Here is a 71711-nt window from a genome sequence, read left to right as displayed (position 1 = left end):
AGTACATTGAATTATTTCTTATTGTGCATATATTGCACGGTTTATGGCTTTAGGTTGTGTTGGTGCGGCATATCAATAGAATGGTTGTTTTGATGAGATGAGGTCATTGGGCCTAGAATGGGTGCTATCATATTTTATTACGGTATATTTGGATGGATAATGCAACTGATCGGCTTAGAAATTGGCTATAGTTCTTGTCGAAGGAGGGAAAGCTCCATGACTTATTGATCTGGTGAGTGGTTATGAGTTTCTGCGTGTTTCTTTCATCATCAGCAGTGTACAAATGTTTTGAACGATATTTTATTTGATGTGAGGTTTATTACCGGTACCAGGTTTGTTTTGAGCAGTTAGTGTGGTCGGAAATTATTTCTACGAGTATGCGAGTTATGCGGTATATCATGTGATTTCATCTTGGGTTATGGTTATGGCTTGATACAGCTTGTTCAGACTTATACAATGTGTAGATGCGAGATTCGGGTATTGTAAGGAATTCCAAATATTGGCATTGGGTACTAAGGCTTACGGAATAAGGTTTAAGTAATGATCCTCAGTTATGTTGTGTTGTCACGCTAACATGGATTGGGGTGATATGGGATAACCCCTGGGTATGTGCACGGTAAGGTTACACGGCGATTTGATGGCTTGGGAATGACTCTTCGCACGTTCGAGGACGAACAAATGTTTAAATGGGGGAGGATGTAACCACCCGACCAGTCATTTTGAGCATTTGCACTTTGCTCGGTGGTTTGGGGGCATGATTAGCTCCGTATGATGTATTATGACTTGTGTGTATCGTCGGTTTTGGTTTTCAGGTATTTCGGAATTAGTTTGGAAGAATGAATTTCATGTTTGAAGCATTAAGTTGGAAGAGTCGACCAAGTTTGACTTTTTAGTATTTCCTCGGTTCAGAGTTTTGATGGTTTTGTTAGGTCCGAAGGGTGATTTTGGACTTGGGCTTATGCCCGTATTTGCATTTGGATAATTCTAGAAGGTTTCAGCATTAATTGGCGAAAGTTGAAAATTTGAAGGTTTAAAATGTTCATAAGTTTGACCAAGAGTTGACTTTGATGATATCGGGTTTGGATTATGGTTCCGGGTATTGAAATAGCTTCGTTATGTCATTTGTGACTTGTGCGCAAAATTTGAGTTCATTACGGGTTTATTTGATATAGTTCAGCACGAGTTTTGGAAGTTGAAAATTCAAAAGTTCATTAAGTTTGATTTAAGGTGCGATTTGTGGTTTTGATGTTGTTATGCATTATTTAAGGCCTCAAGTAGGTTCGTGTTATGTTATGGGACTTGTTAGTATGTTCGGACCGGGTCCCGAGGGGCTCGGGCGTGATTCAGATTGATTTCAGACCATTTTTCTTCATATTGGCATTGCTGGTATCTGCTAAAGTCCGGTGCACCAAATTTTCTTCGCGATTGCGAAGTTGGAGATGCGATCGTAGAGAGGAACATTGGAGTTGGGAAATTTCTTAATCACGGTCATGATTGGATGACCGAGTTTGCGTAGCTTAGTGTTGGTTACAGTACGCGTTCGCATAAGGGATACCGCACTCGTATAGAGCTGAGATGGGAAGCTGGGAGCTAGAGATGTCTTCTTCGCGATATTCTTGTCGCGAGCGCGTAGAGTAGGTGCATGTGGTCATCGCGTTCGCATAGGATGTTTCGCGATCTTGTAGGGTATTTTTGGAGGCTGTCAAGTTTTTTCTTCGTGATAGGGAAGGATGTCCCGCGATCGCGAAGGGTATGTCTGTTAAGTGATTATAAGTGGGTTTCGGCCATTTTTGCATATTTGGAGCTCTGGAGCTCGGATTGAGGCGATATTTGAAGCGATTTCTACCATATGGATTAGGGTAAGTGTTCTCTACTCGATTTTAATTATATTTCATGAATGTATCCTCGATTTTGGCATTTGGTGGATGATTTCAAAAGAGAAATTTGGGGTTTTTGTCTAAAATTTCGTACAGTGAATTTTTGAGTTTTGAGCATCAATTCGGAGTCGGATTGGAGTAAAACTATTATGGTTGGACTCGTAATTGAATTGGTTGTCGGATTTTATGAGTTTTGTCGGGTCCCGAGGTATTGGTCCGGGTTTGACTTTTTGGTTGGCTTTGGGCTTTTAATTAAAGATTCCACCTTTATCGATTGGGTTTGTTTCCTTTGGCATTATTTGATGTTCTTGAGTTACTTTTGGCTAGTTTCGAGCCGTTCGGAGGTCAGTACATGCGGGATGGCATTTTTGGAGTATTGTTTGGCTAGCTCGGTATTGGATTCGGCTTGTTCAAGGTAAGTAACATTTCTAAACTTGGTGCTAAGGGGATGGACCCCTGAATATACGTGTTATGTGTTTGGTGTTATGGTGACGCACATGCTAGGTGACGGGAGTATGGGCATGCACCGTGTGAAGTATGACTCGCTTGATTCTTTGGTGCTGTGTAGTTACCTAATCTTGTTTTATCCATAAAATTTTTACGTGCTAGTTGTGATCCATGTTAGAAACCATGTTTAGGCTATATGCTTATTCTGTTGGGACCCACTGAGGTCATTTTTGTTGTTGATTTATTTGCTTAAATTACATTTACATACTCAGTCATGTTCATTCATTTGCATATCATATCTTAGTCTCTGTTATCATTTGTTTTCACATCATGTTATCATTGTTTGGGCTGATTGACCGGATTGTAAGTGATATTGATGGGATCGGGTTGCATGCTGCAACAACGTTTATTTGATTCATGATGGGATTAGGCTGCACACCGCAGTAGGCCATACTGGCTTTATATGTATTATTATAATTTGGATCGAGTTGCACACCGCAGCAGGCCCTATGGGCTTTATATATATTATTGACAGGATCGAGCTGCATGTCGTAGCAGGCCGTGATGGCTTATATTAGCGCTTGGGCAGGATCCGCCCCTCCGGAGTCTGACACACCGGCATTGAGCGCAGTTAATTATTGATTCATGATGGGATTGGGCTGCACGCCACAACAGGTATTGTATAGTGCTGAGTGGCTGAGTGTGTTGAGGGATTGAGCATGATGAGTGGGAGTGAGAGACAGTGAGATTGAGTACTCTGAGAGTATGAGTACATGAGTTCATCGATGTGATGTATTATATTGACATGTTTATTTGACATACATGCATAGATATGCATTTCTTTATGCTACATGATATTGTGACATTCATGACTTCATATGCACATTGACATGTAGGCATAAAGATGTATTTTCCTCATGCTATCTGAGATTGAAATATCTTATCTGTTGTTGAAAGGTTTTGGGAAATATCACTGATTTTGACTTACTCATATTTTGGTGATTTCGGTGAAAGATTTGGATTTTACTATTATACTTGAAAAAAACATGCCTATTTTTTGTAATTGTGAACGGGCTAAGCATCATACCCTCGAGTTATTTCTTGTACTACCTTTATTATATTGTTATGAGTTGTTGTTGGCTATTGGTGTTGGACTCTGACCGTTGTCCAAGCTCGTCACTACTTTCAACTTAAGGTTAGGTTTGTTACTTATTGAGTATATATGGTTGGTCGTACTCATACTACACTTCTGCACCTTGCGTGCAGATTTTGGGTGTTGATGTTGTTATGTATGGCGGGAGCTGGCATTGAAGATGTACCTGCATTCTAGTCTTAGCTGCCTTTTGTTCTTGGTAGCTTTAGAATTTTTAGTCTGTTCATGTATATTTCAAAGAGATGATGTATTTATTTTATACCATCTTTGTAAACTCTAAATCTTCGAAGCTCATGATTTGTACTACCAGTCCTTGGGAATTGTATAAAAGTTTAGTTATTTCATCATTTATTTTCTTAGTAAATCTCATTTGAATTGGATTGTTGCTAATTGACTTACCTAGCGGGTTGGGTTAGGTGCCATCACGAATTAGAGTAAGTCAGCAGGTTGTGAAAAATGCATGGTACTTTTGTGTTGAGTCTTGAGGCTATGATGTTATAATAGGGTATTTAGTCTACTTTAAATATTCTTGGCATGATGGTTAGGGAAGTTGTTTGATGAAAATGCTATCTCCATGTGAACTGTAGTTTAGTTGCTTGGGGACGAGCAATAGTTTAAGTGTGGGGTGTTGATGGTAGGCTAGAAACTCATGTTTTAGTTATCGTTTGCACTATAATCACTGTATTTTAGTTGTGGTTGAACTTAATTAATGGTGATTTGCGCCTATTACGTGTTTTATGCCTTACAGGAAATGGTTCCGAGCTATTAAGATAATTTGGAGCTAAATTGAACAAGTTGGAGCTTTAAAGTCTGAGTAAAAGCTCAAGCAATTAAACCGATATCACGTTCGGGGGGTCGAGGACCAAGTCTGGGTGTCAAAAAGTGAGAAAAATATTACTCTGAGAAAAGTGCACTACCGCGTCACGCCATGCGTAGCAGGGCGCGAGGCACTAGTGCAAAATTCCTACAGAGTGAAAAAAATAGGCCTTTGAACTTTCACACTAATCCAGCGCATGGTGCGCCGCCCGGTGCACCGCGGTAGTGTATTTTCTCACCCAACTTTTTATAGTTTCGTCTAGGGCCATTCCTAAATGGTATAAATACATCAAAAACACTATTTTAGAGTACTTTTGACCTCGAAAGCTTTGGGAGAGCATTGGAGGCTACAAGACAAAGAATTTTATCATCTTTCCATCAATTCAATATGGGAGTTTGGATTGTTACGTTATTAATGCTTTCTTACTCTTTAATTATATTTGTGATGACTTCCTTCATGATTATGGACTAGCTTCCCTTAGGGTTTGACGGATATGATATTTTGATAAATATCTGAGGATTTTAACTCTAGTTCTTTGCTTGAATTTGTTTATGGAGCTTTGAATTGTTGTAACTTTATTCACCGGTTTATTTAATCGAAAGAGGAATATTTTGGTGATTATCTTTGCATTATTTTGTTTAGAGGAAGACGCCAAACCATCTATTGAACATCAAAGGAGACTCAATGAGGCTATGCAAGAAGTGGTAAAAAGGAGATTATCAAGTGGTTGGATGCCGGGGTTGTTTACCCTATTTCTGATAGTTCGTAGACTTCTACGGTGCAATGTGTCCCAAAGAAAGGGGGCATGACGGTGGTCACCAATGACAAGAATGAGTTTATTCCCATAAGAACGGTGACCGGGTGGAGAGTGTGTATGGACTATCGCAAGCTCATCAAAGTCACAAGGAAGGATCATTTCCCACTTCCCTTCCTTGACCAAATGCTTGATAGGTTGGCCGGCTGTTCTTTCTATTGCTTTCTAGATGGATATTCAAGATACAACCAAATCTTTATTGCTCCGGAATATCATGATAAAACAACTTTTATATGTCCGTATGGTACTTTTGCATTCAAGCGGATGCCATTTGGTTTATGTAATGCACCGGCGACTTTTTAAAGGTGTATGATGGATATATTCACGGACATGGTGGAGGACTACCTTGAAGTTTTCATCGACTCCTTTGATGATTCATTGGCAAATTTGGATAAAGTATTGTCAAGATGTGAAGAAACGAATTTTGGTGCTAAATTGGTAGAAGTGTCATTTCATGGTCGAGGAAGGCATTGTCCTTGGCCACAAGATCTCAAAGAATGACATTGAAGTCGACAAGGCAAAGATTGAGGTGATTTCTAAACTTTCACCTCCAACTTCGGTGAAAGGCGTGCGGAGTTTCTTAGGCCACGCGGGGGTTTACCGGCGTTTCATCAAGGATTTCACTAAAGTGGTGAACCCGTTGTGCAAGCTTTTAGAGAAAGATGCTAAGTTTCACTTCAATGAATATTTCATGAGAGCCTTTGAATTGTTAAATTTCAAGTTGACAACCACTCCCATTATCACCGCTCCTAATTGGAGTATCCTTTTTGAGCTCATGTGCGATGCTAGTGACGTAGCGGTTGGTGCTGTTTTTGGGGTAATGCATCAACAAGATCTTTCATCCAGTATACTATGCTAGTAAGACCATGAATGTTGCCCAAGTCAACTACACCGTTACGGAGAAAGAGCTCATTGCCATTGTGTTTGCAATTGAGAAGTTCCGTCCGTACTTGATGGGTGCGAAAGTTATTGTCCACACGGATCATGTGGCACTTCATTATCTTATGAGCAAAAATGATTCCAAAGCTTGGTTGATGAGATGGGTGCTTTTGTTGCAAGAGTTTGATATTGACATCTAAGATCGAAGAGGGAGTAAAAATCAAGTGGTGGACCACTTGTCTCTTTTGGAGGAGGAGGGGAGGCTGTATGATGGCCTTTAAATCAATGACTCCTTCTCTAATGACCAACTGTTGTCTATTTCAATGAAGGAGGTGCCATGGTTCGTGGATCTAGCAAACTTCCTTGTGTGTGGAGTTATCCTGGATGAGTTCTCTTCAAATCAAAGGAAGAAGCTCAAACGGGGTTGTCAAGATTATTATTAGGATGAGCCGTACCTTTTCCGTATTTGTATGGATGGGTAATTAGAAGATGTGTACTAGAAGAAGAATAAAGTGATATTCTTAGGGCTTGTCATTCTTCACTATATGGTGGGTCACCATGGTGGAGCAAGAACGACGGCCAAAGTGCTGAGTTGCGGTTTCTATTGGCCCACTCTTTACAAGGATGCAAGTGATTTAGTGAAAAGATGTGATGAATGTCAACGGGCCGGTGGAATCTCGAAGAAGAATGAAATACCTCTCACTACCACTTTGGAGATTGATATCTTTGATGTGTGGGGCATTGACTTCATGGGTCCTTTTGTGAGTTCTTGTGGAAACACCTACATCTTGGTCGCAGTTGATTATGTGTCTAAATGAGTTGAGGCCATTGCTCTACCTAACAATGAAGCGAGAAGTGTGGTGGCGTTATTGAAGAAGAATATTTTTACAAGGTTTGGTACTCCGCGGGCTATCATAAGTGATGGGGGGTCATATTTTTGCAACAAAGCTTTTGACACTTTACTTAGCAAGTATGGTGTTACTCATAAAGTTATGCATCCCTATCATCCACAAGCTAGCGGTCAAGTGGAAGTCTCTAACCGGGAGATAAAGAGTATCTTGTCCAAAACAGTGAATACTAACCAGACGGATTGGTCAAAGAAGCTTGATGATGCATTATGGGCTTATCAGACTACTTTCAAAACTCCTATCGGAATGTCTCCATACCGGTTGGTGTTCGGCAAAGCTTGTCATCTTCCGGTGGAACTTGAGCAAAAAGCCACGTGGGCTCTAAATAAGTTGAATCTTGATTGGGATGTAGCCTCTAACATGAGGGTTGCACATTTGAATGAATTGGATGAGTTCTGGTACCATGATTATGCAAGATAGTCCTTGTACAAAGAAAAGATGAAATATCTTCATGACAAATACATTTGGAACAAAGAGTTCAAGGTGGGTGATCTTGTATTGTTGTTCAACTCACGGTTGAGGATGTTTCCCAGAAAGCTAAAGTCTAAATGGAGTGGTCCCTTTGAAATTGTGGGTGTGATACCTTTTGGTGCATTGGACTTGAAGAACAAAAACAATGAGGTATTCCGAGTCAATGGTCACCGGGTGAAGTACTATTTGGGAAAAGTTAGTGATGGCCATGTCGTGGCAGTGATTCATTTCAAATGATGGTAATTTGCGTCGTGCCGCGACGTTAAATCAGGCGCTTCTTGGGAGGCAACCCATGTGTTTTTTTTTCTTTTCTTTGTTTCTTTTGTAGTTAGGTATTATTTTTGTGCTAACTGGATTTGAAGTGTGTTGCAGGGATGAGTGTGCTTTACAGAAATTATGCCCAGAAATTTGGTTAAGTATGGAAAGAATTACGGACCGCAATTGTATTATACGGACTGCACAATTATGGTTACTGTAGCAAAAAGGTGCTTTGCGGACCGCACAAATTGAAGGTGGAAAGTGACAACTCTCTGAAGTTGGTCCGTCAGAAAAATGGCCGATCTACAAACGCAACACAAATTTTGCGGTCCGCAACAAAATCTGCGGCCGCACACCAAATTCTGCGGACCGCAAAACAAAAGGGAAATTGGCCCCCCAGGTAATAGAGTGTAGTCCGCAATAGGAATTTTGCGGCCGCACTCACTTCCATTTCTCTTGGCAAACCATCGAACAGTATAAATAGAGAGGCTAGGGCACTGTTACCCTTTTCCCTCTCTAAGCTCACAGCTTGCACAAAAATTTGAAATTTCATCTTAAATTGTCTGCCTGCACGCCTAGCATTTGTTGATCACTCATGTCATGCACTCATTCACATCTGGTATGCTTCATAATCTTGTTAATTTCGTTTAATTTTTAGATTTTTAGTAGAAATTTAGACCATTTGTCTATTGAATCTATTTGAACAACCATGTGGGGTAAATCTATAGTGGGTAGACTAGAAAATGCTCTAGGGGGAATGAGTCAATAGATTTTCATGCTTAGATGTTGTTTCCATGTCCAAATTGTGCAAACATTACAAGCCCTAGATAAAAATAATTGATTGTTCATAATTGGTTGCAATATGCGGCCGCACAAGAAATTGTGCGGTCCGCAGAAGTTGAATCTAGGGTACTTTAGTAAGGCATGGTTCTACGACCGCAATGAAAAATGTACAGACCGCAGAAATCCCATTGCGTTCGTAGAACAACCTATTTACTGTGATCATAGAGTTGTCAAATTGGTGACTCTCATGTGTGGACATAAGATAATTTGTGCGGACCGCAGAAAATATGTTGCGGCCGCAAAAGAGCCAATTCTTTATTATCAGAGAGTTGGCATGTTGGTGGTATCTAAGTTGCGGCCGCAATGAGAAATGTGTGGACCGCAATCCAATTCTGCGGCCGCAATTGAGAATTGTGCGGTCCGCAAGTCCCATTCTACGACCGCAATGAAAAATCTGCGGACCGCTAGTCCCTACCCTGCAAACATGATTCAACTGTGTTCCTCACTATATCTTTTGGTGTGTCCTTACATTCATTGTATGTCTGAATTTGAATTGCATCTAAAAATTGCCTTTGCTTGGTACAGAAAATGGTTCGATCTAGAGGCAGAGGAGACACTTCAAAAGGAAGGGGTGACCCTTCTCAGGGACGAGAGAAAATACCCTTACCTAGTGCCCAACAGATTGAAATCAGAAAGAAGACAGCAGCCAGCAGAGGGAGAGGTGTAGAACTTTTCGAGACAAGTTCTTATGCCACATCTAGGGAAGCATCAGAGGAAAACTCAGCCTCTATACACGAGTAGCCGACTGTCCAGTCAAGGCTGCCAGAGACTTATCAGCTTAGGGACGAGTCATCCACATCACACAACACTTCCTAGGGTTCGGAGAGTGCCAGTCAGACTTCTAAGCCTTCTACTACACCTGTCCCCCAGGCACCAGAGACATCAGTTTAGGGCATCCCCGATGATGGCAGAGGGGGAGATATTACAGTTGCTGGCCTTGAGCGGTCGAAGAAGAAAGAGGTGTGGGAGGATCAGTTTGTCAGTTTGGCTGCTTTCTCCAGCTTTCATGATTGGTGGCCAGTGAGGTCTCTCACTCTTGAGCGACAATTTCAGTTGAAAGATTTAGAAAAGTATAACCCTACAGTTTTAAGGCAATTTCGGGAACGCAAAGGGTGGATGTGGTTTACCCAGAGCGTGGTGGATACGAAAGAGTACCTTGTCCGAGAATTCTACGCGAATGTGGCACATATCAAGAAAGGGACAAAGGGAACTAAAGTGAGGAACCTCAAGGTGCGATTTGATCAGAACACATTGAACACTTACTTAGGGTTTGATGATGTCGAGCCCACAGAGTACTTAGAGAAACGTGCACTTAGGTATGCAGCTCGTCCTTGGCTAGCTGAAATTTTAGCAGCTCCTGGGCCACCACTACCATGGATCACAGCAGGGGTTTCTATTCATAGGAGTACGCTGAGCTTTGAGGCAAAGGGGTGACAAACATTTGTATGCAGCCGACTAGACCCGTGCCAGAATAAGACATATCTTCCTATTCCGAAGGCAATTCTAGTGGCCTCCATCATGGCCGGGTACGCGATCAATGTGGGTGCCGTGATATCGGCCAACATCTCTATGGTCGCCAAGCAAGCTGACATATCCTACCCGTATCCCAACACCATTACTGAGTATCTTACGGATGCGAGGGTGGATCCAAGAGATTTTGATACGAAGGTGCAGGCGAAGGATCCCTTCTCATGGTATTCATTGATGAATGCACAAAACCCTACAAAAAAGGGTCAGCCGTGTACCACCACAGGCCAGTTTGATGAGCCATCGATGGTAGCTGCAGAGGCAATTGACATTCCATCCACTTCAGTCGAGCCTTTAATTAGTGTCTCAGCTATGCCTCTGCCACCATCCTCAGTTCTTACAGCAGTCCATGTCACAGGTTCCACCTCGGCTTTGAAGCCGGTGCCCATGCCTACTGCTCCACTCCCTGCGCTGCGAGTCTTCCAGACATTGGCGAGCCTCAACAACTGGATGCAGACAGCCACTGCAAAGTTGTCTGACTTATCCAGTACTATTGCAGAATAGTCCTCTATACCGGTACCTCAGATGCCCCCATCAGTGGAAGACACTCTAAAGAAGCTCTTGGACAATCAGAACAATATCGTGGCTATATTTGTACAGCATGGGTCAGTGAACGAAGAGCTGGGAAAAGAAGTTAAGAAAATGAGAAAGTCGCAGGCCTCCAAGAAGTCAGTGGACAAGCTCCTGAGACAGGTTACCAAGCTTAATGCAGTCAGAGATATTCCATTTGATATGCTGATTGACCCACACCATCCAGGCCCAGATCCTACAGCACCTACAGCTCCAGCTGGCCAGACTGAGGAGCCAGACTCGGTTGCTGACACTGCCTAGGTAGTGCGTCAGATGTTCACCAACCCAGTCACTCCCGGAGTTGAGGATGATGAGATCCAGTTGGAAGAGACCGAGGGTGGTGATGCTGCTGTGGACACGGAGTTTCTTCACTCTTACCCTTCCTTTACTCTTATTTTGTTAAGCATTGGGGACAATGCTTATTTTTATTCGGGGGGGGAGTTTATTTGATTATATTTGATGAACCTGAGACAATTGGATTGTAACAACTTGACATTATTTTTCTTCTCTTTCCTTATTATGTATATATTCTCTCTTCTTCTCTCATTATGTATATATCTTCTCCTTCTCCCCCATTGTGTATATTCGTTATACTTTCAACAATGTTTGCTTTGTAGCTTCTTTATGTTTATTTTCTTATTAGTTAGTGTTTCAGTGAGTAGTTTATTTTTGAATTAATAGCTTCTTCTTAATTTAGTAGCTTCTTTTTATGTTTTAGTAGATAATAAGCCTTTGGTTTTCTTAATGTCACGGTTCTTTCCAAAAGTAGTTTTTGTGTGAACCGGGTGACTCTTTCCAACGATGGATGGCGTGACAACCTTCTTAAGGGACTGAGTCCGTTTTTGTGTTTAGGTAATAATAGTAGTAGTAGTAGTAGTAGTAGTAGTAGTAGTAGTAGTAGTAGTAGTAGTAGTAGTAGTAGTAGTAGTAGTAGTAGTAGTAGTAGTAGTAGTGGTAGTAGTAGTAGTAGTAGAGTCCTAATTAAGTCATGATCGAAGAGTCAAACATGCTTCACTTGGTACCAACACACTTAACTACGTGCTTATAGTTAGAAGCAAGGTTTTTGAAATAAATAGCTCTAGTTAGTGACTTTGTGACTCTTGTGTTGACTTAGGCAAGCATCGAGTGGTTTAATCGAACCATAATGATTTTCAATCTTGAATGTGGTCATTGTGGGCCCTCGACTCTTTCCTCTTTAACAATCCAGTTGAGTGAGGGGTGATATGCTTTGTTGTTAGTCCAAATACCCGTGTGAAAGGTCTAGAACTTGCCCCGAATGTGTTTCAAGGCGAAATCTTAAGTTCTGCTTGGCTTGAGAAGTGATTGTAGGCTTTTCTTGGCCCGTTTGAATTTAATATTGCCTACTAATGATGTCATCCCTAGTCAACCTCTTTGAGCCTTTCGCCTTTCTCATTTGAAAACCATGTTACAAGCCTTTACCCGTTCTATTGTGACCCTCTCTTGGCACCCGAGCTTTCTTTAACACTCAGGTAAAACAAATGGCTAAAAACGTAAGTTTGGGGGAGAGACAAGGAAATTGAAAAGGGCTATCAAGGCGCAAAAAGATAAAAAAAAAATATGATGAGAAGAAAAGGTAAAGAAAAGAAAAGAACAAAAAGAAAATTGCATCAAAAACGAATAAGTAGAAAAGTTGAAGGGATTCAAAGAAAGGCAATGTGCCCAAACATGGACAAATATGAGTGTAATGATCAAGAAAGAGTGATGTTAAGTCTCTCTAGTCCCCCAAGGAAAATAACATGCCTCAAAGAACTGGCAAGGTGTGAGCTGAGAATAAAAAGATGGAGTGCTTAAAGAAAGGTGTAACCACTCAACCATATTATATCCAACCCTAACCCAGAAGCCTTCATTACATCCCAAAAGAAGTCCTACAAGATTTTAAGCCTAGTAAGCTTACATTAGTGGCGATCGACATGAGGGGCAAGCCTATGGTACTTGAAGCCGTATTTGCAATATTCTCTTTATAGAGATGAGTGAACCTTTCATAAACCTTTGGACTGAGTTCTAAAATTCTTAAGTGAGCTAGGCAAACAGAGAGTAGAGGAGGACGAGTTTGGGATCCACAATGACCTACATGAGAGAGCGAGCTTCCTTGATGAGTAAAGTCAACTCTTGCTGCCCCAGTGTCACACTAAAATTATATGTGCATAAATGTTTAACTTGTCGCCTTGTTGATAATACATAAGTAATGTGGGTAATTGTTGGTCCCAACTGATGTGTAACTGGCTCACCTTTGACTGGCTAAAATGACCCTTAACTTGTGGAGGAGGGAACTATTTTGTTTGCTTGAGGACAAGCAAAGATTTAAATTTGGGGGAGTTGATAAGTGGGGATTTTGACTACTTATTAGTGCCTTTTTGCTTTTGTTTTAGTCTAAAATCATTGCATTGTGTTTCCGAAACTAATGAAATGTGCAAAATTGCAGGAATATTAGAAGTTGGACTCCCGAGATGAAACCCGACTCAAAAAAGAGTAGTTCGAGCTCAAGGCAACAAAAGGGTACAGAAGCATACAAAGTGTGGTCCACAGAAGAAATTGCGGTCCACAGAATTTCATCTGTGGTCGCAAATAACAAAGCAAAACTCATCAGACTTTCCGAAAAATTATGGATCGCACATGAATTGTGTGGCCGCAAAAGAAGAGCTTGAGACCAACTTTAGAGGGTGTGCAAAATTTCCAAGTTCCGAGTCCCTAAGAATTGCGGCCGCACAATTCCGCAAAAGAAGAGCTTGAGACCAACTTTAGAGGGTGTGCAAAATTTCCAAGTTCCGAGTCCCTAAGAATTGCGGTCCGCAGAAGACTAGGTTGCGGCCGCAATGCTAAATCTGTGGACCGCAGAAATATTGTCTCGTGGCCGCAGTTCAGAATTGTGAGGCGGCAGAATCCCAACTCCTGCAAGATGAAGAATTCTGCGGACCGCAAATGGAATTTTGCGGCCGCAGAACCTCCCAAAGGGTATTTTTGTCCAAAATTTCCAGCCTTGTATAAATAGATGAGTTTCATAAAATTAGGTCAAGTTTTGACATCAGCAAGTCCTGTAGCCAGTTTTCTTTGCCTCTTTTGGAATTTTTCTATATTTAGGTGTATTTTAATATAGATTTTATCATTTTAACTTTACATTATGAGATTAATTAGTATTTCTTCTTTTATTTCTTTAATATCAAGCATGAGTAGCTAGATTTTTACTAGGATTGTGACCCAACCCTAGTGTATTCACCTTATGGGTAATTAAATTAGTACTTGTTTATGATTGGGTGTTTATTATTTAGCCTAGTTCATGCTTTAATTTGTGGAATTAATAGTTGCAAACATTAGTTCATGCCTATTTGACTTAGTCTCTACTTGAGCAAGACAGACTTAGTCTAGAAAAACTTGGCTAACAAGGAATTGGGTCAATCGAGAGATTAATTAACCCAATTAAAGGGTTCAACCTAGAGATAGTAATAACTCGACTTGAACTTTTATCAATTGTATTGTGTGATACCCATTTGGTCTTGAGAAAGCCAAATTGGGCAAAACTATTCTCTAACTGAGAGGTATTGAGTGGGTAATTGAGAGTTGATAGCTATAATACACTCCAATAAATAAAACAAGCATTAAGGTTCTTATCTCATTAGGCTAACACCTAGGTAATGGTCACATCCCTAGGCTTTTACCTATTTGAAAAATATCAAAAACAATTATCTTAGTCTTATTTCTCTATTTTGCAATCTTTAGCTTTTAAATAGAAATAGAAACAAAACCCTTTCTTGGGGAAGTACAAATTAAGATAATTCAATTTCACACATTAGAATATATAATCCTAACTCCCATCTAGCTCCCTGTGGATTCGATCCCGACTCTTCATTGGGTTACTATAATTGCAATCGATCATTTCATACCTTTTTTGAGGCGTGCATTTGAGCGTAGTTTAGATAGCCGCCTCACGTACTCAGTAATTGTCTTTAGGCGAGCCTCAGTTGCTTCGATATCAGCCCTGTATTGAGCCACCATCTAGTCAGCATCGGCCGAGGTTATCTCTAACTTGGACTTCGTTATTTCTCGCTCTTTACCAAGAGCGTCCCGTTCAGTGGTGGTCGAGCCCAGTTGTGTTCGGAGCTCCTTATTTTGCTGAGCCCTTTTATCTGCCTTCTCCTTCACCACCCGAAGTTGAATTTCAAACGAAGACAGCTTGGCCTGGGCAGTCTCCTTCTCCGAGACCAGCAGGTCCATCTTGCCTTTCCTCCCGTCGGTCGCTACTTGGATCTCGTCCATCTCCTTTCGGAGTTGGTCAATCTGGTCAATCTTCTGCTGGACCTGTGAGGTATTGTTATTAGCCACTGCGACCGGATCCTCATTTTTAACTTCAAAAACCTTTATCTTTTCCACCAAGTCGGCGTGCTCCTGCCTTAAGACCAATGCTTCTTTCTGAGCCGCATCCAGCTCGGCCTAGAGGTTCTTAACGGCCCCTTCTTGTTGCTTGTTGAGAAGCTTGTAATGTCCCTTTTCTGGGCAAGCTCCTTAATCTCGAGCTCAAGCTGATCGACCTCAACCCGGTACCGAAAGAAACTCTCGTGATGAAGTACCGAGGCCTGCAAAAAGATAAAAATCGTGAGAAACATCTAACCCTGAGTAAAGATCGGTGGAAAGTAATAATGCCTTACCCGGTTCAGCGCCTGTTATGCCTCATTGAAAAAGCATGACACGTTCACCTCATTCATTATTTCTCCGGTCCTCCTCAGTCACTAGGCATCGGAGGTAGCTAGCTATCTACAAAAGAGAAAACAAAATTCGGGCATCCTCCGGGACGGTCAGAATAATCGATCTCTTGCGATCGGGGAGCACACTCGGAGCAGGGAACTGGTTGATAAATTTTGGGCTCGAGCTTGGCCTGCCAGTTTCCAAGGATATGTCTTCTTACGAACTTCCACACCGCCCAGACCGGAGAAGTCTTCCAAAGAAGATGAGTCCACACCATCAAAAATGGAGTGAAGGGGATCGTCTGCACCATGGACCCATTGGACTCAGTATAGGAAGGTGTCCCAGAAATCTCTATTACACCGGGCGCTTCCTTTAGAGCAGAGCCGGTGTCCTGAGGAGTCCCACCCCGGGCCTCCATATCGATCTCTTGAGTCCGAGGGGGGTCAACCTCACGAGTTTGCCCCTCGGACGCCTCCTGCTCCCCGGGAAAGGTTGTCATGTGGGTAACAAAAATAACTTCATCCTCCGGCTCGTCCCTAAGCCAGAGGAGAGAGTCGGAACACAGCACCCGGGATCTAGAGCTCCTCCCGGGCTTGTGGGCCACCCTCTTCTTTGGTTTTTTCACCTCAGAGCCCGAAGGTTTTCTCTTCCTTTTCTTCTTTTCCTCTGTGGCAGCCCCGGGTTGCCCCGTAACTGATTGATCAGCGGACACGTCCTCGTCCCCTTCCAAAGGCCTAAGTTCGGTGGTCTTAGGCAAACCTGCAATAACAAAGTGGAAAAGGAGTCAGTATGATGGAATATAGAAACATGGTATTAACTATTCAGAAAGAGGCCTTACCATGAGAACGGGCCTCCCATCGGCCATTCGAGAGCCTGCGCCATATGTGCTCGGAGTACGGCATCTGAGTACAGATTCCCTCGATCCATTCCTTTAGCCGAAAAATTGCATTCAAAACTCAGGCGACAGCTACATGACCACAAGTATGAATGAGAAAGGTGAAACTCAAGAAAAAAGAATTTTGATGTTTAAAGAGAGATTGCACTTACGAGACGCATTCCACTTCTCAGGGAATGGCATGTATTCGGGGGGGATCAAATCATCAGTCTTCACTCGAACGAAGCGTCCCTGCCAGCCTTGGTCTCGGTCTTCATCGATACTCGAAAAGGGGGCCTTGCTGGCCCGACGAGTAAGCTTGATGAGTCCCCCTTGGAACATTCGGGGACTATATAATCGAAGTAGGTGGTCGATCGTGAACCAAAGAGACTCGATCTTGTTCATGAAGTAGCGGAGGAGGATCACGATCCTCCATAGAGATGGATGGATTTGCCCGAGACACACCTCGTACCTCTTACAAAAGTCCAGAACGACCGGGTCTACCGGGCCCAGTGTGAAGGGGTAAGTATAAACACTTAAGTACCCAGACATGGGTAGTAACGGCGTCCTCGGGCCCGGGGACTACTACGTCATTTCCCTCCAAATTACTGTCCTTTCGAACTATGGGAAGAACGTCTTCAATCATGGAGCATATGTACCTTAATACTCCTTCACCCCGATCCTGTTTGCATGAGGGTTTCTCGACTTTAAAGTCATCTGCAATTGAGCAGCCCCCAAGAATGAACACTTTCAAGGGAGGCTCGGCGGCCGGTTTGTTAGCAGCCACCTCGGGAGAAGTCGTTTCGAGGGCAACTACTTCAGGGGCAACTGCCTCAGTACCGACAGCCGGTTGAGAAGATGAAGAGATAACTTGTTGAGGAAAAGATTTCAATATTTTGGCCATTATTATCTAGGAGAGGTTTGAAAATTTGAAGAAAAAATGCAAAGCTTTGGAAAAACGGGTTTTGGAGATGAAGAACTATGAAGATCTAAAGAAAATCTGTGTAAAAACCTGGAAATCACTATGAAAATTGAAGAACAAGGATGAATATATGAAGGTTTGGATGAAGTTTAATGATAGCCGGAAAGCTCGAAGGTAATAGCTTGGTCAAAAGGTAGAAAAAGAACAAATGATGGAGGTTTTTATAGCGAAACAGGCGATGCTTCGCATTCGAGGGCAACCGGCCGATGAGCGACACGTGTCCAAAATTAGAACGACGCGACTGATGGAACGTTTCATCTCCCTCATCGTAACGTATGAAGGAAGGAACCGGAGAACATCTGTCATTTCCCATCGTTTCGGCAAGCCTACTCTCTGAGAAACGAGGGGACTATCTGTATACGGGTAAAACCGAGCCTAGTGAACACCCCAATTTCCCGGAGAGGCAAACGGAGCAGGGACGTGAGGTAAGGAATTAGAATCAGATCAAGGAGCCTATCGTATCAGGGCCTGAGCCATGCACCTGCCCTCGGAGCCATTGGGACCACGTCCTTCGGGTCCGGTTCGAGTCCCAAGACTTCAGAGAGCATTACCAAACAACCACACACGGCTAACAAAGGGTCGTGATCTTCGTGCCCAACCGGATATCACGGCGTGAATCTCGGCCGGTATCGGCAGAAAATCAGTAATTAGCGAAAAAGAAGAATTTTACCTTTCTTAGAATTGTACCTAGGGTAAAACTCTCCTACTATATAAAGGGGAAGTTTATTATTCATTAGATACATTGTAACATGCATATCAAGGTAATTTACTTCTATTCTCTCTGTTTCTAAAAGTTATTCAAAGTTCTTATTTTTATTCATAAGTTCTTCATAAGTGTAAGTTTGGAACCGAAGGCAGGTTCCTCGTTAAGATATTAACCGAGCTCAGAATCACTCTTATCATTAGTTTGGCTATTTATTACGTCTTTTATTTGTTTAATCTAAGCCACATATCCTTAAAATCGCGTATAAATTCAATTGTTATCCGTTTTTAAGGGTAAACAATTATCATATGTAATTATAATTTACTTAATTACTATTCGTAGCTACTGTTCAATTGTTACCAGCTTGTATCGCTTGTATTCAGATGCACGACAAATACAGTCTGTGTTAACTGTATTCATTCGTGTAACGAATACAACCTCTATCAATTGTATTGGTTGGCGTAATTATATTCGTTCATGCAACGAATACAACTTGTATCAACTATATTGGTTTGCGCAACAGATATAACCAACGCAAAATACAAGGATGTATACAAATGATACAACCTGTATCGACTGTATTCATATCAACTATATTCATTCGTACAAGGGATACAACTAACGCGAAATAAAAAAAATAAAATGCTCTCATTGAAAATCGAACACCAGACATCTGCTTACTAAGCGAGCGCTTTAAAGCTTATTGCTCTCTTGTTTCATTTCAAAACAATTGGTCTCTTATTTCATGGATTTGCTTAAAAAATCAAATAATTTTTTGAAAGTATAACTATGAATGATAAATATAGTATATATATTTGTTATGTCGCACAATTCTCTCTTGATTTAACTTATATACATTAATATTGTAAAAAATTCGTATACATTTGAAAGTAGCTAAACCAGACAAAGTGTAGGTTAATATTTGGAGTTCTCAAGTAGGTTTCTAACCACTAAAGAACACAAACTAAGATTTTATCCTAAAAAGTAGGTCGCACGTATTTCTTGTTCCAGAAGTACTCCTATATATCTCTATGATTATAGACAATATTTTGCTAAATGTTTTGTAAAAGTCTTTTTAGTGTCGTCTTTAAGAAGGAAAAAATGTACCTTGTCCTTTTGAAAAAGTCTTCTAAAGGTTACACAAAGTTGTTTGTGCCATTTTTCTGGTCTTTGTCGTTAGACATTCCACCAAAAACATTATAAATTCTAAGACTTCTCAAAACTCTGTCAAAGACTACCTTAATTCTTTCCAATGTAATACTGTAACAGTTTTGTAAAGTTTTAATGCAGGATACAATGAAATGAAAATTATTTTTTTGGTTAAGCTGTTAAATGTTAGTATTATTTTAACACTAAAAATACGTATAGTGAATGTTATATTAAATTTGTTTTATATTGCATGGCAGTCTGATCATAATTTCTGTTATTTAATTGGTTAAATATTTTGAAATTTCCTCCACAAAGTTTGAGTACATTCATCAATCGTTAATTTATTGGGGATTTATAGCTGCAGTTCGGTAATATTTGGCAATACATTATCGGTTACAAAAGGGAAGTGTCCTTGTTACTATAAATTCGGAGTAGTAGGAATCTAATGCTTGAATGAGTTTGAGTCTGTGAGAACTAGTTACTAGTGAGTTTGTAATAATGCCTTATTTCTGCAAGAGGTTAATTCGTTATTTTTATTTTTATTTTGCTTAATTAAGATGGAAACACAGTGTATTAACAAAATAAAAACTCCATCAGTCTTATTTAATTGCCCTTCCCTTTTACTAATTAACACTTTAAGTGTCCTCCTTTTACTTAATTTCATCGCGTTCTTCTTCTACCAGTAAAATTCTTCACATCTCTCATTTTCTCTTCTTTCTCTACAAGTTTAATAAAAAATCCCTGCACTTAATTAAATCAAGCTTCAGTCACTCCATGAACATGCAAATTACTACTTTCACTCTCAATAAACTGTAACACTATAAAAACAAAAAACATACCACGCTCTTGGTATTTATTACAATCACCTTTTCCTTACCTGCCCACGCCTCTTTACGTCGTCTTCTGTTTTTCATATTTTTCATAATACCCACGAACAATACAAATCCTGGCTTAATTTCAGCATGAACTTTAGAAACGTAATCAACATTTGGAGTTTGATTTTCTTGCTGTTTTTGGCAGATAGAAGAGTAATTTTGGCTAGTACTCAACGTTATATTACGTGGGATGATATTAAAGTGGATTCTAGTTCATTAGATTTGACAAATGAAAGATCGCGCAAGTCTCAGGGAGTGATCGTAGTTGATCAAAATGGTAATGGAGACTCTGTTACAGTTCAAGGTGCAGTTGACATAGTCCCTATCCATAATTCTCAAAGGGTTAAAATTTTCATTCGTCCCGGAACGTACAGGTATTTCCTACGTACTACTTTACTAATAAAAATTTAACTTAATATACATTAATATTATTTATTTAAAAAAATATTTGGACCGCCATTGTAATTTAACATGTTATGGGAAATAAATAGTCTACTTTAAAATTTATTAAATAATTTAATTAGTGGTATCTCATTTTCTCACATTCTATTCCATTGTTGTGATTCTTATTTCAAATCTTCCTTTCTTCATCATATGTAGAAAAAATAAAGTTATGCACATGCTTAACAACATACTCCTAAATTATGCAAATAAGCAATAAATATGTAACTCAACTGCGATGTTTGTGGGATATATATTCATTTCCTATAATCGCTATCGCTAACAGCTTCTGTAATTGAAAAAAGTAAGATTTAGATAGCAATTTCATTTAATAGTTAGCAACAAATTTTTTCACCTTATGATATTTTCATTAGATTTTAATAAATTGTTTATACAAGTATGTTCCCATACCAAAATATTGTACTCCCTCCGTTTCAAATTATGTGAACCTATTTCCTTTTTAGTCCGTGCCAAAAAGAATGATCACTTTCCCTATTTGGAAACAATTTACCTTTATACAATGATTTATAGCCACACAAAATATATCTGTCTCATTTTACACCACAAGTTCAAAAATCTTCTCTCTTTTCTTAAACTCCGTGCCCAGTCAAATGGGTTAACATAAATTGAACGGAGTATTTGTTATTTTCTTCACTATTGTTAGCATTAGTTGTCTGAGAAGTTAGTGAAAAGGATTTTTCGGACCCTAAAAGCTAAGATGTGATAGTTATAGGACTCAAAAGTTCATATTAAAGTCAAACAGTTCTTATAAGTTACAATATATTATAGTTAGAAAAATCAACAGTACAATTTTCGTATGCCTTTTCTTTCCATGTTGATTTTTTTCTCAGCCCGTGATATACGGGTGAGTTCATACTTAGAATCCTACTTTCATTCTTTCAGTGCAATATCTTGGTCCCACTATGTGAGATTTAGCTGTCTAGTTTAGTGAATATTTTGATATATGCAGAGAAAAGGTGTTTATTCCAGCTTCAAAGCCATTTATCTCATTCATTGGTGATGAGAACCAAGCTAGAAAAATCATTATTACTGGGAATAGCAAGGCCTCAGACAAGGACAAATATGGGAATGTGTTGGGCACTTACAATACAGCCACAGTCGCTGTAGAATCAGATTACTTTTCTGCAACTGGTATCACCATTGAGGTACTACTAATTAATCAATCAACATATTTAAAAAGACTCTTGGTGTTCAAGATTTAGAGTCACCGGGTTCAAAACTGTTGGGATCGAAATAATATGATGCATGCAGAAGCTAACAATGCAAAGCTTGTTGGACGATAAATTAAAGTATAAAAGAAAAATATACTAAACTAGGCATAATAATTTATTATGGTTTGGTCAATCAATAATTTATTATGGTTTGAGCAGAAAGCAGTGTGTTGGGTTGAACCTACGGAATACGCTTTAGTTTTGCCTCTGATTAGGACAGTCGCGGGTTTTGTTTTTCAGAACACTGTGGTTGCGTTGCCTCAATACAATGACATGCAAGCAGTGGCATTAAGATTAGCAGGAGAGAGAGCAATGTTGTACAAAGTTAGGATATTGGGATCACAGGACACACTTTTAGATGAGTCTGGTTCGCACTATTTTTACAAATGTTACATTCAAGGATCTGTTGATTTCATTTGTGGCAATGCTAGATCACTATATCAGGTTCATGATTTGAAATTCTTGATGATGGAAATTTTCTATCACCAGAGCAAACCTCACTCGTTTAACTTTTTTTAAGATTTGATTGCTGACTTTTGTTATTTCTTGTAACAGGGTTGTGATCTTTATTCTGTAGCCGAAGACAACATAGGAATATCAGGAGCAATTGCAGCACACCAAAGAAACTCAGCTGATGAAGATAGTGGATTCTCATTTGTTGACTGTAAAATAAGTGGAAGTGGCAGTATCCTTTTAGGCAGAGCTTGGGGAGAATATTCACGGATTATATACTCAAATTGCTATTTTGATGCTCTTATAACTCCAGAGGGATGGTTTGATTGGAACCAATTATCTAGACACAAGTAAGATAATTCAACTTCTAATTGAGTTTAACTTCCGGTGTAAAAAAGATTTATATTGTAAAGTCATCTAAAAGATAACTACCGCCTACGGATATTTGAACCCTTTTTAATTTAGATTGTTCCTGTAAAAGAAAACTTAAATCAAATCTGAGTCTTATTTTGTGGTTTGTAGGCATGCAGTGTTTGGAGAGTACAAGTGCAAGGGCAGAGGAGCCAATAGAAAAGGTCGAGTGGAATGGTCTAAATCTTTAAATAAAACCCAAGCTCAGCCCTTCCTCAATACAAAATTCATTGGCGGAGAGCAATGGCTCAGACTCTAGTTTCGTAATGACTTTGACAAGTGCAACAATTTTGAACAAAAATTTTGTGACATAGCCACTGATCTTTTCAAAAGTGAGGTTTTACAAGTTTAAGCTAGCGTTTGGCCGTAGATTCCTAAATTTATTCTGAAAAATCTGATTTTGATAAAATTTGGTTTGAAGATGAAAATGTGTTTGGACATCTGTTTTTGGTGAAGTTTGGTTTGGAAAAATATGAAATATGACTTATACCCACAAGTTCTAAAAACTATCGCAAATACCCAACAGTACCATTATCAATAACATTCATTATATTATCGCAAACCATAGTCCTGAACATAAATAAATTTGATACAGAATTATCATTTTTCTAATGAACTACATGATACACTATCAGATAACCGAGAAGACGAAGCAACATCGTTACAATATAATAAATGGTGGGCTCTTTTATAAAATATAAAAGTTTGGGCAATTTTTAAAAAATATACTCTCTCTGTTTCAATTTATGTGAATTTATTTCCTTTTTAGTCCGTGCCAAAAAGAATGACCATTTTTCCTATTTGGAAACAATTTACCTTTATGCAATGATTTATGGCCATACAAAATATATGTGCCTCATTTTACGCCACAAGTTCAAAAGTCTTCTCTTTTTCTTAAATTCCATGCCCAGTCAAATGAGTTCACATAAATTAAAACGAAAGGAGTAATAGTGATATTTTGGCCCAAAACCAGCTATTGAGATGATTTTGGGATTTGGGATTTGGCCAAAATGTTGGCAAAATCTATGGTCAAACATGTGTTTGCCAAATAAAACCCAAGTTTATTTTGGCAAAATTTATGGCCAAATGGGTCCTAAATGTCTATTAACGAGAACGTGTGCTACATTTATACGAATGATTAACTTATATGCACGCACAGTAGTGAAAAGAGTGAAGTTTTACTCATGATTAAGTGTCTGTTAACTAGAACATTGTGTGCTGCGTTTATGCAAAAGAATTTAATTAACTTGTATACACGGGCAATATAAAAGAATTTCGGTGACCTGCCTTATTTTTCAGGTGACAAAACCTTTAGTTACCTTTAAGTAATCTGTTAGTGTACAATTTTTCATGCTATTAGTGTATAGTTTATGTTAAACCCTTGCGTAAAATATCATTCACTTTAAGCTAGACGTTGCAATCTCAAGTGACCGCAACAAGGTTTATAGTCATGTAATTACCACAAATTAAAAGGAAAAATCTACTCTAAATGCCTATTCAAGGCAATTTTAATTACCCGTTACTGCTCATTCTAATTTGTCTTACAATGTGTACCTATGCAATCTAAAGTATTTACCCAACTACCTATTTTTAAAATCCTTTCCTTTCTAATCCCGGATCACGTGAAACCCCATTAATTGCTCCAACCTATTTTCTCTTTTATTGTCTTCTCAAATATAAATAAAACGTTTTTTCTTCTATCTTTCTCGTTTCATAATAGGATCTATGTGTCCATTGAATATTTTTTATTAATTTATTCTCCATTTCAAAATGGTATATAGTATATTATTATAACATATCTAAATTTTAGTATAATCGATGACGCACAAAATTGAGTTAATTAGATTATGTGACAACTGATATTATTTTATTTTAATAATTGAATTTAAAAAAAAAAATAAACTCTTTGCATACAACTGTATACCATGTTGGTATATCTATATACTATACTGGTATCATATGTTAGTTGGAACATTTTTTGGTTGTATTAGCTATATTTAATCGGTACACTGTTTGATTTTTCTTTATTAATAGTAGAATAGTACAATATCTTGAATTTTTTAAATTTTCCTTTATTCATATGTATTATGTAATTATTTTGATTTTTTCTTTATGCATTTGTTTTATATAATAGAATTATATACAATATCTTGAAATATATCATTATACTAAAGTATGCTATTTTTTGATTTTTCTCTTTATGGATGTGTATTATGTAATAGTAGTATAGTCATATATAGTTGACTGAAATTAATTAGTAGAATTGTATTCCTTATTGGTATAATTATATGTCGTATTGGTATCATATGGTAGTTGGAATATTTTTTGGTTATTTTAGTTACATTTTTAAGTGAATTCTATTCTGAAATGATTTATATGATCATATTTTGCTGTGTTGGATTTTTTTGTACCTATGGACATAGATTTTGTGTATTATGTAATAGTTTTTATAGTTATATACAGTTGTTGGAATGACCTCGTACAACTATATACCCTATTAGTATAGCTAAATACTATATTGGTATCATATGTTAGTTGAATCCTTTTTTGGTTGTATTAGCTGCATTTAATTGGTACACTATTTGATTTTCTTTTAATAATAGTAATATAGTACAATATCTTGAAATACTTTATTATATTAATATGTGGTACACTATTTTTTTTATTTTTCTCTTTATGCATGTGTGTTATGTAATAGTAGTATAGTCATATAGTTGCCGGAAATTAATCAGTAAAAATGTATACCATGTTGGTATAGTTATATGCCATATTGGTATCATATGGTAGTTTGAACATTTTTTTGTTGTTTTAGCTGCATTTTTAAGTTAATTCTATTCTGGAATTATTTATATGAACATGATTTGTAGTGCTGGAATTTTTTTGTGCCGATGGATATAGATTATGTGTATTATGTAATAGTTTTTATAGTTATAGACAATTATTGGAACGACCTCATACAGCTATATACCTTATTAGTATACGGAATGAGCAAGTTGCTTTGCGAATATTTAGCTTGCAATGAGAGCATGTAATTTTCTCATACTTTTATTGCATCCTTTAATGTTTTGGTACAATAGTATAGTCGCAGATAGTTATAGCAATATTCTAGAGCATATACTCTGTTGGTATATATGTATACCATATTGGTATCATATGGTACTAGAAGTCTTTTTTGCTACTTATACTTTTATTGCATTTTCCAATATTTTATTATCATTTCTATTCTAACTAGTATATATGGAGATTTGGTGGCCGTAGATTATGTTTTCTTGCTCCATAACTGATTGTGTTACTGCTAATAGTAGAGTGTGTACTGATATTTATAGGGAATGGGATCAAGATTTGCATGAAAATCACGTGTTGATTATTAGAATCTGATTATGAAATAAAGAAAATAAAAAAAAGAAAAAATAAATAAATGAGTTAAATTTGAGTGTGAAATAAGTTATGGTAGAAATAACAATAATACGATTTGAAAAAAAATAAATGAATAAAAGAGAAAAGAAAAAAATAAGAAGAAAACGAGAAAAAAGAAAAGGAGAAATGAAAGAAAAAAAGGATAAAAGAAAAGAAGCATAGAAATAAAAAAAAAATTGGAGAAAAAAGAGAAAATTCCCCACAAAAACTACTATGGGTAGGAAATATAACTAGATTGATGGATAGAAAAATAAATGGATAGGTAAAGGTAAATAGTTTTATTTTTTTGGATAATTGTGTTATTCACCCAATTAAAAGGTCCATGGAGAAGATGAAAATCAATCTTATGGCACCTAAATCACCGTACATCGAACCTTTTAAACTAAGATGTGTAATATAGGTATAATAAGTATACAGTCATGTATAATTAAGGTCGCATTTCTTTTACTGCAAAATAAAGAAAAAATAATAATAATAATAATAATAATAATAAAAGAAAACTTAGCTAAAATAAATAATTCATTGTACCGTTATAGAAATATCCATTTTATAAGAACGTACAAGTTGCATGAGCTTCTCATCAGTCCCTCTCAAAAGCAAAGAACTGAGCACTAGAGTTGTTCACCTAACTGCTAAGACACCAAATCCTAACACCATCATCTCATCTAAAAATCTTTCTGATAAATAGTTCCAGGGTACCATTAATTGAAGCAGAGGAGCTATCAGTTGGCTAGCCACGGGTATGATCTTAGGGGAAAAAGCGTTAGGTTGGGGATAAACCTTGAATAAAACCAAATTTTCTGTATAATTATACGAACGCTCGAGACAAATATAATAACTACGCCTTTATTTCAAATAGATTGGTCAGCTATATGAATTCTCATTAATCAGTATCGTCATGAATTGATTAGTTTTATGCTAACTGTCAATGTATCGACCCTTCTCCTCTATCCCCGATTATCTGAACGAGCGAGCTCTGGCGAAGTTATGAACAATCCAGACAAATACAAGGACAAATTGTCTTCCCTTGTGTGCCGTCCTAAAATGTTAGTACTTCAAAAAAGGTTGAAGATTGACGTCTACACCTTCTATGTTTTATATATATATATAATTGATTGCTAATTCGAATTAAATGATAAGTAACAATCATTGTTGTAAAAAATTTTAACAGTGTCACTGTATATAATTAAGATGCACTGTAGTATCCACCAAAGTTAGTTTTTTCCTTAATTGATTGATTTAACTTATATGCACGGCCAATGTAAGAGAATTTATACATTTTTCCTTAATTAATTATATATGGTGTAAAGTTATTTATAAATTATCAATATATTTTAATATGTTGTACTTGCCTTATTTTTTAGGTTATCATAGATGATGGTTACCTGTATATGAAAGTTACACTCCTAATTAATATGGAAACGGAATGTGAATAGACATAATTTTCCGAAAAAGATTTTAGTTTCGGAACAAAGAAAATGAAAAGAGGCGCCGGTTATGAACAGAACATGTGATTCTAAAATCACGGCCTAATCATCTGTAACACTACAGACTCTCTTTATTTCCAGGTATAGTTAAACCACTGGGAATTAAAAAACAATATAAAGAGAAGGTGCTTTTAGCTTTAGAAGCATAACGGTTATATATATATATGCACTCTGCAAAACACACCTCTTGGTGAATCTTGGAATTTCATAACTACTCCTTAACAAAAACTACCCCATCACTCTTTACATCTCACTACTCTTACTTAATCACCTTTCCTTATAACTTTCTTAACTTCTAATTCTAATATTATTATGGTTCTTGGACTTTATGTAACATGCATATTATAACATGCATTCTTAGAAGAATTTGTACTATAAAAAGTTACGTTGCAGTACTATAAAACCAACCACGCTCTTATATTTATTGCCTTCACTTCTTCCTTGTCTGCCCACACCTCTTGTTTACCATCTTCATTTCTTTTTCTTACGAACAATTTCTGGCTTTCGTGATGAATTTAAGTGATTTTAGCATTTGGGTTGCAATTTTCTTCTTGATTTGTGCTGATATAAGTCTGGCTCAATATTCTTACATTACGTGGGATGATATGAAGGTGGATTTTAGTTCTTTGAGTTTGAAGGATGAACGAGCATGCACTTCTCAAAGAGTGATAGTGGTTGATCAGAAAGGTGAAGGAGACTCAATTACTGTACAAGGTGCAGTTGACAAGGTGCCTTTTCATAATTCTCGAAGAGTTATAATTTACATTCATCCCGGAACTTACAGGTAGTTATTTTTCCGATGTACTTTATCATATTTGCAACTTTTAAGCACAAAGCAATCTTCTATTCATGCAAGGTTCGGGGAAGGGCTACACTCCAACGGGGTGTAATGTAGGCAGTTTACCCTGACGCAAAGATTAGTGGCTAATTACACGGCTCAAACTCGTAACCTATAGGTCGATCACGTGGAGACAACTTTATGTTGTCCCAGGCTCACTTCAAATTTGCTACTTTTCCTTGTGATCAATTCCTTTGAGCTTTTGCTAGGATGTTAATATTACCCTTAATTTTGTTGTCTTTACAAATCTTGAAAGCGTTAGTATTGATTCCTATATGCAGTTTTTGCAGTATTATTTTGGCTGGTTTGAAGCCAAATTAAGCTTGAGGACGTGGGTAGTAGAGAAGGTTGACAGTTAACAAAATGGTACTGGGTTACCCCACCAACCCACTTCACAAAACCCCAAAAAAAGAACAAACAACCGTATTTAATTTTCAAGAACATGCTAGTACTTTATATTTCTGTCAGCCCATAACGCAATGGTGGTAGTATCCATTCTGTTGAAATTTTATTTTACGTGTGAATGGCGGAGACGTACCATTTCGTAATATATTGAAACATAATAACATTAACTGAACTATTAGAAAATAAACATCATTTTAGACAAGAAGTACAATTTTAGAACCTCTACAACCCCAGATAAACTTGAGTTGCAATTATAAGTTGACACCACTTTACCAAGCTTGTGATGTCTAGTTAACGTTAGCTGTCTAATTAATATTGTGACATGCAGAGAAAAGGTGCATATACCAGCGTCGAAGCCATTCATTTCATTAGTTGGTGATCAAAACCAAACGGCCAGAACCATTATTACTGGGCATGAAAAAGCCTCTGACACGGACCAATTTGGGTCTAAGTTAGGCACTTCTCGAACTGCAACTGTTACAGTCGAGTCAGATTACTTCTGCGCCACGGGTATCACCATCGAGGTACTAGCTACTTATACAATTGACCAGAGAATGAAATGACAATGTTTGACTTGACACGGTATACGATTTCAGAACACCATTGTTCCAGAGCCAGAAGGTGTTGGAATGCAGGCAGTAGCGTTGAGATTAACGGGCGATAGAGCAGTGTTGTATAGAGTAAGGATATTGGGATCACAGGACACACTTTTAGATGATGCTGGATCTCATTATTTTTACCAGTGTTATATTCAAGGATCTGTTGATTTCATTTGTGGTAACGCCAGATCACTTTATAAGGTGTAGTATTAATCTCTAATGTTCTAACTTACTAGTGTACTTTCTTTCTTCAGAACTGACTTCTTTTTTCTTTTTACAACAGAATTGTACACTTCATTCAGTAGCCAAGGGATATGGAGCAATAGCAGCTCAGCACAGAAACTCAGTATATCAAGATAGTGGTTTCTCTTTTGTCAACTGCAAAATAAGTGGAAGTGGCAGAGTGTTTTTGGGCAGGGCTTGGGGAGAGTATTCAAGGGTTATATACTCCAAATGTGATATTGATGGTATTATAGATCCCAAAGGTTGGACTGACTGGAACTTACCTTCTAGACGCCAGTAAGAACAGTTCAATCTGCAACTTATGTTATTCTTAATCCACTAAGGGTGCATTTCTTTTTTGAAAAAATAAATCCGGGAAATTAACTTATTTTCTGAAAATATATTTGAAAAACATTTTTCGAGAAAAGCATTCATTAGAAGATAATATTGGCTAGCCGGATAGTGTTATATGAATTCTTTTATTATTGGAACATTCATAATAATAAGTGTTGATTAAAGCAGTGATTTGAAATTAAAAGTTGAGATTGTTGTGAAGAAAAATGTCTTTCGTTCAGAATTCGAAAAAAGTCATTTTCCCCCTTTTGGTGAAAAATGTTTTCTTGAGAAAATATTTCTAGCAACCAAACACCAGAAAATACATCTTTTTCGACCTATCCCCTAGTTTTTAATCAGTTAGGAAAAGTAGAGCAGGCCTGAACTTCTCTGTTTTCTGTGTTTGTAGGCATGCAGTATTTGGAGAATACCAGTGCAGGGGAAATGGAGCCAATAGAGCAGGTCGAGTACCATGGTCCAAGTCTCTCAATGAATCTGAAGCTGAGCCCTTTTTGGATGTAAAGTTCATTGGTGGACAGCAATGGCTCAGACTCTGAATTTCACAACTAATTTTCTTTCTCCTGTCATGTCAAATGTAAAACAGAACTAAACTGGCTTATGGTATGAACCTCCCACTTTTATAGGTGTAGATCAGAATCCATCACCCTCAATTTTGAAAAGACCACACAAATTGTCACAATGCTTTTACCTTAAAACATTGCATTTTTAACATGCAAGGTTCTTAATAAGCAAGAGACTATTACATAGTGTGCAACACACTTGCAGAATAATTCGACTTAATCGTGGTACTAAGATCCATGTTACAGAGATAGTTGAAGATCCTAGTCACTAGAGAGATTCTAATTACTAGAGCATCTCCAGGTTCTAACCGGGGAAAAAAAATAAGCATACCGCCTGTACAGCTAAGACACCCAATCCTAACACTACAAGCAAATCTCATTCGCTCTCCATCTCTATGTACAATTAAACAGCACCAGGTACACTTGAAACAAAGTGGTATATGTTTCGGTGATAATCCCCTCACGCCACCATATTCATAACTTCTGTTTCACATTTTCTTCCATCAATCTCAGGTTCTGATGATTTTTCCCCGTTGATGTCCTCATTAATTTCATTGTCAATGTCCATGTTGTAAGAATCATTATCATCGCTAAGGTGGCAGTCTGTGTCATGCTTGTCATTGCTGCTGCTGCTGTTGTTATTACTATCATTCTCCTTTTCGTTATTTTCAGTTGAATGTTTTTCATCCTTGATCAAGTCCATATCTCTAGAGGCGTTATCGGTTAGTCTCTTTTCTGCAATATCATCTCCTTGCTTCTCATCATTGACACACACCGAATCTTTTGAATGGTCATCGATAGGTCTTGCTTCTGCAAAACCATGGACGGCTTCTTCATCCACACTAGTTGCATGAACTTTATGATCCATGGGACTAGCGTGCTGGCACTCCGAAGTAATACTTGATAATACAGAAACCTTGGTTTCTTGGATGAAAGAGACCATTGAAAGAATATCATTATTTGTCTCAATATCTACCCATTGATCTCCCACCCAATCCCTTGAGATTCTTAGATTCTTTCTGTCAATATTCAAAAACATCCTCTCACCTGATATCAAAGAGGAGAAAAGCTGGATCAATAAAAAAGGTCTATACCCACAGTGAAACAGCTTTAGCAACAATATTGAAAAACAAAAAGCAAAACTCACCAGGAACATAAACTCGATAGGTTTCATTTTCTGATTTGACTGTGTCAACAATTATTCCTTCCCACCAACCATCACTCCACCAAGCATCAACAGGTGCTCCCATGTCAAAGGCAACATCTCTCAGGTCACAAGAATGGAAAGGCCTGATTGTTGGACGGCTTGAGTTTCTCATCCCAAGTTTATCAGGCCTCGCTAGTCTAAATGTGGGGATCCATTCCTATCAAGTCGATGGAAGTGTAAAATTGATGTTGGTTTCTTAAAATGTAATAAAATAAAAAATGTGTAGTTTCATCTTGGTCAAGAATGATATAATTAATATTTTTACTCCTAGTTAAAGTTTTTAACATGTAATGAAAGTGCTGTGAAAAGATGCCGGGTCATACCTCAAGGTTTCCGCATCCATCTTCATCCTTAATATCATCATACCTTATCTTCATCTGTCTCCGAGATACTTCCAAAACTGTGCATCTGAACCAGCACCCTCGGATTCCACTATCTTGGCTCAGACATTCAATCTTCTCATTAACCACAAAATTAGGAGTATACCAAAGCTCGCCTCCAACATGCTTATTAGAGTTAAATCTCCTACTTAAGAAACCATTCCTTAACTTCTTGTAGGACTCTTCATATGCTGTCATCTGATGCTCCTTATATTTCTTTCTTGGCCTTTTAGCTCCAATTTTCGTATCATCCTTAGCACTAAACTCCTCGTCTTCAAAGAAATCTGGACTGAAACATGAGAAAATTGATTGATCAAGGTAGCCACGCATTTTACCTAATTCAAAAGGTTTTACTCTGTTGCCCTTAAATTGTCTGAAGCAGAAATGTACTCTTGTTAGCAAGTCATTGGGGAAAACAGCTACACACTTCTCATAATGTTCCCGAGTTAAGACAATTGCCGGACCATCTACACACTCTGCACTAATGACCTGAGCATAAGGAGTAATGAAAACCTCTCTAGGGTGAGGATTTCTTAAAGAGATAACCCCTCTGACTTCCCTATTAAAGTGGAACCATCTCACTTTGACTTTTTTCTGGCCCTTCCGGTCCTCATACATGTCTTCAAGATATGCAAGGTAGTGATTTTCCTTTTCAGCCATGACAAAGACAAATGCGTGTACCTGGAACATGGAAAAGAAACAGACTAACAGCTGTAAACTAAGAAATATGCATGCAAAGGTAAAGGGCATACCATTACCAAATGGCATACACTTGAAAAGGTTCATTTGATATTTTACTTGTTTCAGGAGCTTAGATTGCAATCTATGTACAAGGCTCAAACCAGATATGCATGAGAAGGAATAGGAAGGTACAACAGACGAAGCAAAGCTTTGACTTATGGCAGTCAAGAGGACATTTTGAAGTGTAGAAGCACAAAATCAGTTACTATTTGATATTTCCACTTGTATCAGAACCTAAGTTGCTCGGACTGCTCGGACACGGGTGCGGGTGTCCGACACGGGTGCGGATCTAGAGGTCAGATCCTTGGAAATGTAAATTCTAAGATTCGGGGATATGGGTGTAGGGATCCGGCTAAAAATAACTCAAAAATATAAAAATATAAAAATATCTCTAAATTATGAGAAATTTTATGGAACATTTGCGTATAGCATGTAAAGTGTGGATTTCTTTTTTATTCTCAAGTTGTAGATAAATAAAGGATTGATTTCCTAGATAAGGTATGCTATTTTCTTCAAACTTACCCTAGTTTTGGTTATGATTTTGGAAGTCAAATTGTATCTCGTCTCGAATTTTTCCTTCCGTTGTGGTCAAAGTACCAAAATTGCTTGACCGTCTCGACCAAATGACAATCTTTGTATAAGCGCTAGCCCTGCATCATCTCCATACATTTCGATGCTTTTGCGCAGAGTTCGCAATTTGTCAGCATTAAAATTAGAGGGAACAAATAAATTTTATTGCCTCTTTGGAATAACAGCATTAAAGCTTGTTTTTGTCCCTTTCAAGTTGGGAACTGCCAATGTTCTCAACAAGCTTATACTTGGTCCATGAACAACAAAATTAACTTTGTTTGGAAAGCATATATATACTTTGAAATACTATATTTTATCATTCGTTTCAAGTCTTTCACTTGAATAAGTTCGCTCAGCTTCTAAGAAATTTCAGGTGAAACATCTGAAGCATTTCAAGTGGAAAACTCATTAAAAGTGATTCCTCTTATTGTCAGTCCAGGAAACTTACTGCAATAGTAATCCCATTCCGGCAAAATGTTGGGTAGTGTTTGAGCTGTTTACTGCATATCCATGGTTCGCCTGACCAAACAATGTCGGAAGAATGTACTCTCAAGTTTCTTGTTATAGAACCCTGTCATAAAAGATCAGTCAGAAATCTCAAACAGCAACGAGAAGACGTGTTAGTGCTGCAAGAAAGGTGCACCTTGTTGCTTGCCATATCTGTTGGTTGGACACTGAATGCAGACATATGATCATCTTTTGGTGATTCTGCCATTACATGGAGCGTATGTTAAGCTTCTGTTTTCCCTTTACAATCCATATTCACAGGACAGCATTGTATGCAAATGTGTTTTTCTTTAAACATTCAGTAACTTAAAAGTCATTAATATCAAATGAAAAGCATATGCAGTGGATACTCCATTAATATTCAGACTACATCGCAAAGAAGGAAAACATTATAGAAAATCATAGATATCCGAATGTTTTACTGCATAAAAATAAATATCACAAAGAACTCCATTCGTCACATTTTTCTGGAAATTATGTGATGAGATTGTTGTAGAAAAAGTCAAAACCAATGAAGCAATGAAATATTTCCCATCTTCTTCTTGTGCTAAAGAAAACATTTTCTCAATCCTAATTTCCTGAATCTAAATTGATCTTACCTCTTAGGCAAACTATTTATGGTAAGAAATCAATTAGACAAACTTGTACGATAGATCCACCACATAATGCATAGCTAGTTGGTATATGTCCTTCATTAACCTAAATAGAATTTGACAGTACTTACTCAAAAAATCACTTTGTAAGTGCTGTTTTGATAGCATAGAGGTGAGCCAATTAACAACTTCTCTCCTTGACCTCCATCTGAAGCCAGCACAGACAGAATTCTCACCAGCATAAGCTTTCAAGAACTCATCAGAGACGACATAGAACATGTGCCTAACACTTCTTTCAGTGCCCACAACAGCAAGAATGGACTCCCCTGAAATATCCTTCAAGAAATAGTGAACCACACGGTGTCCCCTCTCTTTCGAAACAAATTGCTCCTTCCATTCAACAAAGCAGTGATCATTGTCACCCATCTTTAGAATACAACCCAAAAAATCAGATCTTTGCAACTCTAAAGCACCATAACAAGCTCACAGAAACCCTAATTCGTAAAATCTTGAAGCACTGTGCTCCGTGCCTAAACTAAACCCCCAAAATTGTCAAAAAGTAACCTTAAAACCCCTCAATTACTACCTCAAAAGGATGATCAGTTCAGAAAAAGGCACAATCTTGATAATCTACTACTATGCCTCAACCCCACCATAAATTAGCTTGTGGGAACTCAAATAAAAACTGGGTATGTAACAAAACTCTGAACCAACACCCCACTACAAAGATCTGTGATGAATTAGACACAAAAATCAAAACTTTAAGGGTTTGGAGTCACAAAACCCCATATGACTTGAAGGGGGTTTTGCTGAAGAAAGAACAAAACAACCCAACAAGTGAAATAGGCATCAATTCTTGAAATAAAAGAGAGAAAAGTTAGAAAAAAAAGTTGGGTCCAAATTCCTTGGAGGTTCTCTAGGTGATTCTGGTCAAATGTTAGAGAGGAAAAGATTCTGGTTTAGTTTGGGACTGTACAAGGAATATCCAATGAAGAGATGTATTGAGTGAGAAAGACAAGATTTTGGTACCTGGGAAATAGCAGACATGGCAAAAGAGAGAGTTGCGGAGTTCACATAGCATACAGCTGATGGGAGAGGGAGGCAGGGGCAGAGGCAGGGCCGGTAGCTGGGAGAAAACAAAGTAAAACCTTCACATTAATGATCTTTTCCCTTGGGGGGAGATTTTATTGTGCAATTGGTTTACCGTCTTGTTCAAAGTAACTGGATCGTGGGCCGTAAGATCATTTTTGGAGTTTCAGATTCTGATTATAGGTTTTAGAGTGACTTCGACCCTTTCCTTTATTTTCTTTTAATACTTCGATCCTTGGGGATTCAATATGTTCACTTGTGCCCAGCATAGTTTGACTTTCTGTTAAGAGGGCCTCCGTTGGAATTTTATACATAGCTTTCTTTTTCTTTTCTGAATTTGCTAATGATCCTTTATCCATAAATAATTTTTCTGTTCACAAATACATATGACCAACCAGTATTTGAAAAGTGTTTCGAGTGAACTAAGAGCTATTTAAAGAGTGTTGAGGCAATGTTGGTGAAAATACTAGTAAAAAATTTGTTTAAGGAGTATTTGAAGTGAAATAGTAATAATTTTCATTGACAAATCTTTCAATTCAAATTTTTAAAGTGAAAATCAAGTTCAAATATAACTTCAAAGTATTCATTCTCAATTTAATCAAATATTGTCCAAACTCCTGCTAGTCACTTACTTTTATACATGAGTAAAGTAGATAATTCATCCATTATAAAAGGCGTTATTTGAAATCATGCAAATGTTGTCTAAAGTGTGAAAAATATCAATTCGGGAACAAATTGAATTTTCTTTTATAGATGCCAAGTCACTTTACATTTACCTCTTCTACTCCATGTTACTTGTTATTGGCAACACATGTAAAGATTTATATCTTTAATATTTGCTACTTAATATTATCTTACACCAAATACCACTCTTATGCTCCACTTTTACCCAACGAAACCATCACACATTACTATTTATACCCAATTAACAGTATAAAAAGTTTATTTGTCAAAACATTACAAAATTTTGAACTCATCTTATAGGCCAAAGTGAAAAATTTTATGATAATCAAAATTATTTACCCAGTATGAAACTTGGCAATAATCCACAAATATATTTGGTTTCTTGAAATCAATTCCATTTAAATAACAGGGGATAAAGACAGAACCCAGAAAAATCACAACTTTTAGTACTGTACATTTCACTCTCAATATCATGTATACCACCTACCTACCTTTTGAAACAACAATGGGATAAATTTTCAAAATAAAGAGGTAACTATTCTGCTACTGCTGCCAAACAAATCAAGTGTCCCATATCATCACCACAGCAATCACTCCAACACCTAACAAGACAGCCAAAAACTTGAAATGAGGCTTGTCAACTAAGACCATTTTCTGAGGTTTGTATCCCCTTGAAAGCAAATGATTAATGGATACATAAACAAAAACCCCACAAGCCAATCCCATTGATATTGCAAAGATCCAGTCTGCAACAACCCCTTGAGTTGTGGCATCAATTATGATTCCAATGGCAACACCAATTGGACTGGAGATGGCAAAGGCAAAAGCATATGCTGCACAAGATAACAGCGGACGATTAGGGATCATCCTAAGTAGAGCTATTCCCATTGCAATGGCAGCAAATATCTTGTGTAGACAGACAGTCCAAAGAGCTCTCCAAGCATCGGCTTTTGAATCTGCGACGCCAATGGCAATTCCCTCAAAGACAGAATGGAAACACAGCGCCACGATCAATAGGATGCTATCGCCAAGCGAAGATGCAGTTGCAAGAGGTGCTTTTGAAAAGTAATCTTCTCTGCCATCACAGACCTATGATATATAGCAATTGACACATATTAACTTAGCCACTCTAACAAGAACAGAATAGTGTCCAAAGTACTGAACTTTACAAATAGCTTTGCAGAATAGAAGGAATATGAGCACACAAAAAGGCTATTAGAGGAAAATAAATAAATAAATTCTCTAACCTGTGACTGTCCTTGTGTGACAATCCCATTGCCTTTTCCATTTTCAGTATCACCTGGAACAAAACATGGGATTTGAAGCATCAGCAGAGATTGCTTTATTGCATAGAGTTTAACTAATGTATACTAACCGTGTAAAAGCTTTTTACACTATCAAATCTTTTAAAAGGTAAATTACATGTAACTACTCAATAAGTGAAATTTGTAAATGGAAAAATAAGTGTGAATATACTTCTAGATGATAAAAGTTAAATCCTATTGCAAAAGGGATTATGTGCACAATGGTTTGTGAGATTCCTACTTTTCTAGTAACAAGCGGTAACGGAGGCTTAAGCCATGATTTATCATTCAAGAATTCCTATTGAAAAACCTTAAGAATAGGAAATTCGGATGCAGCAATTATAACTAAACAGGGGTCAAGACTCTGCATTAGTCTTCTAATTCTTATAACAGGCGTGGAGTATTTTTATTCTGAAAAACAACCCGAATCTGTTCAAAGCGAAATTGACCATGATGATTAGGGGTGACAAAATGGATAAAAGAAAATAATTATCCACCAATATTATCCATTAAAAAATGAGTTGGATAATAAACTTTTTAAAAATGGGTCAAATATGGATAAGAACTAATGAGTTTAACTTTTACATTTGTAAAGCCTCAAATTAGGAAACTAAAAATTCTCTCAAAAGTGATGATATTCAAAAAGCCATATATATTCACCGGTTAACCCATTTTTTATCCGTATTAAATATGGGTCCGGTCGGGTAATTTATCCGTTTTTGTACTATCTATTTTCGATACCCATATCCGACCCAACCCGCCCGTTTGTCGCCCCTAATGATGAAACGATGAAAACAATTAATCTACAAGTCTTGCCGTCATATCATGAACTATGAAGCTCTCCTGCTACGCCAGATTATAAGTAACTTGGAAGCAAGCAAAACTCCTATATTCAACCTCAAAGTTAGGTGCAGGATACTTTTGAAACAAAACGTATTTGATTTTAAGCAAAGCTCCAATTAACTAGCTTTGCTTCAAATTATGTCAAACAAGAGAATAACTATTGTTTTTTCGCTTTTTAAATTTCTCATTTCTTCTGGGGAAAAAAATTAAAATGTCACTAGTACTTTCAGCATCGCAGTTTGTTTGACGAATTTTGCTTATTAAGTGCTAATTTAACCAATTGTCGAAGCTAAATTAGATCAACTAACTCTTGTTTTCCGAAACTAAAATTTAGATATAAGAAAAGCTGCACAAAAAGTATATAGTCAAATTTTGTCGAATCAAAAGGGCTAAAACACCACTGTAAAAAGTTAGTTAAAAATAATAAAAGGTGCACGAACCTTGGAGCTGAACATCGTTGCTGTTATTCTGCTTGGCATAAACAAAACAGATAACACAATCAGCCAACATAGTAAGCAAATAACCAGCACATGCCAACATAAAAGCAAAAGGGTATTCTTTATTCGTCAAATCTCCAAATGTCTCATTTGAATCACTCAAGAAATGCATAAGTGCTGTCCCTAAAAACACCCCACCAGCAAATTGTGTTCCAAGAACCAAAAACCCTTCATTCCATTTCATAAAATAAGGTGATATTCCTCCAAGAAAAGTCCCTACGAACACTATAATCAAACACCATATTTTTACAAAAACCAACGGTCGAGATCTCAGATGGGGTTTATCGGAGGGTGCAGATGAGTCGGAATCTGCATCAGCATCTCCGTCGTGAGCTCCGCCGTGGGCAGCGGCGGAGATGATGAGAAAAAGAAAGAGAGTAACGAAAAGAAAGGGTTGATAACGTGCCATTGGAGTTTAGTGAAAATCATTGAGGGAAGATTGGAGATGTGTGTGTTTTTTATATACTGTAGTAGTTACCAAATTTGGTGTAGTACTGCACGACAAAGAGATAAAGACATGAGAGAGAGAAAATCAGCGTACTGCAATGGAGAAATTTGTAAGTTTGAGATAAAAATGGAACATCTGATGTGAAAGTACGGTACTACTACTTACCATAAATTCGATTGGTTGACGTTTTGGTGAATCTAGATATACGGTACTACTCATTTCCGAAACTACAACTTACCATAATTACTATTGGTTGACGTTTTTAATGACTCGTCACATATGCGTGTAATTTAGCTGGCGTTTAAATATAAATTTGGTAGAAATTTAAAAAAAAAAATTAAAGTTATTTCATCAAAAAATTATCTTTTGTAAATAATTTATCAAAAATTAATCATATTTTATGAACAATCAATATTTTCAGAAAAAATTGCCAAAATCTAACGGGAGCTTAATTTTTAACTTTTACAGCTCATTTGGATACAAACTTTTGAAGAATGATTAAGGAAAGTATATTTGAAAGAAAAATGACGTGTTTTCTGTCACGAAAAAAAAATAGGTTAAAAAGTTGTCCTTTTCAAAATTGGAATTTACAAATTCATGTGAGGTTTGGTACTAACCAGGCAAAGCTTGCTGCTGCGTCAAGTGTGAACCTCATAAGAATTAAGATGAGGCCAAAGACTTAACCATCATTAGAGCCGGGCAACTGCAGCGACGACCAAGACTTTGATTTTTCTCATATTCCACACCTTACCCAATCACATGCTGCAATTTCGTAGAATTAGGGCACGTATATATCGTGTATAACCGATAGTCCGAACCGATAAAATATTATTGAGTTATTAATATCGGATTATTGGATAAATAGTTTAGTAATGGTTTAATATTATTTGACTATTGGATTATCGATTCGGATCTCGATTTGTCTAATTTTATTAACGATTTAACCGATAATCCAATAAGCTTTATCAAAAGTATAATTTTACTCATTCAGTATATAAAGCCACCTTATGTATTCATTCTCTCATATTAACAGTTACTCTCATCTTCAAACCTTAATCCTTAAGGTAAGTTTTAAACTTTTCTGAATTTCTCGTCTTTATTCTTCGATTAAGATTTTTAGTTTTAAACTTTAAAAAATTAATTGTTCAGATTTTTTATTTTTCTATTTGTTTCTTCTGTTGCAATGATTCTTTAGCATTTATAAGATTAGGATTTTATTATTTTTCTGTGAATTATGCCCACATGTACTGAATAGTTAGCAAGATTAAATTGTTGAATGTTTGATTACTTACTGCTACTAACTTATATCTTTAAAAATTGAGATCATTCGTTGGGATTTTCACATGCAAAGAAAGTTTTCATTTCTAAAGTCGAAATTTAATCCCTTTTTTGTTAAGAACAAAAAAATTAGTACCTTTTCTTAACGGTATGATCATGATTTCTATAATAAAAATATAAAAATTTGGATATTTTTTATTCTTATCGGGTAAACCGATAATTGAACCGATAAGGATTGATAATCGATTAACGATACCCGATAACCAATATCTTATCGGTTCGATTATCGATTTAGCATATCTATAAACCGATAACTGATATGCTAAACCAATAATATTCACAACCGAACCAAATCTAACCGATACCCACGCTACATAGAATGATACTACAAAAGAATGACATATAGTCACCATGAAAGAAACAACAATAATACGCACTCCTTTTTGTACAGTGTAGTCAGAGCACGGAGATATGTCTCCCAATTTGTATGCTTAAGTTTTCATTATAAATGGACCAACTGAATCAAGCGTCAGCCTTCCACAACTAGATTTGACAAATTTACATAACCCCAAGATTAATGGGTGAACAACTAGTGGTTGCTGAGCTATGTCTTACTTTCTGTTATTAAAGCTATTTATTTTTTTATAATGAGATGTTACCAATAAACCACCAGTGTGCCCCACCCCTGACCTACCCCCCCCCCACAACCAATCTAATAGGAGGAAACAGAGAAGCAAAATATTAAAGATCTAAATTGATCAATTTATTAATGATCATCTGTCATAACTCAAAATTTACCATAATAAGGGATTTGTGACGGTAACAATTAGCATCATATAATCCTCCCTTATTCTGAGATGTGAACTAATCTACCCCAGTTAAGGCTATTCTGCTGTGAACATGCAAAATTACACTTGAAATTATGACTGGATTTGGCATAGTTACTTGCCCATTACTTTGTTGTAAAGAGCTTCAGTTTTCATCTGGCTTAGCCAATTTGACTTCGCACAAAAGCACATGAAATACCGGAAAGGTAAGCAGAATCCTATTTCATTTTCTTTTTTTTAACTTCGCCTCAACATCAATCTAGAATCAGTTCAGCAGCTAAACAGAAGGACAAAATACGACAAACTCATGCAGTATCAATTCAGAGAAGAAACATATGTTGAATAAAGCTGCCGCTGGACAAATTTAGACATTCTCCATTATTACAGTGGAACTAAATGAGAAAAAAATGCCATTGCTTGGGCAAAATATTACAGGCACGTAGTTGGAGTAACATAATTAACGTGAATTCTTTAGTTACACAAAAAATGGATTAAAGTTTATTGTATTGTGTCAATTGCTTTCATCTTCCAATTCAAACTTCCAAAAATAACACTCAGCACTAGCGACGCCAAATACGACCATGCTGCTTCTGCTCTTGCATACGCCTGCATCAACAGGTCATTGTGTTAACTAACACTATCATGCGATAAATTATCACATAATTTGACTTAACCAGTAACAATGATAAAAAGAAAGTACATTCAAACTAATGGCTTGGAATTGGCGAATAAGAAAAGAAAATCATCAGAATCCGAACAATCAAAAGGCACATAACTACATATTTTCCAGGTTAAAAGAAGAGATGTTAAGAGACAACCATGTGTGAAATTGTCTTAAAGGTTGATCTGTGGGAGTGAAACAGAAAGTGTCCCCAATCAAACAACAAAACATATCTTGAGACCAATCACCATACGGAGCCAAAGAGAATGAATAAATGAAACATTTCTAGATAGATCAAGCACGGGGAAATTTCTATGCATCTTCAAAATAAAAAATAAAAAAAGAAAAAGAACAACTTATTACAGTTTTATACATTTTGGAACTCTACAGCATTTCTAGATTGTGAAAATTAAATGGAGCACTCCGATAAACTAAAATAACAGAAGCCTCCCTTCTATTTCAACGTAGAGCAAGAGTGACATGTACGTTAAAGTTTCCTAACCACTGCCTCAAAATTCCAATATTATCCTTGTTCATTTATAACTCCGATATTAAATTTTAAATTCTTTAATAATATAATACTTTCACCAGAGCTGGTTGATAATTCATGATAAGACAAATAAATAATTGATTGATATTTCTTTATCCGCTAAATAAGCATAGTGATTTTTTTAGACGTAACGACCCAAAATATAGTCAAAGAAAAAGATGTTAACTATCTTTACTCAATTAGATCTTTTAAACAAAAACTTCAAAATTAGAAGTAATATAATATTGGTAATAATAAATAGGCTAGCACCATTCAGAAGGTAACATAAGAAATTTTCTCGTGCTATAAGATCGACCAACTAATAATACCATCTTTAGGATGTACATGAAACAAAAGGAAATTATGTCAATTGTGGAACTAATCCGATCCACTGGTCACAAATTTTCCAACAAGCAATTTTCTTTCCCTGTGAGAACCAGGTGGAGCAACTAAAATATAAAACTAGCAATGCACTTTATAAGACCAGCCCTGGCAAATAAACCAGCCCCGGGGGAGGGGGAGAGTGCTACCAAACTAAAATGAATAAATAAACAAGAAAATAAATAAATAAATAAACCAGAATCATCTTAAGCTCCAAGTCTTCAAGAATTTAATATTAATCAAGTGCACAACGATATCTCATAAATGAATCAACAAGAAACTTGACCTGTTGTGCTCCTTGGATCGTTCAATAAACTCCTTTGCAATATCACGTCCTTGGTATGAAGCTAATACAGTTCGAATATCAGCTGGCCTATGCTTTCCAACATCTGCATGCACAAGGTATGAAGTCATTAACAGTGAGATTTGCATGGTGACATCGTGACCACCTCATTCTATATGTCATCTGTTATCGACATGCTTACATTCAAGAAATGGAATAAGATCTAAAAGTGTGGTATCTTCTACATCTCCTTTCCATGGTTTTATTTCTACGCAATTCTCTGGCTGAAGGCTACTTTCTAATGCGTTACCACTAACATATATAATTCTTGATGGATCCCTGTTCAGCTTGGAGAGGTCCTGCAAAAGAACAGACACAGATAACACAGAAATCTTAACAATCCCATCTGCTAGAGTAAGCGCAGGGGCGAAGCTATGTTGGCCCAAGGTGGCGCCAAAAAATTATACTACGTATAAGGTATATATTACTTGTTATTGATTAAAAATAGACTTTGAACACCCTTGCATAGCACACCGTCAAAGGGTGTTCAAAATTTGAACATCCTTATTGAATTTCCTAGCTTCGCCACTGAGTAAGCGAATAGGGAAAAGGGGGTAGAACATAAAACAAATGAAAAAAGAAGGGTGAAAAGAATGAGGTCCCACCAAAGAAAGACAGGAAGATAAATGGAAATCACGATTATCACCATTTGCAAGGAGTTGGAAATGAAGTAAAACATAAAACAAATGAAAAGAACAGGAGAAAAGATAAGGTTGATAGAATTTTCTCGTAGCAGCTGAAGCATATCTTTAAGATTACGCAAAAAAAAGGAATCATGCGTGATCTAATATTTCTGTTAATCCAAAAAATGTACATCAAAAGGATGACTAATCATAAGAATTTTCAAGTGTTAGGAAACCTCTACCAAATTCATTTGCAGCTTTTGAAAAACCTAAGATGCCTGATGACAAAAACAAACTTCTAAGAGGAAGACACCATTCACGCATTAAAAAAATTAGCTCTATATATTGACAGCTAAGCTAGATGCTCAAGCCTCTCAGCAAACAGTTCACGAACTCAGTAAAGGTTAGCTTCTGACTGAAATGCAGAGAAGAGTGTCAGTTATCAACTGCCATACTTTGGGATCTAAATGTATCATAATACACTGCCTAAAGGTACAGCAATTCTGCTAATTCAGGGGACCTTTTTGCTAGAAAGATCAAAGAACACATCTATCACATCTACCAAAGTAAAGTTACACAGGAAAATTTTTCTTCCTGAGTCCTATATCTCAATTTCTCATTCAATATAAGCCTTCCTGAACCCTGAACCAGTGTGATAACCTGTTTAATTGCACCTCTTGACTTTCCATCTTTATGATAAGTACCTCTTGATCCTTCCATCTTATAAAAAAAAAAACACAGCTTAATCCTTCCGAACTTGACCAATCCTTTCAAGGTAACTCTACTCAAGCAAACAAAATGCAGGAAAGTATATACCTGTTCACGTGATTTACAGGAAATTACTCTTTTTCATTTTTATTTTTTTTTAACCGAGAAATCCCCGAGGACCGGTGTGTGCACGGTTCAAAACTAGGTGGACAATGGGACCATCTCTCTACCCTTCTCTGCCTAAATACCAAGCATATGTCTACAGTGATGTACACCTCACCCACACATCACGCATTGTGCTCTTACCATTAGACCAAAGACCTGGGGTCAAATACAAGATATTACTCTTATTAACATCTTATATTCCTTCCTTGTTCTGTACTTTCATCTTTATAAAATAGCTTTGCATACTACTCTAGTACTCCAATTGCTCACCTGAACTAGGATGTATACAGATTCTCCTTTCTCCATTGCCAGTATAATTTCCAAATTCATGTTTGTTGGAATCTCTTTCATCTACCGTGTTACCAAATAGGCAGTTACAGAAAACTCTTTCTCTCTTGCAGATTAACTTGTCTTGGTTAAGAAAATCAATTTGAATAACATAAATTGTTTGATCTAGTACTTGTCCAATTAACTTTTATTTTGTTAAAAGACTCTTGTATTTTCCTGAATTTAATTTACGTAACTCCATTTGACTATCTCCACAACAATGTCCATTTTGGGACGACCAAACACCATTCAACTTCACCTCAAATACCAAACCAACCCTCACCCCCAAGATAGGCATTGGAGTCTGCGAACAGTTCACATAAAGCTTTTCAAGAAGGAAACTCACAGTCCACAGAACACCAACTATGACTCAAAATCTTACAGAAAGGAAAACCATTAGTATAGAAGTTTCAATAGCAAGATCATTCAAAATTAAGACTTGACTAAAGAAGAAGAACACTTATATATGGGAGTAAAAGTATTCTACAGGATTCACAAGTTCCATTATTTCAACTATAACGCAACATCCATAATGCGATTTTTTTTCTTGGTTAACTCCAGCCACGCAGATACAGACGAAAACGCAACGAGTAAAGAGAATTGTAATTACGACGGACATTGACCTACTAAATGACTCTAAGATACATAAAGAACATAATAATGAATGGAAAATTTAGAGAATGAGCAAAACCACCTACTCTGTAATGCTTGCCACCAACATATCTAGTTGCACCCCTTGATAGTCTATACCGGATACACTGCTTTGAATCCAATCTATCAATAATGGGATCAACATACTGCAAATGCCAAAGGCAGAAGTTTTAAATACATAACTGGTACAAAATCCAGAAGACACTAGGAAGGAAGTAAAAAGTACCATGTTCTGTTGGTCCGAATATACGATGATCTCATAAAATTGAGCCAAGTGTTCCAGAAAAGCCTCAACCCCGGGTCTTTTAAATGTTCTCCAGCCTCTCTCACGCTTTTAGGGGACAGAAAGTCATATTAATGACAGAAATATGAAATGATAAAACAATCTGAATACTTTGAGGAGGGAGGAGCTCTACCGGTAGGAAGAACCTAATAGTACGACTAAACCTCCATGATACACGAAAAGCAACGACAGTTAGTTCAAACTACCACAATTAAATGAAAAACCATCTTGTTTATGAATAGGAATTTTACCGTCCAGTCAGAGTAGACCAATGTCTCACTCAGATCAAGAACAAGGGTAAAGACATGCTGTTCTAATGGATGCAAATCTGGCAGGAGCTTGTCCGATATTGGTTCACTAAAACCCTAAAGCAGTCAAAAATATCTTAGCTGCAATTGGGAAGAGATAATATGCAAGAAGAACAAGACTTAGAAAAGCTACACAGCATAAAAATAAAAAAGTTGCATAATTACTCAACTCGAACTTGTTCTTCAGTCAGGCGCCTAAGATCTAGGTAAAGCTCAACTAACTTGGCAGGCACTGGAATTTTCAGAAGAGAATCAATACAGCAACATAAAAACGGAGAAAAGGGTTAAGATTAACCCAAAAAATTACTAAAGAATGCATTAAAAAAAATTATCAACATAATTAAGAAAAAATAAAATTACATCCTAAAAAGTGTGGTTTCATCCTTCCTTATACTTGCTTCCATTAAGACCACAACCCGGGGAAAATCAAGAATTGAGCACACATTTTTTTATTTTCTGTTTTTAATCAGTAGTTCTGGAATGGGGGACATAGTTAATCCCATGGATCATGTCAATGAGCTATGTAGTAAACCATGTCATAGGCCCCAATATGAGGCATTGCAAGGATAATCCCATAAATCATTCACATTACATGTACAGGACAGACAACCCCCATCCCCCAACAGTGCAACACAAGATTTGATGTGCCAACAACGGAAGAATTCATGAATAAAGGGAGCACAGAAGTTTATTGCCACCTGCCTGACTAGTTGCCAACATATCATGCAACATAAAATCAGCATGTTAGTGCCTAAAATAAATAAATATATAAGTAAATAAAATAGAAAAAAAAAGTTGAAGATGACAATGTGTATTATATGTATATTTCTTTTGATGAAGTAATGTGTATTATCTCTATATATTGCACACAGCTGGCAATGTGTAACATTGGCATAACTTCATGTTCTTGGATAAGATGGAGAGAACTAGGAACTAAAACAAACCTGTCATTGCAGAGGAGTATAGCAAAGCGTGAAATTTCTGCAAAAAGAACAGGTGCCCAAATATAATGAAATTTTTTCAAAAAGAAGAGCTAACCAAATAAAACTGCCAAATCTAGATAAACAGTTAAGACGCACCAATCCATTAAGACCGAGCAGATAACTCTACAGATAAACAAATGATTGGTTAATGCATTAGCTCAAAATGGATCAACTCCCCCATCGCGTATTTGTACTTATCAATTATAAATAAATATGTTTTACCTCCTATTGAATTTGAACCAATGACTTTTGCTGTTTGATAGCAGTACTCTAACCATTGAGTTAAGTAGGTCATTTATCCCCCCAACGAAAACCAAATGAAGCTCATAGTGTCGATGGATTATAAATATCATATTACTTATAAATCTCCATTCATAGAGGTTCAAGATCTACATTTATGAATTGAAAGGTCCGAATGATCAACTCCGCAAACAGTTATAGGTCTTCAAATTGTTCATTTGAAAAACTAGAAACCCTTTTTATTGATCCGTCATGATATTGCGCAAAAATCGAAATTTCTGAATAATGGAGGAACAATATCACCACTTCTATCATTATTCGGAACAAAATCCTCATGATCATAAATTGGACTACTACTAGCATTGATATTGTTATAGTCTGTCTCTGTGAGGCGAGAGTGGAATTTATCCTTTATTTTGTCATTTCCAGTCACTCGGGCTCTTCTAAATCCCACCTTTCTCCCTAAAAGAAGTTGAAGGAAAATGATTAGGTTCTTCTTCAGTGGACGAGAGAAAGTAACAATATCTACTCGGACATTAAAATGGAACTTGGAAGCGTGTTGAATCAAGAACAGACTGTAAACGCCCTTACCATATACAGATGTTGAATTGTAATAAAATTAGAATAAGGTTCAAGCTTGAATTCTATAAAATAGATAATATGGATGGGACTGTCTATAATGGTGGAGAAATGAAATGTTTTCTCAGGATTCTGATTCATCCACTTGAGATTTTCAAATTACAGCACATAAGGCTGCTGCTTATCTCTCCGGCAAATCAAATTGACCAAAGATGTGTGTTCATGAGCCCATGCTAAAGTTTCAAACAATTACTGCCAATATCCATGCATTGTTTGAGCAGTACATATTCCACGTTCGAATGGAATTAACATATCCTGCCATTTCACTCATATTCTTTTTCAACTTTTGACGAGTCCTCGTTTACTGACAAGGTAAAAAGGAAAAGGCAACAACAAACCAAACACATGATTTAAGTAGATAGTTGAAGCTAAGACATGAATAATCTCCCCCATCGCCTCAAGCCAAATGTTGTTTATATGTACTGTCTAATTTTTTTTTATTTTCTTTCCTTTTAGATTTAACCTTGCATTACTCCTCAAAACGCCAAATAAACAACTACTTTGTCATTATTCTACAGGCTCAGGATAACATAAACACACAGTGAAAATACATTAGAGCAGACCCAGACTAACATCAACACCAGATGCATTATCACCAACAGTATAGTTTGCAGATGCACGCAAAGCCTTGGTCTTCTCCTCAACTTCATCCAACGTATATGCTGTAAATCGAGGATAGTCAGTGTCACGAAATGATATGCACATAACACCAACAGAAAATTAATTACAAAGAACAGTCTTTCAATCTTTCCAAGTATCAGTCCCTTGCCCCCTTTGAATTTTTCACAGAGACTATTCCAAATCAACATATCAAATCCATTAAGAACAACAGGACATAAACCCACTGTTGGCCATACTAAATAACAATGCACTAAGCTACAATCAAAGCAACAGTCTGCCTAGTAACAATTATGAGAGGTTTAAAACATAAGGCTTTAAAACAAGCCCATATCATGAATATTTTATATTTTTAGCCTGCGGATAGTTTATCTCTTTCTTTTTCATTTAACTTTTTTAATCTTTCTATGCAATGTCCCTCTTTCTCTCTTCTTCTTTTTGTAACCGAGAAATTTCTGAGGGTCAATGTTGCACAGTTCTTTTTGTCTTTTATGCTGACAGTCCAAAATTCAGTTATAAATATGGCAGAGTATGTCCCCTTTAGCAGCAAGCATTGCTTTAATCATGTAATTATCTCATTTCCAAACTATCAATGGGCTTAAAGCTGGTCAAAGGACCAGCTTAAACGCACTTTTTGGCTTGTTTTGGTGTTAGTAAAACTCCAAAAGTGCTTTTAAGCCAAAACAAGCCAAAAGCCCTAAGTTGGGGATGTCCAGCTGTTGGCTTTAAACTTAAAGCTATTTAAGTTTGACCAAATAATTTACCTTATTATCCGTTACATGTTTTTACAATCTCTAAAGTACCCTTCCCTCATTAAAAACCCCAACTCCACTTTCTTTCTTTTGCTGCTTCCATTGTCGTTGCTATCTTCTTCGCTATAACAATGCCTGTGATAGCTTGCTCATAGGGAACAAAGAAAAACATTTTTTTGCTATTTCTTAGGCTGACGCTTAAAGAGCAAATGAAGTCTAGCTTTTGCTTGTGATTTAGCAAAAATTCAAAATTGCACAAGTTGAAGATAGAGTCAATAGAGATATGTAATTAGCGCAATTTCTCTCCTTGATATATTTCACTATTTCGCCTGCTAGATTTGAACTATAAATTCAGAGTTCGTGTTTTCCTATGGTAAGATACAAATTCATGGTCTACTTTGATGACACTTTTGTCTCACCGTATTTTTCAATTTATTGGCTGTATTTAGGAAAATGCATATATTTACTTACAAACTTTAACTAGTCAAATTAATAACTATTTTCTGTTATTTAAACAGATACTTTGCATTTGTTAAAAATAAACTTACCCAATCAATTTATACCTTAAACAGAAAGGAAACACAAATTATTTGCATTTGAATTAATTTAAAATTAAAAATACTATAATAGTAATAATAATAAGATCATTTTTAGTATTAACAGTTTTAATGGTATTTCAATCATTTAACAAAAAGGAGCTTATTTAACATATCATAGGCTAATTTTCACCTTCTTTTTAATGATAAATTCAGCTCCAGCACTTAAAAACTACTTAAATTCAGCTAATCCAGACAGGCTCATAGTGTAGCCGCTAGTTCTCTTCTTCTTCCTTGCGATTTTTCAGTCTTGCATCAAAATCACACATTCAATTTGAGTGCAAACGATATGCACAAAATTTTCTATCGATCCAAGTAATACTGAAATGGATGACGATTTAAATGGCAAAATCAGAAGTCCTACAAGACGTGGAAGAATACAGAAAAGAATAAAGCAAAGTACCGTAGGTAGCGTAACCAGCAGTGGCAACACCGCCGGTGAAGGCAGCACCGAGACTGTACTTGAGAAAATTCCATGGATTCTTCTCGGCTCCGGTGGCCGAAGGTTCGGGCAGTGGAGGTGGAGGAGGCTGGTCTTTGAGGAGATTAGAGGAGATTATTGGTTCCTTTGGAGGATCTGCGATAACACTTGATGAAAAGCGTCGATTTTTCCTTGAAATTAACGAAGAAATGCGCAATCGCGACCGAGCTATAGCGTACATTATGCGAAGGGTTTAGGGTTTAAGCATAGAAGTACGAGGAGGAATTTCAGAGAAGATTGAAGTAGGGTTATGGATGCACTTTACTGTTGCTCTGTTGCTTGACCGATCTTTTCAAAGTACAGCCACGTTGGCCGAAGCCGTTTTGGCAATTGGCGCACGCCGACGAGAAAATGATCAAAATTGGTCCTTAACGAATGGGTTGAACTATTTTGGTCCTTGATGTATATATGATCATTCATCTATGAAAAAGGTGAACACTTTAAGTCCCAACCAACGTATATCTTTCCTCTAAAAACCCGTGTTATGAACATAAGTAGCCTATAGGAGGACATAGATGCGAAATTGACAAATTATGTTTTGAGACCCAGGATGATGCACGTGTCAAAGGTTTGGGAATAATTAAATTATAACAAACAATACCACCTTCTCCGGACCAAGGTTCATACCACCCTTTCCACCTCCTTAAATTATATTCCCGGGACCTTTGACACGTGCACATGTTTACACAATAATGATGCACATGTGTCAAAGGTGAAAAAATTGAAATCTTCGCCTCCAATGAGGTGAAAAGGGTCACCTTCTCCGGACCAAGGTTCATATATGTTTATACATACCCCTTCACTTTGAGATTGGGTCAAGAAATTAACCCCATAATTTTAGAATTCTGCCATCGTTACCAAATCTGCTTGGCTCAGGTAGGCCCATCAGTGTGGCGCATAGTGGTTTGCCTTCGAAAGCTGTGCTCCGAGACCGTGGAAACCCTAACTCTCGCAAATTTGATCAACATCTACCACCCAATGATCTTCCATGGAGGTGTGCTAAATCTCATCAAACGCGGTCACCATGATATCCTTACCAACGTTAATGATGATAACGACTGTGGATGGATGGAACGGTTCGTTGTTATTGATACCAAGGACATTCTCCCGGCAATAACTCCTCCCAATTCTGAATCTTGAAATCTTATTCGTAAGTCTTCGAATATCTTTTCCTTACCGTGTTTAAAAAGACTTTCTTCCTTTGTTAACTTTTTATTTTTCTTATTCCAGCTACTCATTGGGAACTACCACATGTTAAGAACCTGTCCCAATAGGTATAGAAAATTCTAGATATTTCTACACCAGACTCTCTGTCACGACCCAAAAATCACACCTGTTGTGATGGCCCCTATTTCAATACTAGGCAAGCCGACAACATCAATAACCCACATTTTTCTTTAAGTTTGAAAAAAAAATTGAATTTCATAGAAAATCTCACAATTTCTTACATAGAAATAACTCCCAAAACCTGATGTCACTGAGTACATGAGCATCTAAATGAATACAAAGCCTGACTGATCAAAAATATTGTCTAAAAATATAGAACAATACAATATCTGCGAGAAAAAGAGACAAGGTCAGCGGACGCCAAGCAGCTACCTTGATAGTCTCCAACTGGTAACACACTGAGGTCTAAGAGTCGCCGTGTCTGGAAGCACCTGGATCTGCATACGAGGTGCAAAGTGTAGTATGAGTACAAACAACTCGATAAGTAACAAGACTAACCTCTGGGCTGAAAGTAGTGACGAGCTCCACAGGTACAGCTCAGTACATAAATATTGGTACAGAATTGTAGGCATACTTTCAAGTTCAACAGTTAAACTCAGTACTAGCAAAATAGATCAATTCTGCATGATATGAGGAATGTGACATCTGAGTGGAAAGACCTCATGTTCTACTGGTCACTAATCATTCAGTCACTCGGTACTGTTTATGGCCAATCCAGCCCAGAAATATTCCATCCCGTATATATATACAGTCAATCCGTATATATATGGTCATCGACTAACAGTCAGTCACTCAGTACCGTATAAGGTCAATCCAGTCTTGGGGTAATTTATTCCCAAATGTAAATGATACGGACAAGATCCATGTCCAGGGAAAATTCATCACAATATAAATAAGTAAGGCAAGTCCATGCCCTGTAAAGTCCATCCCGAATATATAATTATCTACACTCACTGGGGGTGTGTACAGACTCTGGAGGGGCGGGCAGTCCCGATCCGTATAATAATAAAGCCTATAAGGCCTGCTGCAAGCGGGCAACCCTGTTCCATATAGTAATAATATATATAAAGCCAATATGGCCTGCTGCAGGCGGGCAACCCCGATCCCATAATTATACTCACAATGGATGAACATGAGTGAGTATGAAATATACATTTTTAAAACATATAAATTCAACAGCAACACGACCCTATGGGTCCCAAAATATTGGCACGTAGCCCAATCATAATCTTTAATACGAGTCTCAGCTCAATTTTCCTAACACGTGGAAAATGTTCGGATAATAACATGATTCTTTAATTTTTACAACTTCACAGAATTTGTTCAAGTCACAATTTCTATGGTGCACGTCCATACGCTCGTCAACTATCGTGTGCGTCACATCCAAATAATTTATACAACACTAAATTCGGGGATTCATACCCTCAGAACCAAGTTTAGAAGTGTTACTTACCTCAACCTTCAAGCTCCGAAAATACTACAGTGCTCCAATTGATTAAAATGTCCAAACATCATCCACAAGTCAATACCTACCATTAGATATCCAAACTACATCAAAATAAATACGAAAACATTCATAAATATCCATTTAGGCTTCACAATTCGGCAACAAGCCTTCAACCATCCCAAATTATCCAATAGGCTCATCCATTAGCCTATTTAATTTAATTTTTATCATTTAATATTCATTTGGAGTCATTAATAATATTATGTTAATTACCCAACATCATCAAGTCATTATTCATTGCTTTCTCCAACAAAACTCTAGGTTCAAGAACATCCATTTCAAGAACTAGTGTTGTATCTTATCCAAATGGTGATTTCTAATTAAATTCGCTCATCAATTAAGTTATCAAGTCTATTGTAATCATTAGAAACTCAAGACATATGTATTTATATCAATTCATCACTATTCATGTTCTTCTTTAACCAAAGATGGCATTCTCAAGACCCACCCTTAGGGTTCATACAATATCCCATTATAACTTCAAATAAAACTCATAAACATGCTACCCATACTCCAATATGACATATATATGAAGCTCAAGTGAAGAGATTACCTCTAGGTGGAAGAATCTCACTTTTCCTCTTTTTGGTGTTCTTGAAGATTCAACCCATTTCCTATGGATTTGATCCATAATAATGTTAGTGTTATCACTAAATGATGTTATATAATCATCCTTGTGCCAAAACAACTTACCTTGAAGTGTATCCATGGTGGAAGAGCTCCTCCTTCTCTCTAGAAATCCATTCCAAGATGAAGAACTAACACATTCTCTCTCTAAACCCATGTTTTCAGCTCCTTAAAATGACCCTTGAAGCTGTGTAGCCTCCTACGTAGGCTACGCGCAAAGGTTACGCAGGGTGGACTTCAATTCTCCTTCAATTGGAAGGTACTGGATTTGCCTACGCAATATTGCGTAGGCTACGCTGCTATGGTGCACAGGCTATGCAAGACTTGCGTAGCTGTTCTGTCACCCTTTAGTAAAAAGGTCATAACTTCTTGTAGGAATCTCCAAATGACAAACGGTTTGAAGCATTAGAAACTAGACACATAGACTTGTCATTTGATAGGTCATAAACCATAAAAACTTCATATCTTGAGAGTTATGCTTGTTTGAAGTTAGATCTTGTGCGAACTCACTTGAAACTTTACCCCATCGTATAATTTCTAACTTGACTTAGCCTTGGGGCTCTTCTTAGAGCATAAACCATTCTTAATGCACCTCATACATATATTATCATGACCAATTGATATTATTCATATTATTAGTCTTGTTCATACCTGAATTAATATAATTAGTATCTGTCAATCTTCTTAATGGTCTTAAAACACTTCAAAATTGTCTGGGGTGTTACATTCTCCCCCACTTAAGAACATTCGTCCTCGAATGTTTTACAAGTTATTATTAGGCACAATATTATCCTCCTTTCACTTTAACCATCATCTTTAATCGTTCTTGACTTCATACAGATCTTAGATATTCTTCCAACATTTCAACTTCCTTAAGGCCCCAAAATTTGGCTAACTCTCTAAATTCTTAAATTTTTTAGCAGAGTATCCCCTGTAACTGAGACCATCCAAATAATTCAACCTGTCCAGAACAAGCCCCCACATGGGCACCAATTTCAACATAATTCAACAACCAAATATCTTTACATAATATGATGTCTAGGCCCCACACGGCTGCACATATATGCTCAATGTACAACAACAAACTAAGCCTCACGTGGCTGCACATATACCAAAATTACATCAAACAATACTAAAACCATGAATCATACCCTAATCCAAGCTTAATAAAACTAAGAAATTCCAACTTCTACATTCGATGCCGAAACCTATCAAATCAAGTCCGATTGACCTTAAATTTTGCACACAAGTCATAAATGACATAACGGACCTATTCCAATTTTCAGAATCGGATTCTGACCCCGATATCAAAAAGTCAACTCCCCGGTCAAACTTCCAAACTTAAACTTCCTATTTTCGCCATTTCAAGCCTAATTTAGCTACGGGCTTCCAAATAATTTTTCGGACACGCTCCTAAGTCCAAAATCACCATACGGAGCTATTGGAATCATCAAAACTTTATTCTGAGGTCGTTTACACATCGTTCGACATCCAGCCAAACTTTTCAACTTAAGTTTTAAACTTTGAAACTAAGTATTCTCATTCATTCCAAGACCTCACCGGACCCGAACCAATTATTCCGGCAAGTCACATAAAAATTGTAAAGCAAAATTGAGCAGTAAATGGGGGAACGAGTTTGTAATACTCAAAACGACCGACTGGGTCGTTACATTCTTCCTCACTTAAACATACGTTCATCCTCGAACGTGCCAAAAGTTGTTTCCAAGCCATCAAATCACTATTCCATCTTACCACGCACGTAACCGGGGGTGATCCCACGCCACCCTATTCCATATAGGCCTGACAAAACAATATAACTGAAGATCATTACTTTAACTTTAGTCCGTAAAACTTAGAACCCAAATTTCCAACATCCAGAATTCTTTTCAAGACAGGAATCTCACATCTACACACTATATAAGTCTAAACAAGCTGTATAAATCCATAACCATAACCCCAGATATAATCACGTAACATACTACACAACTCGCATGCTCGCAACACTATTCCCGATCACAGTAACTACTCCAAACTAACCCGGTACTAGTATTAAACCTCATATCAAGCCAAACCTCGTTCCAAAACCTTCATACACTACTGATAACAAAAGAAACACGTGGAATCTCATAACCCCTTATCAGATCAATAAGTCATGTAGCTCTCTCTCCCCAACCAAAACCATAATCACTTTCTAAGACAACTTTCAATATTATCCTCCCAATATACCGTAATAAAATCGGATAGTACCCATTCTAGGTCCAATGGCCATATATTATTTAACACAACTATCCCACTGACATGCCACACCAATACAACTCAAGCCACAATTGCGCAACCTTGTACCCAAAATGGAAGATGCCTCAAAGTAGAGAACCGTATTGCAAGTTCAACAAGCACCGCCACAACTGCAATGTTATAAGCTCATATATATAGTAGAACCAAGACACACGAATTTAATAACAGTAACCAGCTCTGCTAGAGCTCACATTAACATCACTCGCACAGACAACTCACGTGCTATAGTATCAATATTTGAACCCGGACGGCAACTCACGTGCCAATAATATCATCCGCCTGGCATGGTCACAGGCCTCCAGTACAATCATATCATACATGAGTAATCAAATAAGTAGACATGTATATGATAAATATATTAAGATTCTCATGCTCCTGTACTGGTATAAATAACACGACATAGAGTAGGCAGGTGCAAAGTGTGCTATCACCACTCAAATCGGCAAATTAACGCAGAAATAATAACTACCCAATTTATTCAGGGAATTAGCCTCTTTGTAACCTCAAGTGTAGCCCAGATAGTTCTCGACAAAGGTACGAATACGAGAAACGTTATAACCTTATGCTTAACAGTTAACTCTAGGCATATCTTTGCCTAAGCATTCTTCCGAGTATGAATACTTGCCCCGATGCCCGCACATAGCTCAAACCTCACATAAGTACGCACTCGTAGCGCGCAACTGTCATAAATAATTAACGCAATTAGTGCCTTCGCTGAGTTTAAATAAAATACTCACCTCAAACAGGTCGCAACCCTGAAATAATTTGCTTCTGAGAACTCCCAGTCCCCCAAATTCATAGAACACATGAACCATCGTAACTGATCACAACTCCAACACTCGAAAGTCAAAACACAATGCGCCTTCTGACACACGCACCCTTCTCAGGAATTACCGAGCAGTTATAACATTCATCTAAATATCTAAAACTGACCATGTTGTCCAAAATTCGGGACCTTCCCTTCAAGACTGAACTGCTACCTTGTACATGTAAATTTTAATCTATCACAACACACCGCATCTATCATGCAATCACATGAAAAACACGAGAATCTCATTATCAACTTTGAGTCACCAGCAAATTACATACCCGGTTAGTTAGAAACCTTCCATTTTCTCTCATCTAGGAGGAAATCACGATACACAACATGTCTCCCACACCGGTAGAAAATATCTGGTTCGAACTATGGTAGAAACCATCAAGAACACTTTGAAATCCATTTGCACATAATCAAGCTATCAGAACTGAATTCCTCTAGCTCGACCAAGCCACGCAGGTCACCAAACCTAAGAATATTGCCACCAAAACATCTGAAAAGTCTCACCACATCATAATTACCCCAAAGGAACCGAACATACCATTACCATACTGGTCTAGCCTACTACCCAATTGTCCTATTTTTTTCGAGTTTCTTCTGAATTACCCTCAAGTTGACACTTCTCCGTATCAGAACACTACGATACTTACCCAAAGCTCACTATAAGACATTCTAACATAAAACCACATTGCCCTAAGGCCCATAAGCCACTGTATTCTTCTTAAGCACCTCCATAAATACCACAACCGAGACACCCACTCTTAATGACCTTATGTGAATTTAAAATTGTTTCTCTTTCCTTTTTTTTAACTAAAATATAGAATCCATAGTCAAACAGAATTACCGCACGTCCCAATACCATCCAATGTAAGTAACTGATTCTAGTGATATACAAATTCGAAAAAATTTTAATTGCCACATATACATTTTGAATCTATTAGAACCCTCTCGAGAGCCATCCACTCTTCTCAAATCTAATTTGCTCCGCCCAAATGGGTCGAAAGACACGTGCTCCTTTAGCACAATCAACACTCAAAGAAGTAACCCTACCTTAACACGACCAATCAAATTCATACTTCGTGCGCACTATATCCTTCAAAATAACAACTTAATCATTCCATAATTTTTCATATTTTCATAAAGTGCAATGTAACCCGTATCCAGGAGTTTCCTTAACCGAGTCATCCTCGATCTCTACCTCTGCAACTCATAACTAACCCACAAGTATGCCTCAGATCAAAACTAAAATTTAACATATATCCCTGAAATTGAACTGTCAATAGCAGGCTCCCCCACTTGGCTCAAAGCCATAGAACAAAATACTCGATAACTCACAATACCCATACTTTATTACTACCATAATACTACAGTCAGTTCACCGAAAATTCTTCTCAAGCTTATGCAACACCCACAATAAAATACCTCAATCATCCGCTAAGTTCGCATTTATTCTCGTGACAGTCAAGTCAACTTTCTCAACCAGATTCAAATTCAAATCCCAACACATACGCCCCGTTAGTAGAAAAGAAACTCTCCACTCAATATTATAAGGAACACACCTACGTAGATTACTCCGCAGGAGATAACCCACCTGCTTAGCCTCAAATTTGCATCTTGCTATACCCTTTCACATCCACAATTACCACGAAATCACTTAATCTTTCTGAGTTTGAACTCATCAACACGACATGAAAATCTACTTCGCTCCATAATTAAATAACATGACAAATCCCTCACCGCACTCACAACTCAAGACTGTACATCATATCAAAACAAGAATGAAGTACCCAATAGCAGACTCTTGAGTCACAAGTAAACTTTATTCGTCTCATTCAACCACCTTAACACATCCCGCATTCATATCATACTCATCGTATAGTCATTCAACTGCCAATCGAGCCACAAATTCCATTCATAGGGATACTACAAACGCACAAGTCCAAACGCACAAGTTCTCACATCCGAAACTACCGAGCTTAAGTTGCGGTCTAACCCTGGCCTCAAGTCCTCCAGACTGGCCCATAAAAAAAACACAGAATACTCGTCTCGAACCTCGTTCATGGAATCACAATGAGCACAACGGGTGCCTAAGCTGGCCTTGCCGGCTCAACTATATCTCGAATTGGTTCCTGAACTGGAGCAACTGGTGGTGCTATTGGCTCTGCTCCAACTACTATACAAGCTACACCTCGACCTCTACCACGACCCCGACCTTTACCACGTCCCCGACCTCTCGCGGCCCAAACTGGTGGCTGACTGTTTGATCCGATAGTACGTGTCCTCACCGTCTTGAGAGAATAGAATCGCAAAATATTTAGTTTTCGGAACCAACAAATTCACACGATAGAATAGAATAAAGTGAAATTTTTCTAAGGGTTCGGCAGCCTCTCGAAGATAAGTACAAACGTCTCCATACCGATCCTCAAGACTCTACTAAACCTGCTCATGAATTGTGAGACCTATGTAACCTAGGCTTTGATACAAACTTGTCACGACCCAAAAATTACACTTGTCGTGATGGCGCGGATCTCAATACTAGGCAAGCCGACAACATCAATAACCCACATTTTTCTTTAAGTTTGAAAAAAAATTGAATTTCATAGAAAATCTCATAGTTTCTAACATAGAAATACACTCCCAAAACCCGGTGTCACTAAGTACATGAGCATCTAAATGAATACAAAGCCTGACTGATTAAAAGCACTGTCTGAAAATATTGAATAGTACAATATCTGCGAGGAAGAGAGACATGGTCAGCGGACGCCAAGCAACTACCTTGATAGTCTCCAATTAGTAACACACTGAGGTCTAACAGCCACCATGTCTGGAAGCACCTGGATCTGCACACGAGGCGCGGAGTGTAGTATGAGTACAACCAACTCCATAAGTAACAAGACTAACCTCTGGGCTGAAAGTAGTGACGAGCTCCGCAGGTACAGTCTAGTACAGTTGGAGATGGCTGCTTCAATAAAATTGGGTGTTAGTGACAATATGCAGTAACTGGAGTTGAAGACATGTGCTTCAACAAAATTGGTTGTTGGTGACAAAGCGCATCAACGGGAGTTGGAGACAAGTGCTTCAACAAAAGTGTTGGAAAAATTCTCTAACAACAACAACAACAACAATAACAACAACAACAACAACAACAAAAGTGAGACATATACAACTTTGAATTATGATAGAATGCTAGAAAACTAATTCAAAGTTATAGCAGAAAGTCAAGATTTGGTATTTGCTAGTTTATTTAATTCATGTCTAGTTAGGATTTGTAGTCAGAATTACATAGAAATAGGTTTTCATGTTTTTAGTTGAAATAGGTTTCGTACTATTTTAAATAGGGGTATTGCTAACTTATTTATGTAAAAAGATTATGGCAAATTGTGAAAAGAAACAATATTCAGAACCTTAATAAATTATTTTTTTCGTCATAACGACACCCCATCTAAGCATATCGGAAAGTTAAAATGGAAATGGGCCTATTTGAAACCTCCCATAAAAGGATTAATAGGATTTATTATAAGGATAAAAATACTACTAAAGTTGGAGGATATTAACATTAAGTTGATTATGAATATATCCGCTAAAATTGTGCATATTGTCATCACCAAAGCCACTTGGAGGAATTTAATTACAAAGTGATGAGTTTACACTAGACAAGAACAGGAAACGAGCTACCTACTTATTAATGAGAAAATATGGCAAAACGAAGATAACCTTGGACAAATGTTATGCGACAAATGCATGTGATGCCTCTAATGGTAAGCAAGTAAACAAATCACGAAATAATAAGTAGAAAATGAGTCCGCGATATTCTGTACTATTAGATATTCTAAGAGAACAACCTACTACTCACGATGAAGAGGGCAGTAGTCGCAGGACTAAATTGGAAAATTGAGCGAACGCATAATACATAGTACAAATTATACTATGATGAATCAAAGGGTGATATTTCGAAAGATGATTAGATTACCACATTGCACTATATAACTTTAATAGCCTAACGAAAACTTCCTCATACTCCTAACTTCTTAAATGCAAATGTCACTAAAGGTGCATTGCGCACAAGTGTATGATCCTACAACTAATAATTGAAGTGAACTGAAGTTCAAATAATTGGCTCCTCAAACACATTAGCTGCATTTAGAGTTATATAAAGTCATCAAATGATGACATTCTTGTTTGAGATAGAGTGAAGAAGAGAACATCAATGGTTCTTATTTGTGTATGGGGTAAAATTGATTGGCGACAGTTGGACTAATGACGAGGTGACACGTGGAACAGAAGACATGTAAGATATGAGTCAGCAAATAGTTGGCACTGGATACAAGTGTGTGACCAGTGTTGAGTAGGTTTCGGAGGCATTGGAATCGAGGACGAAGATTTGAAAGGAAGACATCGACAAGAAAAGACAGCATTCAATGAGCAGCCGTTACAGAGAATCTCTGTATTAATGTTCAATCGTTATGCATTCATCAATAGGGGTTTTATTCTCATTCAAGAAGGGCTTAATTTGGGGATCTTGTCTCCCTAAATAGAGCTATAAATAGGAAAAAGTGTATCCATAGTTGGACACGAAAAATCATTTGTACTCAAAAGCTATAATTTGCTCTCACTATATAAAATTATTTGCTTTCTTTCGTGCTTAACATTATTCTTATTATCGCCTTCGGAGAGGCTCATCATACATCCAGGTTGTATTTTCTTTAAGTTATGTTTATAGTCTTGATTCTATTCTTATTTTATTCATATTCTTGGATCAAATTAATTCACGTATCTATAAATCACCTTACAAGATCAATTGTATCATTTTATGGGTAAACAGTTTAGCGCCCACTTTGGGGCCTAGACAATTGTGTAATTGCTTTGATCCATTCTTCTGTTACAAACGAAGTTTGATTCTTTTTTTTAATAAAAGAAAAATCAGATATGGCAGCTAACGATATGAACAATGCTTACAATGTTGAAGCACATATCGAGCGTGAGGATGTGTTCCAGTGGGAAGATTCAACAAGTGAAACCCACAACGAAGGAGATAAGAGAACTCTGGTTCACGAAGAACAAAATCCTCATCATGTGAGAGTCCAACTCCTAATGATGCGAATGATGAACATGTTGTTGAAACGGTCAAAATCTTAAGAGTGCAGCGAAGGAAAATTATGAAGCATCTCTCAAGGCAAGATCGAGTGATGACATAATTGAATCAAACGCTTTCGGTTGCTTCCAATAACCCCAATGGAGGAGTTCAAATTCCTCCCAGCATGCCTGGAAATCAAACACTGCAAAGAACCGATAACATTGCTCCGAAGGAAGGATTCAATTTTAATGAAAATGAAGCAGGTGGTGCCGAAAGTGGATCCGGGAATGACAACAATGCTAACGATCCTTTCAAACCGAACTCATGAGATTTATGAGGAAAATAAATGAATGAATGGACCAAAATGCTAAAAATTTCATGCTCTGATAGATCAGATCCCAGGAGCACCACCAGTGTTGAAGGGACCAAATTCAAAGAAATATACGCAGTTGCCGTTCAAACCAAGTGTGGCCCAAAATTGATCCCGAAAAGATTCAAGATGCCAGATATTTTGAAGTATGATAGGACTTCGGATCCACATGTGCATATCACAACTTATACTACAGCAGTAAAGGGAGATAACTTATCCCCGCATGAGATCAAAGCAGTTTTGTTGAGAATATTTGGCGAAACCCTAATGAAGGGTTCTTTAACTTGGTATTCTCTTTACCTGAGAATTCCATTGATTCTTTTAAAATACTTGCATATTCTTTCATTAAAGCACATGCTGGGGCAAAAAAAGTCCAAGCTAGAAAGGGAGACATATTCAGAATTGCTCAAGAAGAATCCGAACTATTGCGAGAGTTCGTAATCCAATTTCAGGAGGAGAGGATGTTGTTGCCATCAGTACCAGATGAGCGGGTAGCTAAAGCGTTCACCAAAGTTCTCAATCCATTAAGCTCCGATGCCTCCAAAAAGTTGAAGGAAAGCCTGTTGGAATTTCAGGCAACTACATGGGCAGATGTCTATAATCGTTATGAATCAAAGATCAGAATTGAAGATGATCAACAGAGCTCTTCGGTGTCTTCTAAAGGATGGAATCATGATCGGAGTCAAGATAAATTTAAAATGATTTTGATGCAGATCGGAGATCTTCCAAGAGTCACTTTCAGCCTTACGAAATGGTTGATGGGTGAGGAATTAAAGTTTTTCAGTCGTCAGATGTGTTCGCTTCCAATAGAAGGGTGGATCGTGGTCGGAGTAGCAGAGCTTTACAGAAAAAGGAACCTTTGGGGTCCCAATATTTAGCATAACCCTGATTGCCCGACTACAACTTTAACATCATCTTGATAGAATTGGTGTCAGCTATGAGGAACATTAAGGAGGCTAGGTTTCCGAAACCAATTTGATCGCATCCTAACCAAAGGGATCTTAATCTATGGTGTGAGTTCCATGTAACACATGGTCACAATACTGGGGACTACCGGCACCTTCGTGAAGAGATGGCAGCATTATTGAAGAATGGTCACCTCAGAGAATTTCTAAGTGATTGGGCAAAAAGTAATTATAGGAAGAATCAAAACATTGGGGAGCCAGTCAAAACGGCTACAGGGTCACCTCGCTTGATGATAAACATGATCTTTGGTGGTGACAAAGTAAATGGGGTGGCATTTTCAGCATAAAAAAAAGACAAAAATATCGGTAACTCATGGCAAGAGGATCCGAGAAGCTTTAGAAGATGAAGAAATCACCTTCACGAATGAGGATGATGATGGCCTTCTCCTACCACACAATGATGCTCTGGTAATATCACTTAATGTTTTAGATTTTAAAATTAAACGTGTGTTGGTTGATCCAGGTAGTTCAGCCAACATCATTCAAATGGATATTCTTGGAACAAGAAAAGTTAACCAAAAATATAGTTCCGACAACGAAGCTCTAGGCCGGTTTCAACCTTACAAGTGTAATGACCCGAGGAGAAATTTTACTACCTATGCATGCGGAAGGCGTAACGAAGACCACTATGTTCGAAGTGGTAGATGGTGACATGGGATACAACATGATACTTGAAAGGCCTTGGATACATAAAACGAAGGTTATGCCGTCAACATATCATCAACTGCTGAAGTTTTCCACACCGGAAGGGGTCAAGCAGATTAGAGGAGATCAACCAGCTGCAAAAGAAATGAATTTAGTCACCTTTTCCAGTAGCAAGGGGAAAGAAATAAGCAAATAGCAACTATAGGAGTCGGTGCCCTCCTCCATCCCGAATGAAGATAATGGAGAAGAGGAGTCATCGAATTTCTATCAAGTAGGGGTGTTCGTCGGTCGGTACGGTACGGTATTTAGATATTTTGATTTGGTATTTTTGTTATTCGATTTCTTAAAATGCTATACCAATATCGTACCTAATTAAATTCGGTATGGTTCGGTTTTTCTCCTTTCGGTTTCGATTTATTCGGTTCGGTAACTTCGGTTTGAATATTAACTAGTGGATAGAGCCATAGACTATAATATTCTTAATTAAAGTACTCAAAAGTACAAAACTAAAAACGTTTGTCCACAAAAGTTTTGTCCAAAACCAACAAATATCAACTCAGAGAGAGAAAACTGTACATAAAGGAATAAATTTGATCAATAGAAATGTCTTGTTACTTGCTTATAGTTTATTGATGAACTTGGAGAATAAAGGAAAGTAAAATTTTAGATTTTTTATATTTATATTATAATTAATAATATGTGTATTATGTAATATAATATATATTTCGGTACAGTATCAGTATTTCGGTATTTTATTTTAAAATATCAAATACCATACCTAATACCATTTTTTTAAAACTTAAACTAAATACCATACCGAATACCAAAATTTCAAATACCAAATACAAAAATTTTCGGTTTCGGTACGGTAATTCGGTATTTTACCAAACTATGCATAGCCCTATTATCAAGTACCGAGGTCATTTCAGCTACCGGAGGAAACAAATGCAACCAAGTCGACTGTAGAAGAGCTCGAATAAGTTTCCTTATTCACGGAGTTTTTGGAGAGGAAATTCCACTTAGGAACAGGGTTAAGCCCCGAACTAAGATTAAAAATTATTGATTTTCTTAAAGCTAACATCGATTGTTTTGCGTGGTCACATTCAGATATGATTGATATTCCATTGGAAGTGGCTATCCACAAGCAAAGTTTGGACCCTAACTTCCCTCTGGTAGGGCATAAGAAACGACTGATAGCAGAGGTCAGAAATATATTTGTCAAAGAAGAGGTAACTCGGTTACTGAATATAAGTTCAATTTGAGAGGTAAATTATCCCGATTGGCTAGATAACATAGTAGTAGTACCTAAAAAAATAATAAATTTAGAATGTGTGTAGAGTATAAAGATCTGAATGAGGAATGCCCTACGGACTCTTTCTCGTTGCCGAACATTAATCAAATGATTGATGCTACGGCCGTGCCTAAGTTAATGAGTTTTCTTGACGTATATTCCAGGTATAATCAAATTAGGATGCACCCGGAAGATCAAGAAAAAACCTCGTTTATCACAAATTTTGGCACATTACTATAATGTGATGCCTCTCAGGCTTAAAAAGGTTGGAGCGACTTACCAAAGGCTCGTTAATAAAATATTTGAACAACAAATTGGTAAGACAATGGAGGTTTATATTGACGATATATTAGTTAAGTTTCTTAATGCAGGAGATAGTTTGAATCATCTCCAAGAAACATTAGATATTCTGAAAAAATACAACATGAAGCTCAACCCGGAGAAATGTACTTTCGGAGTTGACTCCGGAAAGTTTCTGGAGTTTTTGATCTCTTAAAGAGGAATCGAAGTAAACCCCATAATATAAAAGCCATCGAGGATATACCTGACCAATTAACAAGTGTGACAGAAGTACAGAGGTTGGCCGGCAGGTTGGCGGCCCTAAGTAGGTTTATCTCTAGGTCTTCAGAGAAATGCCATCATTTCTTTTCACTTTTAAAAAATAAGAATGATTTCGTGTTGACTCCGGAATGACAATAAGCAATGAAAGACCTAAAAGGGTGCCTGTCTAGCCCTTAGTTGCTGTCAAAATCGATGGAAGGTGAGAAATTGTTAATTTATCTAGCGGTTTCGGAAGTAGCAGCAAGCGTTTTTCTGGTCCGAGAGAATAAAGGTACACAATTTCCTATTTATTATGTTGGCAAAGTTTTATCGGGAGCAGAGACACATTATCCGCACCTTGAAAAGTTGGCCCTAGCTCTCGTAGTTGCCACTCGAAAGCTTAGGCCTTATTTTCAATGTCATCCTATAGCCGCTATGACAACTTTTCCCTTAAGGAATTTCCTTCATAAACCTGAATTATCGGGTATACTGGCTAAATGGGCAGTCGCAGTTAGTGAATTCGACATTGAATACAAACCCAAGACTGCGATCAAGTCATAAGTTTTGGCCGACGTCGTGGATGACTTTAATCCGGGACTGATGCCTTTAGCTGCTAAAGAAGCAGTGCTGGTATCGGGGATTGTATAAGGTGTTTGGACCTTATTTACGAATGGAGCGTCCAACATAAAAGGATCTGGTCTCGAGATAATATTAATAACTCATTCGGTAGAATCCCTGAGACATGCTATTAGAAATGGACCATTAACTAACAATGAAGCTGAGTACGAGGCTTTGGTTGTAGGACTTGAATTCGCTCGGGGACTAAACACTGAGGTAATCGAAGTAAAGTGTGACTCCCTGCTTGTAGTGAACCAGGTGTATGGAATTTTTGACACCAAGGAGGAGCGCATGCATCAATTCTTGAATAAGGTTCAAGTATTACTTTTCCGGTTCAGGGAATAGTCGATCATCCACATTTCAAGAGAATAAAATGTGGAGGCAGACACTGTTACGACCCCAATTTTTCTTCTTAGAATGTCGTGATTGCACCTAGTCTCTAAGACTAGGTAATCCTAACAAACAAGAATATGACAGAAATAAAGACTGAAAATAGGATATAAACTAATAAGTCTCTTAAATATCTCAAAAACTGAATCACAACTACAATGCTCCCAAAACCCAGTGAGACTGAGTCATAAGCTCTACAAGAAGTACTAAAATATCTATATACATCACAGTCTGAATAAAGGATAAACAATAATAAGATATGGCAGAGGGTGACTCCTAGGCCTGCGGATGTCGAGCAGGTATACCTTGAAGTCTCCAAGGATAGCAAATCAATCACTAGCGTCCGACACGAGTAGATGTACCTGGATCTGCACAAAAGATGTGCAGAAGCGTAGTATGAGTACTCCACAACTGTATCAAGGTGTTCTTTTTTTTGTTCCTATATATATCTAGCCTAACCTCGATAGAGTAGTGACAAGGCCATGTCAAGACACCTACTAGGACAAGATAAATGGAATAAAATATAATACCTAGATGTAACGGAAAGCGGAGAAGTGAATTATAACAACAGCTTAACAATGAAATTAAATTACAAGATTATAAGCATAAAGGCAACAAGAAGGAAGCAAATAAGGGAAACCACAAACAAGCAAATACGGACAAAACTGGTAAGACAAGTGAGAATAAAAGCAACATGAACTGTTCAATCAATAACTCTTTTCAATATGTAATGAAAAACATGAATCACAACCAACGTACCGCCTCGTATTCACATTTCTTAATTTCAATCACAATCTTTCCTTATATCACTGCGGGAGCCTTGCATTTAGTTTTAAAAATTATTTTTCCCGAAATAGCTACCCACATTTTAGCCACCTTATCACACCGCGTGGCTTCAAGTAATTCCCCTACTAGCAACACGTATATCAAGCCCATTTTATCTCACCGCATGAGTTTCAACTCCTAGCCTTATACCACCGCATGTGTATCAATATCACAATACAATCACAGCTCGCACCACAAGTGCCCATATGCCTCAACTTGCCACAAGGTCAACAATATCAATGTTTCCACAATAAATAGCCCACGGCTCAACCACAATGTGAACAAGAATCTCAAAAATAACAAAATAAAAGTGAATAGCTCAACAAGAGAGATAGCTCAACAATTAACAACTTCGCCTCAATGTGATAAAAGCTTTTACAACTTCAACACTAATAATTCAACAAGAATATATTCCATGAAATAATAACTGCAAGTAAGGTAGTTCAACATTAAAAGAAGTAATGATGGTAGGCTATAATTGAGTATTTTGGCCATTAATTGCACTCTAATTCGTTGCACTTTACTAGTGTTTGAGCTTTAAATGGTATTATTTTGCATTGAGTGTGTGTTTTATGCTTTGTAAGAGCGATTCTGAGTTACGATGAGGTTGTGGAGCTAATTCAAGCTATTTTGGAGCTTTGAAGTCTGAGTAAATGCTCAATGATTAAGTTGGGATTGTGTTCTGGGATCAACGGACAATAGTGCACTTAACTGGAGAAATGAAGAGTGAGCAGGAGGCTCACCCAGATGCACGGTCGCACATGAGGCCCCTCCAGTGCTCATATGAGCGCACATATGAAGCAGTATACGGCCAAAAGTGCGCGATCACAAGCCCAGGTGAGAGAAGACGCAAGGAAGCAACGAACACACAAAATACTTGATCCAATTCATTCAATACGGAAGTTTGTTTGATTTTGGGAATTGTAATGTCTTCTTATTCTTCTAACATTCTTGTGATGAATAACTTCTTTATTGTGGAGTAATCTTTCTTAGGGTTATTGACAGATGTCATGATTTAACTATTGTTTTGGGTTTTACTCTCTGTTAATTGCCCGGATTCATTGAATGAGTTATTAATTGAATTGCAAGGCTAATTGTGGTTTTATTTTAATCGAAAGAGAAGTATTGCTACAATTTGCATTGTGCCATATTGTTTGGGTTGATTTTACGCCTCTCATAGGTAATCGAAATAGCTTAGAGAGTTATCAATCAACCCAGTTTAGAAGAGTAGTCGAGAGGCATTCTTCGAAAGATCCTTCATTCACTGTATTTGCGCATATGTTCATAGGACCTATTATTAGGTTGATTAAGGGCACTCTTATGCATTCGGAAGAAGAATTTGAATCCCTAAGTAGCCTAATCATCTGTTGAAATTGAAGGAGTCAATAGAAGTTAAGAGTGAACTTCACACAGAGTTACCTGGAATAATAGTTGATCATATATCTTGTCACATCCCTTACTTCCCACCTTGATATTCAGTCGTTTCTACTTAGTCATTAGATTGCCATTAGTTTCTTACAATCGATAATCTTAGTTTTATCAGTAGTCGATAATAACATAAATCAAAGGTTTATTATCCTGGATAGTGTTGAGCTGAAGATTTATTAGAACATTATTTAAACCAATCCCTGTGGAGACGATTTAACACTATACTATCTTTGATTAGCGAGCCTAAGTTTTATACACCAGTTTTGCGCTCGTTAAGTAACAAGACAATAAGGGAAGAAATAACTTTAACTAAAGCATATAGGAGCAAAATAACAAATAAGAGGTAGAACAAGTACTACAACGTCAAATAAGCATGTAAGAGTAGATAAACAAATGTATGAGTGGATTAACAATGAAGGAGGTGACATGTTATAATAACTCAACTAAAGGCATGGAAAGAGTCTAAATGGCCTAAACCGGTTAAAGACTATATATAGCCCATGTACCTACTCGTCACCTTGCGTACACGGCTTTCACAAAACACAAATAGAACAATCAACCCAAATCCTAAGGGGTAGTTTCTCCCACACAAAGTTAGGCAAGATACTTATCTCAAATAAGCTAACTCAACCCGCTAGTAAACCTTTCCCGCGAATATCCAACTCTGGGCGGCTCGAATCTAACCAAAATAACTTAATACCATAAATATAAACCATAGGAAATTATTCCGGATAATAAAGTTACAATCTTTAAAGAAAATCAAAAAGTCAACTCAAACAGTCAACCTCGTGTTCGCACCTCAGAAATTATCCAATTCCGACCTCAAATCGACCTTTAAATCCTCAATTTATAGTTTAGGAAGTTTTCACAAAATTCCCCAATTTTTTCAACTCAAAACACTAATTAAATGATAAAAACAATGATGGATTCATGAATAATAATCAAATCCGAGTCAAAAATACTAACTCCGATCAAATCCTTGAAAATCCCTTCCAAAATCGCTCAAAGCCGAGCTCTCTAACTCAAAAGATCAAAAATAACTCTAACCCTCGATCTAGCCCCTTTTCTGCCAAGCTATTCTGCACATGCGGACCAACAGCCGCTTCCGCAGCTCCGCATCTATGATAAATCATCGCAGATGCGGCTTTTCATTAAGCCAAGGAATTTACGCTTCTGCGATCCAGAACGCGCACATGCGCTCCCGCTTCTGCTGGCAATAGGGCGCTTCTGTGCTCCTGCTTCTGCGGAAGCTGACCGCACCTGCAATCCCTCACAATTCGCTCAAAGTCCGCTTTTGCAGACGGGTCGTCTCTTCTGCGGGTGCGCACCTACGCCTAGTTATCTGCACCTACGACTTTCCCCCTGGCCAATCTTGTTCGCTTCTGCGATATCCAAGCCGCACTTGCAGCTCTGCATCTATGGCCAAGCCCACCGCAGGTGCGATGACACCAGAACATCAGTTGTAACAACAATTCCTCCTAAGTCCCAAAATGGACCCGAATGAATTCGAATCATGCCCGGGGCCCCCGGAACCCTGTCCAAACATACCATCAAGTTCCAAAATGCATAATGAACCTACACGAAGCCTAAAATCACATTAAAAAATGTCAAATCTACGAATCACATCCCATTTCAAGCCTATTGAATCAATAAATATTTAACTTCTAAAACCAATGCCGAAACACATCGAACCAACTCTGATTGACCTTAAATTTTGCACACAAGTCATAAATGACACAACGGACCTATTTTAACTCCCGGAACCGAAATTTGGACCCGATATCAATAAATTTAACTCTTGGTCAAACTTCTCAACCTTCCAAACTTTCAACTTTCCAACTTTCGCCAATTCAAGCCAAAAAGACATACGGACCTTCAAATCAATATACGGACACACTCCTAAATCCAAAATCACCATACGGAGCTATCAGAATCATAAAAATTCCATTTCGGAGTCATCTGCATAAAACTCAAACTCCGGTCAACTCTTTCAACTTACTTCTAACTTCAGGACTAAGTGTTCTATTTCACTCCGAAACTTCTCCGTAACTAATCCAACTACCCCGGCAAGTCACATAAACAAAATATAATATAGAGAAGGAAATAAATAGTAGAACGGGGATAAAATACTCAAAACGACCGTCCAGGTTGCTACAGACACATTGGCCAATTTGAGGTCGTCCACGAAAATAAAAGGAGTTGATGTCGGTGTGGTCGTTAAATTGTTGCATTTGATATTAGATGTGGACGGATATTGTGAAGTTATCTAATTTGGGATTGGAGAAATGAGTTTATACAGTATTTAAGGCATGGCAAATTTCCTGAAGATCCAAAAGCATCTCGAGCACTTCGGACTAAAGTTACTCGTTATTGCCTTGTCGATAGTCAGTTATATAGAAGGTCCTTTCAAGGACCATTGGCTTGGTGTTTAGGGACATCAGAGACTGATTATGTGATGAGATAAGTTCGTGAAGGTATATGCGAAAAATCACTCCGGTGCAGACTCATTAGTTCTCAAATTGATAAGGACTGGTTACTATTGGCCCCGGATGGCATAAGACACGAAGGCATT

The 71711-nt window shown here is 37.4% G+C and overlaps 5 protein-coding genes across 7 annotated transcripts; 2 read left to right on the top strand and 3 right to left on the bottom strand.

The window, feature by feature from the left end:
* Positions 1-19872: 19872 nt before the first annotated feature.
* Positions 19873-22820, top strand: LOC107823457 (pectinesterase QRT1-like). 2 transcript variants are annotated; one of them, XM_075229113.1, is made up of 5 exons: positions 19873-20219; positions 21257-21452; positions 21759-21962; positions 22074-22321; positions 22494-22820. In XM_075229113.1, exons 1-5 carry the CDS (start codon positions 19933-19935, stop codon positions 22639-22641), a joined length of 1083 nt encoding a protein of 360 aa, XP_075085214.1. In that variant the 5' UTR covers positions 19873-19932; the 3' UTR covers positions 22642-22820. The 2 variants fall into 2 exon arrangements, with proteins under 2 accessions (XP_075085214.1, XP_016505579.1); XM_016650093.2 differs by lacking the exon at positions 21759-21962 and having other exon boundaries at positions 19878-20219; positions 22494-22819.
* A 4703-nt stretch (positions 22821-27523) lies between these two features.
* Positions 27524-33108, top strand: LOC107823462 (pectinesterase QRT1-like). Of its 2 annotated transcripts, XR_012701375.1 has the most exons (6): positions 27524-28070; positions 28858-29053; positions 29126-29329; positions 29412-29647; positions 30093-30304; positions 32659-33108. XR_012701375.1 is itself a non-coding variant. In XM_016650097.2 (5 exons), exons 1-5 carry the CDS (start codon positions 27796-27798, stop codon positions 30238-30240), a joined length of 1059 nt encoding a protein of 352 aa, XP_016505583.1. In that variant the 5' UTR covers positions 27524-27795; the 3' UTR covers positions 30241-30383. The 2 variants fall into 2 exon arrangements, 1 of the variants encoding a protein (XP_016505583.1); XM_016650097.2 differs by lacking the exon at positions 32659-33108 and having other exon boundaries at positions 30093-30383.
* Positions 30387-35476, bottom strand: LOC107823461 (uncharacterized). Its single transcript, XM_016650096.2, has 6 exons — positions 34394-35476; positions 33806-33870; positions 33611-33733; positions 31795-32532; positions 31412-31628; positions 30387-31311 (listed from the first exon to the last, which is right to left on the bottom strand). The coding sequence occupies exons 1-6, from the start codon at positions 34686-34688 to the stop codon at positions 30725-30727; spliced, it is 2025 nt and encodes a 674-aa protein (XP_016505582.1). The 5' UTR covers positions 34689-35476; the 3' UTR covers positions 30387-30724.
* Positions 35477-36393: 917 nt separating this feature from the next.
* LOC107823460 (zinc transporter 11) lies at positions 36394-39218 on the bottom strand. Its single transcript, XM_016650095.2, has 3 exons — positions 38623-39218; positions 37283-37335; positions 36394-37124 (listed from the first exon to the last, which is right to left on the bottom strand). Exons 1-3 carry the CDS (start codon positions 39086-39088, stop codon positions 36597-36599), a joined length of 1047 nt encoding a protein of 348 aa, XP_016505581.1. The 5' UTR covers positions 39089-39218; the 3' UTR covers positions 36394-36596.
* A 2333-nt stretch (positions 39219-41551) lies between these two features.
* On the bottom strand, positions 41552-51079 carry LOC107823458 (mitochondrial import inner membrane translocase subunit TIM50). Its single transcript, XM_016650094.2, has 10 exons — positions 50443-51079; positions 48647-48735; positions 47156-47192; positions 46382-46443; positions 46155-46268; positions 45847-45951; positions 45668-45766; positions 43289-43445; positions 43090-43192; positions 41552-41838 (listed from the first exon to the last, which is right to left on the bottom strand). Exons 1-10 carry the CDS (start codon positions 50699-50701, stop codon positions 41793-41795), a joined length of 1071 nt encoding a protein of 356 aa, XP_016505580.1. The 5' UTR covers positions 50702-51079; the 3' UTR covers positions 41552-41792.
* Between the last annotated feature and the right edge of the window lie 20632 nt (positions 51080-71711).

This window comes from Nicotiana tabacum, chromosome 2 (genome assembly GCF_000715075.1).
Source record: "Nicotiana tabacum cultivar K326 chromosome 2, ASM71507v2, whole genome shotgun sequence".
Classification (NCBI taxonomy): Eukaryota; Viridiplantae; Streptophyta; class Magnoliopsida; order Solanales; family Solanaceae; genus Nicotiana; species Nicotiana tabacum.
This window is presented reverse-complemented; position numbering and strand designations above follow the sequence as displayed.

What these genes read in the sequence shown, in the direction of transcription:
- LOC107823460 (XM_016650095.2), bottom strand. Translation starts at nt 39,088, where the DNA reads ATGGCACGTTATCAACCCTTTCTTTTCGTTACTCTCTTTCTTTTTCTC. An exon ending in CAACGATGTTCAGCTCCAAG is followed by an intron (nt 37,336 to 38,622) that starts GTTCGTGCACCT and finishes GTTTTGTTCCAG; the next exon opens with GTGATACTGAAAATGGAAAA. An exon ending in TCACACAAGGACAGTCACAG is followed by an intron (nt 37,125 to 37,282) that starts GTTAGAGAATTT and finishes TATATATCATAG; the next exon opens with GTCTGTGATGGCAGAGAAGA.
- LOC107823461 (XM_016650096.2), bottom strand. Translation starts at nt 34,688, where the DNA reads ATGGGTGACAATGATCACTGCTTTGTTGAATGGAAGGAGCAATTTGTT. An exon ending in CTTACAAAGTGATTTTTTGA is followed by an intron (nt 33,871 to 34,393) that starts GTAAGTACTGTC and finishes ATGTAATGGCAG; the next exon opens with AATCACCAAAAGATGATCAT. An exon ending in CAGATATGGCAAGCAACAAG is followed by an intron (nt 33,734 to 33,805) that starts GTGCACCTTTCT and finishes CTTTTATGACAG; the next exon opens with GGTTCTATAACAAGAAACTT.
- LOC107823462 (XM_016650097.2), top strand. Translation starts at nt 27,796, where the DNA reads ATGAATTTAAGTGATTTTAGCATTTGGGTTGCAATTTTCTTCTTGATT. An exon ending in CCACGGGTATCACCATCGAG is followed by an intron (nt 29,054 to 29,125) that starts GTACTAGCTACT and finishes ATACGATTTCAG; the next exon opens with AACACCATTGTTCCAGAGCC. An exon ending in ACGCCAGATCACTTTATAAG is followed by an intron (nt 29,330 to 29,411) that starts GTGTAGTATTAA and finishes TTTTTACAACAG; the next exon opens with AATTGTACACTTCATTCAGT.
- LOC107823458 (XM_016650094.2), bottom strand. Translation starts at nt 50,701, where the DNA reads ATGTACGCTATAGCTCGGTCGCGATTGCGCATTTCTTCGTTAATTTCA. An exon ending in TGCTGGTTACGCTACCTACG is followed by an intron (nt 48,736 to 50,442) that starts GTACTTTGCTTT and finishes CTCGATTTACAG; the next exon opens with CATATACGTTGGATGAAGTT. An exon ending in TGGTCTACTCTGACTGGACG is followed by an intron (nt 45,952 to 46,154) that starts GTAAAATTCCTA and finishes GTCCCCTAAAAG; the next exon opens with CGTGAGAGAGGCTGGAGAAC.
- LOC107823457 (XM_075229113.1), top strand. Translation starts at nt 19,933, where the DNA reads ATGAACTTTAGAAACGTAATCAACATTTGGAGTTTGATTTTCTTGCTG. An exon ending in CAACTGGTATCACCATTGAG is followed by an intron (nt 21,453 to 21,758) that starts GTACTACTAATT and finishes TTTGTTTTTCAG; the next exon opens with AACACTGTGGTTGCGTTGCC. An exon ending in AACCAATTATCTAGACACAA is followed by an intron (nt 22,322 to 22,493) that starts GTAAGATAATTC and finishes TGTGGTTTGTAG; the next exon opens with GCATGCAGTGTTTGGAGAGT.